This window comes from Quercus lobata, chromosome 9 (genome assembly GCF_001633185.2).
Source record: "Quercus lobata isolate SW786 chromosome 9, ValleyOak3.0 Primary Assembly, whole genome shotgun sequence".
Taxonomy (NCBI): Eukaryota; Viridiplantae; Streptophyta; class Magnoliopsida; order Fagales; family Fagaceae; genus Quercus; species Quercus lobata.
Window position 1 is genome coordinate 23244412 of NC_044912.1, and position 72089 is coordinate 23316500.

At 33.8% G+C, this 72089-nt stretch overlaps 4 protein-coding genes and 2 long non-coding RNA genes across 11 annotated transcripts in view; 2 read left to right on the forward strand and 4 right to left on the reverse strand.

The window, feature by feature from the left end:
* Positions 1 to 2973: 2973 nt before the first annotated feature.
* On the reverse strand, positions 2974 to 10022 carry LOC115959271 (anaphase-promoting complex subunit 13-like). The gene is made up of 4 exons (XM_031077624.1): positions 9939 to 10022; positions 3893 to 3977; positions 3724 to 3777; positions 2974 to 3369 (listed from the first exon to the last, which is right to left on the reverse strand). The coding sequence occupies exons 2-4, from the start codon at positions 3966 to 3968 to the stop codon at positions 3281 to 3283; spliced, it is 219 nt and encodes a 72-aa protein (XP_030933484.1). The 5' UTR covers positions 3969 to 3977; positions 9939 to 10022; the 3' UTR covers positions 2974 to 3280.
* A 1950-nt stretch (positions 10023 to 11972) lies between these two features.
* Positions 11973 to 26106, forward strand: LOC115958949 (heat stress transcription factor A-1b). Of its 5 annotated transcripts, none has more exons than XM_031077230.1 (3): positions 11973 to 12318; positions 18236 to 19555; positions 25847 to 26106. In XM_031077230.1, the coding sequence occupies exons 1-2, from the start codon at positions 12082 to 12084 to the stop codon at positions 19514 to 19516; spliced, it is 1518 nt and encodes a 505-aa protein (XP_030933090.1). In that variant the 5' UTR covers positions 11973 to 12081; the 3' UTR covers positions 19517 to 19555; positions 25847 to 26106. The 5 variants fall into 5 exon arrangements, with proteins under 5 accessions (XP_030933090.1, XP_030933089.1, XP_030933091.1 ...); XM_031077229.1 differs by lacking the exon at positions 25847 to 26106 and adding an exon at positions 25026 to 25260; XM_031077231.1 differs by lacking the exon at positions 25847 to 26106 and adding an exon at positions 24344 to 24806.
* Positions 26107 to 27793: 1687 nt separating this feature from the next.
* Positions 27794 to 35514, reverse strand: LOC115960737 (syntaxin-22-like). Its single transcript, XM_031079717.1, has 7 exons — positions 34938 to 35514; positions 33017 to 33110; positions 32573 to 32712; positions 31255 to 31326; positions 29362 to 29519; positions 29140 to 29240; positions 27794 to 28157 (listed from the first exon to the last, which is right to left on the reverse strand). Exons 1-7 carry the CDS (start codon positions 35129 to 35131, stop codon positions 28092 to 28094), a joined length of 825 nt encoding a protein of 274 aa, XP_030935577.1. The 5' UTR covers positions 35132 to 35514; the 3' UTR covers positions 27794 to 28091.
* An 11537-nt stretch (positions 35515 to 47051) lies between these two features.
* LOC115960278 (binding partner of ACD11 1) lies at positions 47052 to 52483 on the forward strand. Of its 2 annotated transcripts, none has more exons than XM_031079076.1 (5): positions 47052 to 47290; positions 49716 to 49819; positions 50051 to 50126; positions 51465 to 51551; positions 51622 to 52483. In XM_031079076.1, exons 1-5 carry the CDS (start codon positions 47285 to 47287, stop codon positions 52180 to 52182), a joined length of 834 nt encoding a protein of 277 aa, XP_030934936.1. In that variant the 5' UTR covers positions 47052 to 47284; the 3' UTR covers positions 52183 to 52483. The 2 variants fall into 2 exon arrangements, with proteins under 2 accessions (XP_030934936.1, XP_030934935.1); XM_031079075.1 differs by lacking the exon at positions 47052 to 47290 and adding an exon at positions 47298 to 47394.
* Positions 52484 to 62974: 10491 nt separating this feature from the next.
* Positions 62975 to 63424, reverse strand: LOC115958860. The gene is made up of 2 exons (XR_004084698.1): positions 63238 to 63424; positions 62975 to 63090 (listed from the first exon to the last, which is right to left on the reverse strand). It is a non-coding gene; the product is annotated as an uncharacterized LOC115958860 (long non-coding RNA).
* A 7405-nt stretch (positions 63425 to 70829) lies between these two features.
* Positions 70830 to 72089, reverse strand: part of LOC115959967 — a 1343-nt gene continuing 83 nt past the window's right edge. Inside the window, exons 2-3 of the long non-coding RNA XR_004085059.1 lie at positions 71037 to 71261; positions 70830 to 70946 (exon numbers count right to left, since the gene is read on the reverse strand). This is a non-coding gene — a long non-coding RNA (uncharacterized LOC115959967). The remainder of the gene's footprint in view (positions 70947 to 71036; positions 71262 to 72089) is intronic.

Here is a 72089-nt window from a genome sequence, read left to right on the forward strand (position 1 = left end):
TCTAAGTAAGTTCAATCACTTAAATTTTTTTTTTTTGAAAATTTAAGTGGAACTCGACATTACTAATGTCAAGTTACACTTACAAATATACACACATAACTCAATTTTGAAGATAATGAGTTTTACACAAAACTTGATTTTGTTAAAATTGAGTTTGAAAAACAATAATATTTTGCTAAATAGTTTCAAAATAGGAGTATTTTACTCCATACTTTTAAAATTAAAGGCAAATACCCATTTTCCCCCATTCCTTATAGCATGTCTATTGTTTTTTTTTTTTTTGCTACAAGATAAAAATTTTACACTAGCCTAATCTAAGTATATATATGTGTGAAACTCATTCCTAGAAACTTGAACTCTAACATTTACCCCTCACACCCTACAAACACTTATATTTGTAGAGTGACTATCGCACAAAGGGTGTGTGGTAATTGCCTATAGTTAGAGTATCTCCAGCAGATTAGACAAATTTTTGTACTATTTGAAGAATGAATAGTGACTTTTACCTTTTAGTTACCCAGTTTTTCAAATATACTTTCCAACATATTCTCTATCTCATTCTCTATCTTATTTGAATATTATTTCTTCATTTATTATTTATTCTTTTTTTAACAATTACACATCTTCCAACATTTTTTTATTCAACACATTATTATTATAATAGAAAAAAATATTTGAACAATGAACAGTAGCCCATTAGACTTGATGAGCTACTGTTTATAAGCCAAAAAAATTTTAGAATATAGAGAATCCATTAGAGAATAAACAGTAGCTTATTTTGTGGGTTTACTCTTTAAAGTAGAGAGCATTTTGTGTTTAACTCTCCTGTTGGAGATGCTTTTAGCATCTCCAGCAGATTAGACAAATTTTTGTACTGTTTGGAGAATGAACAGTGACTTTTACCTTTTAGCTACCCATTTTTTCAAATACACTTTCCAACGGATTTTCTATCTCATTTAAATATTATTTCTTCATTCATTATTTATTTATTTTTTAACAACTACACAACTTCTAACATTTTTTTATTCAATACCTTATTATTATAATAGGAAAAAAAATATTTAAAGAATGAACAGTAGCTCATTAGACTTGATGAGCTATTGTTTATGAGCTAAAAAAAATTTCAGATATAGAGAGTCTGTTGGAGAGTCATTTTATAGGTTTACTCTCTATAATAGAGAGCATTTTGTGTTTTTAGAGCCTATTGGAGATATTCTTAGAAATACTACATTGACATCCTTATATGAGAGATGCCTATGGTTTTCATTAAGCCATTTAATTTTATTTAATTATTAATTGTTTAAAATATAATTTGTTATCAAATTATATTATGCTGTAGAGCCAGGGAGTAGCATGCAAGTACCAAGCTATGAAAGAGGAGTCAATAACAAAAAAAAGAGCACCAAATTAATGTACCCCTAGAAGTTACTTAAGACTTGAAAAAAAAATTCTCAAAAGAAAAAAGAAAAAGAAAGATTCGAACATTTTTTTTTTTGGACAATTTAATTACTGGTGTAGGGGATTTGAACCTGGATGTTTGGAAATACCGGAAAGTGCCATTATGGTAATTGAACTACAAGAGCTTAATGTCATCCTTCTTTGTTGCAACTAATGAGGTGCTTGAAGCAAATATATCGTCCATAATAAGATGAGACATTTTCAAAGATGCAGATGTAAGCGTCCACGATACACCTGAGATCCACAGTAACAAATACACCATCTTTGTACAACTCAGCTGCTCCCTTCAAATATGGGTCTGTAATTGGTAGATGAGGTGGAGCCATCAGGAGCCCTCCGTTTGTGATAATCCACATGATAATCCAATCATAAAATCAACTCAAATTCAAAAGAAAACCAAATCTAAAATCAGTGGAAAATCAAATAAAAAATCAATCCAACTTTTTGACCTTTTTTTTTTTTTTTTAATGAACTAACTTTTTGACAAGCTTAAAACAAATTAGTGATTGTAATTTCTGTGCAATTGTTTTAAGTGTAAAGAGTGAAAACAGAATAACAGTCAAATTCAATGATCCAATTAATCAAATTCCTTTTTCCTCTTTCTCATCATCGTGAAAATTGATTGCTGGAGACACGTCCAAATCTTAGACCTGTTTTTCGAGATATTATAAGCTTCACCGATGGAACTGCTGACATGGTTCTTTTTTATATTCCAACCAATAAAATGTTGTTATTTATGCAAATGTAACATTGGTAATTTTTTATTTTTATTTTTTAATCCTTGTGTTGATTAGGAAACTCACTCATACATTTGCATAGATAACATTATCTCATTACTTGAGAGGGTCACATCAGCAGTTCTTCTAGTGTAAATAATAATTTCTACTATTTTTCTCCCCACCCTTAAATAACCATTTAGATTCCACTGGTTAAAAAAAATTTAAAAGATATTGTTAAAGCCACAAACTATTTTACAAAATTTTTACAAATTATTGATGTGACTAACTTCTTATTAATTCTCATTTAGACCCACTATTAATATCATTTTTTCATTTACCAATAATCATTTCCCACATCAGTAATTTGTAAAATATTTTGTAAAAAAGTTTGCATCCCTAACATTATTCAATTTAAAAGATCGATAACTTCTTCAAAGTTGGTCAAAATCACAGGTGGCTGACCGTAGATAAAATTCAATTGAACAAAATGGTTTTGGATAGAAATATATTTTGGATCCTTCAATTAGGATTTAAGCAATATTAATCCTTGAGTCCATTCTGTAAAAGAAAAGCAGCTACAGACCTGTCCCGCCCAGGTTTCTTTCTTGCTAAATTATACTCGGCTATCTTAGAATGCACTAAATCCAAAAGAATCCTGGCATGATTTTTCAGAATGTACACTATCAGGCAACTTCTTAGGGAGAGATGGAGGCAAAAACCAAACCAAAAGGACATGTTTTTAAAATAATGAATTTTTTTTTTAAGGTAAATAAGCAAATTGAACCAAATTAAGTTGTTTAACAAGCAGAGCAATTCATATTACTGCAGACGAAGAGAACTTAAGGATGAACTCCACATGACAGGGAAGTGAAGTACAAATATATACATGGTGATGTGCCAGTGCAAAAGAGAACATTGCATAAATTGACACTTCACCATAGCTCTTTCATCAAAGGACTAATAACCAAAGTCTTCTCATATGATTATCAAAATAAAACTACAGTCTTTTACATGAAAAATTCTAAGGGTTCTCACACAAGGATAGAGAGCCATGAACTTCAAATCCCCCAATAAAAAGGATCCAACCACTTCAAAAGTATTGCTTATGCACCTCCTGAGGCATGAGAGCTGTATTGAGTGCCTAATGCAAGATCATGCCAAGTATCTCCACCAACCTGTTGAGTCTCCTGATCTGATCAATGTAGCAGATCCAATCAAAGGTATTAGAAAGAAAATTACTAAACCAAATAAGTTAGGAAAAAAATGATCATTTGATGAATGCAATATGCTAAAAATTAGCAACATCAGAGCAGACAGAAGTATTTATATCAAAACACAAAGTTTTGCCACTCTCACGGTCCCAAAAGAGAGCAAGACTCCACTTAATTTATAGACATATCTAAGAACCTTAACTTTTAAAACAATGGATACTAGAAACATAATTAGATGTATAGAGAACTCAAACACATAAAATGGTCATTTGAAAAACCCACTTCTCCATTTAGTATCACTTAACTAGAGGGAGTAATCTAATCAATATACATACTTGATTCCTCAGTGTCATCATTTCTAACAACCAAAACTGGTGGTAATGGAAGATCTGCAATATCAATTGAAAAGACAAATCAAACAACTGGCCTACAAAGAAATAGGGAAGAAATTTTTTTTCTTGATATGTGCACATCCATATTGGGAGGGGGAAGGAAAAACAGTACCATCATTAGGCAAGGTGTCTCTCATCCAATCCTCATCCACAATATCTATTAGTATCCCCAGGCTTATTTCTGCCATGTTTGCTGTCTAGTCAACAAAAACGAAGTATAACTTAACAAATCAGTCTCTTGTGGCTTAACAAATCATAACCATTCAGATTTAAGCAAGTCACTGAAATAGAACACCTAGCAGTTCATACAAGGAAAAGCAATTATATCATAAATCACAACATATGCTTATGATATTTAACTGATTTTTTATACCAATGATAGCATCATCTTAAAATGAACCCATGCCCGTAATACATAGCCAAAAATTTAAAAGAAAACTAATATAAGAAGCATTCAGAATTGCCTAATAAATCAAACACATAAAGCTCTCAACTTCGCTACACTATTCAACAACCCATGTTGAGTACCCTTAAAAATCCACCAATGCTTAATTGAGAGAAGCTTTTTGACTCTCAAAACCCACCAAAAAAAGAAGGTAAGACATCAAATAGTAACATAAAGACATGGTTTAAGTCCAAATGCCAAGAATTGTTTTTCACAGATCATGCACGTTTTAACTTTTAAATAGCAACAACACATCACACATCCCATCGCTTACAATGTCTCAAAGAAGAACCTAATAGACCAGCATCATCAGTTCAAACTTCTGAGTATACAGATTCTGTATAACAGCAAGCAAATATGTACAATGTTCACAAATATAGGCTCAATGAGTCCTGCTGAAAAATGCCTGTGAGCTTTTGCCCAGGTGGTAAAAGGGTTCAATGGGATAGCAATAGGTACAATGCTCATATCTTGCTTTAAAAAGAAAAATGTGTGTTGAAAACCAACTTTATATAAAAAAAAATTTGATAGGTAACGAAAAAATATTATTAATTAAGAAAAAAGTAGCCAACCGGAGTACATTGGGGATGTACTATGGGGGCAAAAATCAAGAACCAAAATTACAATGATCTAAAAAGCAGGAAGGGAAAAACAAGAAAAATGCTACAAAACCACACTCCAAACAAGGAGAGTATGCAAGAAAAAAGACTTAATCTCTAGCAAGGACCTCTAACATCCCTCAAAGCATCTAGCGTTCCTTTCCCTCCAAATACAACACAACATCTAGCTTACTCAATGACATAACAGGGGGATTTGAAATATTCCCAGATCCCCTTAAGCTTTGTTTTTTTAGAAAAACTTGGAAAATTAGATCCCCCAAGCTTCTGATTAATATTGAAGTTGCTCTAAAACTAACCAAACAAGACTAACCAACTAGTTAACAAACTACCCACTTTTAGCATATGTGGAAAATGTGTAGAAAAAAAAAATCTGCAAAATAAATTTACTAATCTAAAGTAAAATTTCTGATAGGCCCCCTCAAGATGGAGTTTACACATGTGGACTCCCATCTTGCATATGAACCAGTGATGAACCCGTGATGAAGAAGGAATCCTGCCCAGCAGGAGTGAAGGGCTCAATATGAGCTCAAAGATGCCAGATCAAGTGCAATGCGAAGGAGATGATGGGATAGCTGGCGAGAAGCAGCACTGATCACAGACAAAAAGGAAAGACACCGGAAAAAAACAATGACCACAGCTAGGATGAGCTGGAGAATGGTGGCTAGAAACCATAAAACACCAAAGATGGACTGGCAAGCAATAGATCTAATGAAGCATAGCTAGCAAACACCAACAAACCAATGGAAACTGGAAAACAAAGCTGGAAACAACACAAAACTTTCTGCCGAAAAGAGGGCACCATGGCTCCAAAATATGGTGGAGGTCACTGCCAAAGTAAGCAAGCACCATGGCTCAAACAGTCAAAGGAGGTCACTGCCATAGTGCCATTGCAGTAGCTCTATTGTTGGAAACACCTTCAAGTTCCATGACAAGAAGGAGAGAAAATATACTTGTTTGATGACTATGAGAATCCAACCTTCCAAAAACCCCGGGAAAAGGTCTCTAGAGTGGCCATGTTTGATAAATTTGCTTCACTAAAATTTCCAGTCAAGTGGAGCATCTGCTCATAGGTAAATGTTTCTCCAAGACGTGTCATATAAACAAGATTCTTGAGTAGTCAAGAGAGAAGAGATTTCTAACTGAACTCTTAGACATTGACAAGAGAGAAGAGATGCAGGTGATGACTCCAGAGGACAGGGCTAGAAGGTTGGCGGTTAAATCTGATATAGATCACTTGGCCTCTTTGGAAGAGATTTCTTGGAGGCAGAAGTCCAAGGCCCTTTTTATTAAAGAAGGTGATAACAACACGCGGTTCTTTCACAGAGTTGCCAATTCTCATAGGCGTACCAATCAGATCAGGGAAGTGGAGGTGGATGGCTTTCGCTATGAGGATGAATCAGAAGTTACGGATCAGGTAGTGAATTTTTATAAAAAATTATATCAGGAACCAGAAGCTTGGAGACCTACTATTGACAGGTTAGAGTTTGCTTGTTTAGACGAAAATGAGAGGTCTTTGTTGGAGAGGGAGTTTGAGAAGGAGGAGATTATTGAGGCTCTCATGGAGGCGGAAGGGGATAAGGCCCCTGGGCCAGATGGGTTTTCTATGGCTTTCTTTCAGAAATGTTGGAATGTTTTGGAAGAGGATGTCCTAGCTTTTTTCAAGGATTTTCATAGCCAATGTGTTTTTGAGAAATCTCTTAATGCCACCTTTTTGTGTTTGATCCCTAAGAAGACGATTGCAGTCAATATTAAAGATTTTCGCCCTATTAGTCTTATGGGCATCCTTTACAAGCTTTTGGCTAAGGTATTGGCTCATAGACTCCGTGGGGTGTTGGATAAACTGATATCCGACTCACAGAATTCTTTTGTGGGAGGTAGACAGATTCTTGACTCGGTTCTAATTGCTAATGAATGTTTAGACAGCAGATTGAAGAGTGGCATCCCGGGTGTCATAGTTAAATTGGACATAGAGAAGGCTTATGATCATGTGAATTGGAATGCCTTATTCTACCTTATGGAAAGAATGGGCTTTGGGGTGAGGTGGAGAGGTTGGATTAAGGCGTGTATTTCTACATTTAAATTCTCAATTATGGTCAATGGGTCTCCGGCTGGTTTCTTTGGTAGTTCTCGTGGTCTGTGCCAAGGGGATCCTTTGTCTCCCCTTCTATTCCTATTAGTTATGGAAGTGCTGAGTAGACTTCTAAAGAGAACGGAAAATGGTGGCTTTCTTTGTGGTTTTCAAGCGGGGTCTCATAGACAAGGAGGTGTATATATCTCTCATCTTCTTTTTGCTGACGATACTATTCTATTCTGTGATGCTTCTAGGGACTAGTTATTATACATTCGGATGGTGCTGATCTTCTTTGAAGCTATTATAGACTTGAAAGTTAATGTAGGTAAGAGTGAGATTGTTCCTGTTGGGGATGTTGGGAATCTGAATGCTTTGGCCCGTACCCTTTGTTGCAAGGTGGGCACACTGCCTATGAGATATCTGGGCATGCCACTTGGGGCCCATTATAAGGATGCGTTGATATGGAGCCCTATTATAGAAAAGATGGAGAAACGGCTATCTGACTGGAAAAGACTTTATTTGTCAAAAGGTGACAGGCTTACTTTATTAAAAAGTACTCTCTCAAGCCTTCCCACATATTTTTTATCTTTGTTTACTATCCCTCAAGCTGTGGCAGCTAGGATAGAAAGAATTCAGAGGAATTTCCTTTGGGGGGCCTCGGAGGATGTTTTTAAATACCCTTTAGTTGCTTGGGATAAGGTCTGTTTGCCTATTGAGAGTGGTGGTTTGGGGATCCAGAGGATTGGGTTGTTTAACAAGGCCTTACTCGAGAAGTGGTTGTGGCGTTTTGGGAATGAAAGTAACAGATTATGGCGTCAGGTTATAGCAGCCAAATATGGTGAGGGAAGAGGAGGCTGGTGCACTAGAGGGGTAAGAGGTTCTCATGGGTGTGGGATGTGGAGGAGTATTAAGAAAGAGTCAGAGAAGTTTTTCAGTCAAATTCAGTTTAATGTGGGGGAGGGCTGCCATGTTTGTTTCTGGCATGATCCTTGGTGTGGGCCTATTCCTTTGAAGGAGCTTTTTCCTACCATGTTTGCATGCTCTCTTTCTAAAGATGCATGGGTCTCCGACTTGGTTTTATCTAATTCTGAAGGAAATAAGAGCTGGAATTTACTTTTCCGTCATGGTCCTCAGGATTGGGAGGCAGGCATTGTTTATTCCTTTTTTGAGCTTATTTATTCCTCTATGCCGAGGGGTGAAGGGGAGGATCACTGGGTTTGGAGATTGACCACGTCTGGGGTTTTTGATGTGCGTTCTTTTTACAAGCTGTTATCTAGTCCTAACACTAACGAATTTCCTTGGAAGGGCATTTGGTGTGCAAAGGTGCCTAAACGGGTGTCTTTCTTCCTTTGGACAGCAGCTAATGATGGGATTCTCACCATTGACAATCTTGTCAATAGAGGTTGGTTTCTGGTAAATAGGTGTTGTTTATGCTGTTATGATGGGGAATCAGTGGATCACCTCCTGTTTCATTGTAAGTTTTCTCATGCCTTATGGAGTGAAGCTTTTGCAGTGTTTGGGATCCAATGGATAATGCCAAGGTTAGTCAGCTCTTTTTTCTTTATGTGGAGAAACTGGTTTGGAAGGCATTGTTCAACCATTTGGAATATGGTCCCGGCATGTTTAATGTGGTTAGTTTGGCAGGAATGCAATAACCGCACTTTTGAAGACAAGGAGAGAACATTAAATCATCTAAAATCTCTCCTTTCTGGTACTCTGTTTCTTTGGGCTCGCATTTGGGGGTGTACGAATTGTATTTCTTTATCTGAGTTTTTAGCCTCTGGTTCCTTTAGTTCTTGATTATTTTTGTATCTGTTTCTTGTTCAGAGTGTTCACTATCATGAGCATGATGTTCTTTTTTTCAATATAAAATCTTATTACCTATCAAAAAAAAGATTCTTGAGTAGTCAAGAAATGTCTCCTTTTGGAGCAAAACCCACACGGGCAGTACTTTTAGTTGCAATGCCCTCATCACACGTTCTCAAGAGTAGCACCATGACCAACAACAAAAGCGCAATGAAGCTAATCCCACCAACAAGGCCGGTACTATGTACAGCCATCTTTTCTTGGTCTTTGAAACACCATATGAAACAATACACCAATCCATAGATCCTCCCACAAAATTTCCCATTCTGCAACCTCCCTGAGCAAAGCAGGGAAAAGGCTGCCACAAGAGACTCAAAAACCAGAATTTCAGTGAAGTGCAACACCCAGAAGAAGAAATAAGAGCCATGAACGGATGAGGCTTAAAAAAAGAGAGTATTGGCATAATCCAAAGATTCTGAGAGATGTTTCTAAGCGGTGGAGAGAATGATTTTGTTGAGTGCCGTTTAGCGAAGAAGTGAAAAAGAAGGCATTGAAAGACTCAAAGGACAAAAGGGTTGGTGTTGTGACATTACTAAGGATACAACAAAGGTATTAATTGTTGGTAATTTTTGGCAAGCAAGGAGATATATCTAGCAAGATTAAGTGGGGAAGTGCATACAAGGTGTTTGATGTAATGCTTCAATGGTAGCAGTAACAGAAGGCAAATGTTGAAACAGCAAAACTAGCACTTCTAAAGCAAATACCCATCTACAGTGGTTGCAATGAGAAAAATCCCAAAAAAGACACACACATATCCATTTGGCATCTGGGAAGATACGCATACAATTCTAAAAGAAATATTGAAAAATGTTCCCAAATTTACAAACTAAGGAGATACAAGTGTCAAATAAGGAACTTGCTACATTTAAGAATTTTTCTTCCTAAAAGACCACACTGTCTGTCTTCACTACAGTGAGGCTTTTTGTGACCGCTCAAGGTGGAAACTTTCCTCAATTTTTAATGGGTCATCGGAGATAACTTATATTGATGATAATAAGAAGCTATATTTGCTCAATACAAATTTGCAAATATAAACATATTATTTCACATAAACACTGTACGAACAAACAAAAAAAGAAGCAAACCCATGATTAAAAATAAGCAATGTGAAAAGTTTGATGAGAAAAACTAGCTGAGCAAGGTTGAGAGGCAGTACCTGTGACTCTGTGAGAGAGAGAGGGAATTGAGAACTGAGTCAGACTCGGGGAAAGAAGTGAAACAGTAAGGTGCTGGGCCGTGGTGTAAAATAAAAACATTGGTGATCCAAGCCCGGAACCGGGGCCCAATTCGAAATATTTTTAAAAGAATTTTTTTTATAAAAATAAATGAAAATTCAAGAAGACCCACGATGTTTAGGTCAAAATCAAACATAATGACAAAATTAATCATTTCATCACACTTTCGAGTCTACTTTGTGGATGGAAATCATTATTATCACATGATTCACATGCAGAACACATAATAAATACATATATATATATATATTTATATTATTTGAGAAAGAATTCTATACAAACTAAATTTAGGTTTATACGTATAGCTTAATTTGTTGGAACAAGCATTGTTTTAGATTTTTTTCTCTTCCAATTTAAAAATTCTCATATAGTGTATACTGTATAGGTTTTACAAATCACATCAAACTTTTTATGGTTATTTATATAGGCTTTTGTTTTTTATGTGAATTTTTGTTATTTTTAGTTAATTAGATTAATTAAAAATTATTTAAACCTTTTTGTTCAATTACCAAATTTTAAATTTAAGGTTTAATTTAAAATTATAACCCAAATTATATATAAAAAAAATGTAATTTAAATCTTTAATAAATGATACTCAACTTAAGGGTAAGATAAGTCTAGACACTTGGGTTAGAGAAAAAAATAATATCAACCAGAAAAAACCATAATTTTTAATACCCAATAATTATTTTACCAAAAGCGTAATGGCTTAGGTGAGTAGTGAAAAAGTGGAAATGCTGGCTATCAAGGTTGTGACATGTAATATAATCAAAACCTTTGTATTGTAACAAACGTGTTGAATTAAATTCTATGCAAGTCTTGATGGTACATGTGGTATTTCCTTTATTGTCACGTACTTGAGGTCGATTAGTCCATGTCATAGGCCCTTTTTTTATTCAAAAAAAGAAAATAAAGCAAGCTCAAGAAAAATTGCACAAAAGCTCTCTTGTTGACCATTTTTCATTTTAATTTTTTCCCATCAAAGAAAGAATTAATATTTTTTCCCCCACAAATAAAGAACTAACAAGTGATGCTTGGATGATCCAAAAAATAAATAAAAAAACTTTCTTTGAATTATTCTTATATATATATATTTTTTTTTCCTTGCTCCGTTGGCTTAAATGGAAAATTTTACGAGAGTTTGGAATTGCATGTCATGACTTTTCTTACATGCTATTATTTGTGAGTTGAACGCTATACGTGTATTTTTTGAAATAAACCATTGTATTGTGTGGAAAAAAAAAATGTCCACCATTCATTTCATAATTTTTTATATAATTTATTGAGATTATAATTTCATAAATTCACTTCAATTAAAAGAAACAAATAAAATATAATAAAAAGATAAAGAAAAAAAAGAAAACAAAATTCTTAAATTCTAAAATATGGCATTCAAAAGCAAGGAAAGGAGCATTCATGACAAATGACAAGAAATTCCTCTGAAAGCCAATTCCTTCTTCCATTTCTCAAATAGAAAGTTATTTGGTAAGTTCTTGCTTTTGGCTCTTTCCTTATCTTTGTATCTCTTTGTTTATTCAAAATGGATATTCTTAAAATGGGGTAAAATTGCTTAAATTATAAAAAAAGAGAAAAATAGGACAAATCATACTCGAGAACCAACTAATAAAACTTAAAAAAAAAAAAAAAAGTGACGAATTCATGAAAAAATAACAAGCATCACAAGCTAACTTTGATTGTTTAAAAAGTTAAAAAAACAAAAAACAAAAAAACAAAAGCAAAACTCCAAAAAGAACTAAAAATAGGAAGAACTGTATTATTCAAGTAGTGCTTGCTCCCTGGCGCAACCGCCAAAAAACCCCTCGGCTTTTCCCAAAACAAAAATAAATATAAATATTTAATAATAATAATAATAATAATAATAAAATAATAAAAATATCAGTTGATCACTTTTTTTTTTTTTTTTTGATAAGATCAGTTGATCACTTTTTAATTTAATAATAATATACCGTACGTGCAAGCATTTCTACTTTCCTTCCTTTCTTCCTCCTCAATTCCCTCAAACCCCACAAAACCCCTTTCCTCTTTCTCTCTCTGTCTGTAACAATGGAAGGTCCTGCAAATGATGAGGGATCGATGGCGAGCTCTTCGAACACTTTGCCACCGTTCCTGAAGAAGCTTTATGCGATGGTGGATGACCCTGAGACCGACTCGGTGGTCTCGTGGAGCAATGCCAACAACAGCTTTGTAGTTTGGAATGCCCACGAGTTCGCCGCTAACCTTTTGCCCAAACACTTTAAGCACAAAAACTTCTCCAGCTTCATCCGCCAGTTGAATACTTATGTGGGCTTATCTCTCTCTCTTTTTCCCAAATCTCTAAACTAATCTCTCTGTGTTTCTATGGCTTTTTTTTTGCTTTGCGATCTTGGTTTCTTGGTGGGTTTTTGGTTTCTTGCTTTATATGTGTGTTTTTTATGTTATGGCTGTTGGGATGTTTGGTTCGGTTGTTTTGGTTTGTGGGTATCTTTTTATGTCTCACTATTATGTAAATGTTTTGTGCTTTTGCTTTTTTATTTTATTTTATTTTATTGAATTTTGTAATTGTGAGGAGTAACAGAGTATATGATTTCAGATAGAATAGAATGGAGGAAAAAGAGGAAATTTGGTTGACTCTAATTAATTTGTTTGGGATCATAGCTGACCCCAAAAATCTGTGAATGCCTCTCTGTTTTCACTGTCATGTCATGGATTGCAGAATTTGGGTGTGTGAGTTGTGGTTTATAGGTGTGTAATACACGTAGTTGTATTTTGACAATGATCTATGTTTGCATGTAAATTATGGTTTGTTGACTTGATTGTGTTGTAATGGTGGGGTGGGTTAGGGAAGAGTTAGATGTAGATTCGTTTTCTTTTGTGAATAAAGAATTTATCAAAGACTCAGATGTAATACAACCGAATTTAGTATGTCATGAGTTTATTTTGGTAGAAGAATCACAAAATTCAAAGATGTGGGCTTCTGGCCTTTGATATCAGATATCCCAGTATTAAATTTTGTTTTTATTTTTTAATTTTTTTATAATAAAAATACTTTTATTTTTATTGGTTGCCTTTTGTTTAAAAATATTTTCAAGTATGATCAATGTAAACCCAATGATTTTCATCATTGTGTTTTGGAGTCATGGTCATTAACTGATGGATGATTAGTGTGGTAGGCGAAAAATAAATCCTTTAATTAAGACTGGTTTTAATTAAGCTACAGTTCACTCACACAATGAATTTATAGAGATGAGATGCAAGGTCAACCTTGAAATACCCGTTGTGCAACATGAAACAACGATTAGAGTTTAAATTTTGATATGCGAAATTAAAATATTCAATTAGAAATTGCGTAGAAATTAGCTAAGTGTTCGTCCTCAGGTACAGTTCGAGGATGAAAGTACAGCTGAATGGTTTCTCTCTTTCTTTTGTTTTTCTCCCCTCAATCTCCTGTCCCCTTGATCCAGGTGCTCCTTGGCTTTATATAAATTAGAAAGGATGCATTTGGATCTTACACTTGGTGGGTTGAGATCAGATTTTCTTGATACTTGTCCCATCGTGACCTTGCTAGAAGGTTTCTACAACAAAATATGAGCTGTGAAGGACATTGTTCATAGTCATTTCTCCATTAATGCGGCCAGGTAAGTGGTTGTAGTGCATTTAATGCGGAGGGGATGGCTGCCTTGTCCTTTCTTTTTCTTCACTTCCTTGTTCAAAACCAAGTTACCTTTGTCTCCTCGGGGATTGCACCATGCTTCCTTCCTTCTGAATTCTCGGCCTTCCCGAGGTTAGGTAGGAATCCTTGATATCTTCATTAGTAGCATCATCCCAAACTCCTTACTGGTTAAACAAGTCCTCTCCGTATAGTTCCTCTCCTCGGAATTACTCTTGCGGCCTCAACTAACTACCTTTGATCCTTGTCCCCCCACAATTAGGTTTATATGATTTTGAAAATAAATAAATTGCTTTAGCTGGAAGTCTGGAAACATACAACACATTTCAGTTTTGAAGTTCTGTATTAAGTTTGTTTCTTTTGTTCACAAAAGAACTTGGATGAGTAATCTTTTTATATTAAAAAAAATAACTTGGATGAATAATTTAACAAATTCGTTAAGATCTAGCAAGTTTAAGCCAGATTACATTAAAAGATCTGAGATGGTTGGATTGTCAAGGACTAAGCTATCAGTTTGGCAGTTCGGAATTTGGGCGATGGAAAATATGAACTCCACAAACGTTTTTCCCCCCCTGAAAATTGGTGAATCATAAACCAGTGTGGCACCAATATTTAAGGGATTAGTTTGAGAGTTTGTCATAATACATAAAAAAGGGTACTTTTTGAAATGTTATTGGAGCAATGTCTGTAGCTTGGTGGAAATTATCTGTTTCTTTATCAAATGTGCCATGTGTTGTGTGATTGTAGAATAAGAGTAGGGTGGATGAAGTGGAGAAGTGCATTAGGAGTGTGGTGCAATCATAGAAAACTAAATAAGTTAAAGGGAAGATTTTATAAGATTGCTATATGGCTAGCTATGGTTTATGGCACCGAATGTTGGGATGTTAAGAAACAACATATTCATAAATTGAGTGTAGCTTAAATGAGAATGCTAAGATGGATTAGTGGAAATACACAAAAAGATTGGATTCGAAATAAGGAAATTTTAATATTCATGTATGCCATGGAATTGGCAACGGGTGGCGGGATTTCTTAGAAGACAAATTTTACTAGTAATGGACTAAACTCAGGGACTATGAGCATTGGATTAAAACAGATAGGATAAGTTTGGGACTGGGGGAGATGGAGGAGAGGAGTCCTCTCCTCTCCCTCCATCTAAACATAGGGTTAAGTTTATGGAAAGTGAAATAAGAAGTGGTGAATTGGAAGAAGTTTACTGGTTCATCTCTATAAGATGCAATAAATTAGATTTGAGGTGAAGGTCGCAATGAAAGACCTTTTTTTGGTTGACAAGCCTTTATGGCTGAGGATGATATTAATGGATTAATAGGTTTTCTATTGAGTAGAGTCTCTATTTGAGGAGTGAATTTTAGGAAAATTGATTGCAAGAGCAATTAGGCCTTTGGAAATGCATGAGGTTACAAGTCCCATTGGATTTAAATATTAGACATTTAAGGAACTGTAGTAGAAAGTTAGGTACCTGTTCTGATTGTTTTTATTTCTCATGTGGCAACTGTAAAACCTTAGCACAGTTGGACCACGTGAAATTCCCATCCCCCCACCCCTTTCGGGCAAAACTTATCCAGAAAAAAATAGTAAGACTTTGGGGGTGCACTTTGATGAAGGAATTGGGGGTGGAAGGTGGGGTGTGAAGTGCTTTTTGGAGTAATAAAATGTGTTTATATATTTCTGGGTTGAATGGTAGGGAAGATTTTCCAATCCTTGTGGGATAGGATGGAATTAAAGGTTCCAATTTCTTATTTAATTCTATATTTAAATGCGCCAATATGATAAAATTTGCTTCTAATTGGGGTTCAAGCGATAGCCTAATGATAATGTCATCTTTTGTGGTGTCCAATGTTTGTGGTTCGAACTTCATCTCCTCCTTCCCCACTATCTGCCTATCAAAAAAAATTGCTTCTAATTAATTTCTGCCCACATGATAGTCCAAACTTAAATGACTTCCTCTTCTCATGATAGTAATGGATGGAGTATGAGATTGCAAGTTAAAGATATATTGGGTACATGTGACTTACTAAAAAATTTGCAGCCTGCCTACAACCACTACCACTATTGCTACCATCTCTGTCTCCAACCCTTGCCTTTCTTATCCATAACTGGTCTTATATCTAACTTTTCATGGTGGCTTTTTAATTCTTTTTACTCTTTTTGCACCCTACTCTTCCCTCCTATTATTTGCTAATTTTTTTTTCATTATTTTCACCATATACAGTGCCATTTTCCTTGAAGTAATCTCTATAATGTCATCTTCTTCTAATAGGCATGCCATGGCCGAACATGATGTTGTGCTCCATTCATTTTATGGGCAACATCCCCTTGACTAATCTATAACTATTATTTTGTTCATAATTAATTTTTTACCCCAAAATATATATATATATATATATATATATTTTCTGTATTGTTTTGCTTATTTTAGAATTTTTTCTTTTGAATCATTCAACCACAGCTTTGGGTTAGAATTTTTACATCCATTTGTTGGACTTGCCCAATATCACTATGTTTTCAACAAATGCATGCAGCATGTTAGTTAATTAATTTATGATCTCAAACTTGCAGGTCAGCTTATACTCTGTGTGGGTATACTCGACTTGGGCAATTTTGGGTTAACTTGGCAAAAACTCAAGTGTTGTCTATTACTGAGTCTTTCATTGTAAGTTAGCAAAGAGAACTCAAATTTTCACCAAATATATATTATATTTTTCTATAGTGAATACATCAGGTGGTGAATTTGTATATATCTACTATTCTTAAATAATATATTTTTATTTACTTTGACTTTTATTTTTTGGTTGTTGTTTTGTTTGTCATTTTGTTGCTATGGTGCATTGCATAATCAGTAAGTTGGAGGTATCCATCACAATAAAGGATGATTTAGTTCTTTGGGAAGTTGCAAGGACATCAATTTTTTAGATATCATAGAGTATGCAAATTATGTGTGTCAGTGTATGTGATTCAAAATTTTAGATGTACTCTTTGTTGTTCAGACTAGGTATCTTTCCATCAAGAGAGGGTTTGCAATTACATGGAGAGAGAGGAAGGTGTCTTTCTATGTTGGTCCACAATTACAAATAAATTTTTTTTCCTGTCTTTTAGTGGAGGGGGTGGGGGGTGGGAAGGGTAAGTGAAAGTTAATGAGAAAGTCACCAGAGGATTGGCATCATATGAACTGAGGCAACTGCTTCTACAGCTGTATGTTTGATCAATAAAGTTTATTGGATGAAAAGTGCACTGGAGTAGCTAATTTCTTTTGAGAAGGAAAGATACCCTGCATATTTAGCTTTTTTTAAAAAGTGGAACTAGGTTTAGTCTATATATTTTTAGTTAATCTGATATATAATTTCAAGTTAATCTTTGATTGGTGATTTACATCGTTTAGGGCATATTTGTCTGCTTTATGAGATGTTGAAGAATGCTTCTTTTTATTCTTATGCTTGTTCTCTGGAGTGTAGAAAGTAGGTCGGACATGGATAATCATGCTATTGAATCTTTCATTGTCATCTTCTGTCACTATTAGAAATTTGTGTGCTAAAGTATACCTGTACCTTGACAAAAGTGAGAAAAAGTGGAGAAAAGTGAAAAAAAAAGGGGGGGGGGAGTGAGGTTTTAAAAAGTTGTACATAAAAGTTAAAAGCTAATGCTAAGAGCCGATGCCAAACTCACCCTAAAAGAAGAGCTACTGCCCTATTCTCTTCATACATTGAACATTGTTCAGTTTTTTTTTTTTGAATCACATAATACAATTTTCATAAGAATACAGTATATGCAATATGACTTTGGTGTTGCAGAACCTCAGGCTAACAATGTCAAATTATGTCTTGTCAATCTTTTATTTCTTTTTTCCTCCCCCCCCCCCCCCCTCTCTCTCTCTCTCTGTGTAGTTCTGTGTGAAATCACTTTTGAATAGCATGCTAAATCTGAAATTTTTCATGCCTTATCAGAAAGCATTGAACATACTTATACAATTTCTCACCCCCATTTAAGAACTGTAATTCAGAAATTATGGGTACTTAAATGGTGTCATATCTACCCAATGAGTGTGCTGTGTTTGTTATCATAGGCTGCCAATTATCTAAGGCTCCATTTCTTTTGGGCAAATATACTTGGGGGAAAACATTTTGATGGCAAATGTAATTGAGGACAATGACTTTGTTTCATGTTTTTCCAATGTTTGAGGTGTATTGAGGAATGTATAATTTTTAGAAAAAATTTACTTCTTTATGACTAAGTGAGGCGATTGGTGGGTTCAGTTGGTGGTTGGGTAGGGATAAATGAGGGTGGCGGGCAAATTAGTCCCATTGTTGCATTTTGTCTGTGGAAAGAAGATGGAGGTGTGAATATAATGAGTGCCTCTGCTGGCGACAGATGGTGGAACTTAGAAAATTTGACTTTATGTTATATTCTCAAAAGCGAAACTCATTGAGTTTAAGTTTTGTTAATCAACATTTTTGTTGATTAGTTTGAACAATTTTGGTTTTTTTACTTCTGTTTTTATTTGTATAAATATATATTTTTCATTTGCTTACACAGGGATTTAAGAAGGTTGACCCAGATCGCTATGAATTTGCAAATGAGAGGTTTTTGAGAGGTCAAACACACCTTTTGAAGAGTATTAGTAGGCGGAAACCAGTTCATGTACCTGGTCATCAAGAACAACCTAAAGTGCAGAGCTCCTCAGTTGGGGCATGTGTTGAGGTGGGGAAATTTGGGCTTGAGGAAGAGGTTGAAAGACTTAAAAGGGACAAGAATGTTCTAATGCAGGAACTTGTTAGGTTGAGGCAGCAACAGCAAACAACTGATAACCAGTTGCATAATGTGGGGCAACGTGTACAGGTAATGGAGCAGCAACAACAACGAATGATGTCTTTCCTTGCAAAGGCTTTGAAGAGTCCTGGCTTCTTAGCCCAGATTGTACAGCAGCAGAATGAAAGCAATAGGAACACTGCCGCAGTGAGTAAAAAAAGGAGACTGTCGGGGCAGGAAGAAGAAAGTGCAGTTGGTGAGCATCACACTAATGCTCCTGATGGACGGCTTGTCAAGTATCAGCCTTCCATAAATGAGGCAGCTAAAGCATTGCTGCAGCAGATCTTGAAGATGAATGCAACACCTAGGGTGGAACCGTTGATGAACAACTCTGATGCATTCCTGATTGATGATGCTCCTACTCATACATTTGACAGTGGATGTTCCTCAAGTCGAGTTTCGGGAGTGACCCTTTCTGAAGTTCCACCTATGTCTGGGCAGTCATATATGCCAGCGAAGCCGGGATTTCCTGTCAGTTGTCCATCTACTTCCATTCCTGATATTCAATCTTCCTCTTATGTGGTGCCTGATCATGCTAAAGCTGCTCAATTCTCAAAATTGAATGTGCATAATTCTCAAGAAGAGTCTATTTTGCCCGACTTCACTAATATGCAAGGAATCTTGCCAGAAAGCACTGCAGAAATCGGTGATATGAATCATGTGGGGGCTGTGACTGGGAATGAAAGTCATTTGGATCCAATATCTGCAGCTTTGGATGGGACAACACCCATAGAAACTGATGCTTTCTCTCCAGAAAGTGATGTGGAGGCCTTTCTTGATGAGATCCCTAAACTTCCGGGCATTAACGATATTTTCTGGGAACAATTCCTTGCAGAGAGCCCACTTACTGGGGACACAGATGAAATTAATTCAAGTTCGCTAGATGGTAGTGTTGCCATGGATCATGAGTTACAGATCGAAAAGAAAAATGGTTGGGACAGGATTCAACATATGGATCATCTTACTGAGCAAATGGGGCTTCTTGCATCGGAGAGCAGAATGGGATGACCTTACCTATTGTATATGCATGTTTCTTTCCATCTAGAGGTAAACTTTTAATCCACCACTAATCATAGTAACCATGTTGATTGTCACCAATTCCTTTTCCTAGCTATACGTAAATTAGACAATGCATACAGTATTTCTCATTGATCCCATTTTTGCTGCCTTTGATCAGCCATTTGCTTGTTCCTTTTCTTTCCATTCATCAGCTTGGTTTCCTGTCTTGGTGAGAAGGTTTATTTTATAGAAAAAGCAATGAGCTTTGGTTAAATGATGTTATGGCATTTCTCTAGTTACTCTATAACACACACAGAAGTCATTAACACATCAAGTATACCATATTCCCTCAATCTGTACTAAACATTTTTAAGAATGAATAATGATTGTACTTCAAATACTTCTGAAGTGCATTGTTTCATCTTGACTTGTTTAAGAAATCTCATTTAGTCTTGAGTTGCAAAAATTTTTTGTTAGTAATTTAATTAGACAACCATATTACCATCCGGTTTCCAATTTTTGTATGTTTCTGTGACTCGTGCCCAGGTTGATGTCCTGCACTGTTGGCAAGGCTTTCTTCAAAGAGAGATGACCGATTATGATATTACGTATAAGAAACTTTTTACCAGTTAGGATTCAACTTTAATAAATATTTTACTGTTACATATGTATTTCATAATTCTGCGTGCATGGTTACCTGAAGACATTTTGTGGGAATATTACAGTTGGTGTTTATAGCATAAAACCATAAAATATGTGTAACCATTTTCCCGTAAAATATACAGATACTGGTTGAATGCCTGTAATATGAACAAATGGTTCCATCTTGTTCATTTTCTATGAAATGTACAACATTTTTGCCATTTGGATACAAGTAAAAAATTTAGGTTAAGAAGCTCTTTTTTTTTTGATAAGTAACATAAGAAATTTTATTAGAAAAAAACCAAGTATATTGGTAGTGGCACAAATCAAGACTTAGATTACAACGATCGATAAGATCGGAGAGAGAAAAACAAGAATAAAACGGCAAAACTAAACTCCAATCAAGGAGAGTACGTTCACAATCCTCAAAGCATCTAGCATTCCGCTTCCGCCATAAGCACCAAAATAAACAATGCGGCACAAACCTCCATAAATCTATATTTCGATGCCGACCAAACTTGCCCTGCCAAGAAGCCAACAACTCCCTAACATGATATGGCATAACCCAATGAATAATACCAAACAAACAAAAAACCATGGACCATAACTCATAAGCTATAGGACAATGATGGAGAAGGTGATCCACTGATTCCCCACACCTTTTACACATAAAGCACTACTCTAGCACTACAATATGCCTCTTCCAAATATTATCCATAGTTAAGATCTTACCTAATGCAGCAGTCCAAGAAAAGAATGCTACTTTAGGAAGAACCTTCGATTTCCACACCATTTTCCTAGGAAAATCAATGACAAAAGAAGGAAATAAAGAGTGATAGAAACCTTGATCCTCAAAACCTCTATTCAATGTTGGCTTCCTACGAGTTAAAAGTTTTATGCCAACGTAGTCTTTGGGAGTGGTCTCGGTGTTGGGGTTTTACTGAATGTTCTTCTCTCTTTGAGTTTATGTCTTCTCTTAGCTTAGTTTCCTAATTTCTTGTTTTGCTGTGTTGTTTGTTTTTTTCTTCTTGTTCATCATCATGAACAACTTGTACTTTTCTTTTCTTTTCTTTTTTCTCTTTATTAATAAATTTCTGATTACCTATCAAAAAAAAATGTTGGCTTCCAGCAAAGTCTGTCATCACCAACACCCCACACATTCGTGGAATAAAGCATATCCCAAAGCAAATCCACCGATGCTTTCTCTCAATCTTGCGGAGGACGACGAAGCTGAAAGTCCCAATGTAGCTGCCCGTCAGAGAACCACATAACCTCTGACACTAAGGACTTAGTACGACTAATACCATATAGTTCTGGAAATGCAACCTTAAGAGCACAATCCCTCATTCATCCTCCCAAAGCTTTACTTTAGTTCCATCACCCACATCAAACCAAAAGAATTTAGAGAAGTCCATCCAACCACTTCTAATGGATTTCCACACACTAACACCATAAGTACCTGTTACCGGTTTGGTGCACCAACCACCCCCTCCATCCCCATATTTTGCCTCAATAACCTTCCTCCAAAGGGCATCTCTCTCTGTTCCATATCTCTATAACCATTTATCTTACAAAGCAGAATTAAATTGTCTCAACCTTCGAATCCCTAAACCTCCATTTTGCATCGGCATACAAAGCTTAGCCCATTCCACCAAAGGCATCTTAGGAGCATCAATACCACTCCAAAGAAAGTCTCTTTGTAATTTCTCCTTACAATTAGCCACCTTTGTTGGAACAGGAAAGAGAGAAAGGAAATAAGTAGGTAAGCTAGACAGAGTACTCTTAATAAGAGTTACTTTGCCCCCCTTAGATAAATACAACCTCTTCCATCCAGCTAGACGTCGCTCCATCTTCTCCAAAACAGGGTTCCAAATTGCCTCCTCTTTATGTATAGCACCCAACGAAAGGCCCAAGTATTTCAAGGGAAGCGAAGACTGCCTACAACCCAAAATCTCCACTAATTCCTCCATATTAGGCACGATACCAATTGGTACCAATTCTGACTTCAACAAATTATTTTTTAGCCTTGACACCACTTCAAATCTAGCAAGAATCCCACGCATAGCAACTAAATGATGTGAGTCAGCATCACAAAAAATGAGTGTCATCTGCAAATAAGAGATGGGACATTGTAAGCAATGTACTAGCTGAATTACCTACTGAGAAGCCCAAAAACCCAAAATAGCAGCTGCATCCAACGTATGACTCAAAGCCTCTATGACAATATCAAAAGGAGCGGAGATAATGGGTCCCCTTGATGAACACACCAAGTGCTTCAAAAGAAATCATCCGGGGTACCATTTATCAAAATAGAAAATTTGACAGTTGATAAACACCACATAATCCCCCTTCATTTTTTTGAGAAGCCACACTGCCTAAGCAGATACATAAGAAATTTCCAATTCACATGATTATAGGCTTTCTCAATATCCAACTTGCAAATAAACCCCCGACACCCCTAACTTCATCCTACTGTCTATACATTCAGAAGCAATTAATACAGGATCCAAGATTTGTCTACCTTTAACAAAGGCATTTTGTGAGTCTGAAATAAGACTATGCGCCACCCTACGCAAGTGATTAGCTAAAACCTTAGAAATAATCTTATACATCCCTCCCACCAAACTAATAGGGCGAAAATCCTTCACTTCCACAGCATTAGGTCTTAGGAATGAGAGCAAGGAAAGAGACATTAAGACGTCTTTCAAAAACAGCTTGCTCATGGAAATTATGAAGAACTGCTGTAATATCTGATTTCAAAATACTCTAGCAAGCTAGATTTAAAAAAGGCCATGGAGAAACCATCTGGACCTGGTGACTTATCGCCATTGAATCCATTAATCACCCCAAACACCTCATCCTCCTCAAAAGGTCTATCCAACCAGCTAGCATCTTCCTCAAAAATTCTTCCCAACTCCACATCATCCAGAACGGGGCGTTAAACCTCATTTTCAGAGTAAACCTGTCTATAAAAACGAGTAATACACTCCTTAATGGATCCCTGGTCAGAAGACAGCACCCCATCCACCATAAGCTTATCAATAGAATTAAACCTTCTGTGAGAGTTGGCCATATGATGAAAAAATTTTGTGTTCTTTTTATCGCCTTCTTTAATGCAAACCACTCTTGATTTTTGCCTCCCAACAAATTTCTTTCAACATCATTTTTTCCAATTCTTAGCTAATTCTTTCCTTATTCAGTTTTTCCTCTACCGTAGGAACACGACTTTCCTCAACAGTCTCCAATACCCCAAGATCACTCCACAACTTCTTCCCCTTTTCTTCTACATTACCAAACTCCTCCACATTCCATTTCTTAAGATCAACCTTCAAAGCCTTCAATTTACTTGCTAAAATAAAACTTGGGGCTCCATGTAAATGATAAGACTCCCACTAGGAGCGAATCTTATCCACAAAACCTTCATCCGTTAGCCACATATTCTCAAACTGAAAAGGCCTCTTTCCTCTATGAAAATTACCTCCTTCTAGAAGAATTGGAAAATGGTTTGATACTAGGCTAGACAACCACTTTTGACAAACAAAAGGAAACTTAGCCTCCCAATTTGCTGTCACGAGAAATCTATCCAACCTCGATCTTGAAACAACCTCACGAGAGTTTGACCAAGTGAAATTCCTCCCTTCTAATGGTAGGTCAATCAAACCATGTTCGGAGATAAAATCTGAGAACTGATGCATAGCCTGGGTAAAAAAAAACAGAGCCCAATCGTTCAGAGGGAAACCGTACAACATTAAAGTCTCCTCCCACACACCAAGGAATATCAGATAGCTCATCCCATAATAATCTTCTGTCCCGTCAGAATTAGGCCCATACACTCCAGTAAATTCCCATTCAAATTGATCAACCACATTTTTAAACCCACAAGAAACCAAGAAGTGCCCTGCCCCACTACTTCCTCCAAAATCTCCACCACCCTTCTGGCCCACATCACAAGCACCCCTCCAGAAGCACCCACAGAAACTAAATAAACTGAGTCCACATGCTGAACACCTCACAGACTACGAATAATTCCTCTAGTTATGAGCTCCAATTTAGTTTCCTGAAGACAGACAATATCTGCCCTCCCAAGACCTAATCAAATTTCTAACCCGAAGCCTTTTCTCCTGCTCATTCAAGCTGTTAAAATGTATGTTTGCCTTACTGGGAAATCTGAGTTCCCGATGATTTTTTATCCAGGATTCCAGACACATTGTGGCTTGGTTTTTCACTGTTGTGTCAAGAAATTTTGACAAGGATGGATAGAATCTGCACAGATTTTACTGGCTTTCAATGTATATAAATGCTTGTTGATTGAAGCATATAGCAGAGTACTGTAATCCTGAGAATTTTTTCTGGTCATTGGTCCTTTAGATATTGGCCAAGATTATGTATTTCTTCACTGTGAGCACAGATGGTAACCAGAGGACATAAAAGAAAGAAATTGTAGTGGTGTGGGTTAACAAGCTGTGGGAACTATGTAAAAAATGGCTTAAAATCCCAACTCTTGTAAATTTTAGCAAAATGTAGATTTTCATGAAGGTGTTGAGCATTTTATTTTTTCCTTGTGCTTCTGTAGAGAAAGAAAGTAAAAGAGGGGTGATAGAGGAGAAAATCTGTTCATACAGCTGGAGTTATAAAATTAAGAGCATCACCTTTGGTATCTTCATGTGCCTTGTGCTGAGTTTGCATTCATTACTTTCATATTAGGGAGTTTAACTAAATATTATACATCTTATGCTAATTCTACTTTTAGGTAGAATTCAAATAGCTTGACATTTTTATTCATATAAATTCCAAGCAAATTATTTTCATGAGTACTGGAATGCTAAGTATAGGTTTATATGTATTGTAACCTAGATATTCTGTTTTTTTTTTTAAGCATGTTGGCAGAACTGGTCCTAATAAGCAAAATTCGGGCAAAATCATGACTTCGTTGTACGATGAACAGCCTGCAGAATATTGTTGCATTTTGCATACGCAGAAGCATGCATTTTGTAGATTGATTTCGTTTTTCGACATTGAAATCACAATATGTTAAAAAAATTAGTCAATAATGAATGACAGATTGTACCCATGGATTTGCCCAGTTAAAAAAGAGGTATGATGATAAGCAATGTGAATGTGATTTAAATTCTACTTCATCCAAACTGATTGGAAGCAATGCTAGAACACAAGTCAAGATTAGAGTGTATTACTTGATATACAAGTTTAGCCTTGACGGCTGAGTCTTGACGCAAAGATTTGAGGTTCCAGTTGTGAGGGGGAAGTATACATTCACATCCGGAAATTAAATTTACTTATTTTTTTTAAAAAAAAGTTGCATCACCAAAATGCTACTTATACAAAACTATTTAAAGAACACACTTACATCTATATTCTTTATTTTGAAATTTATCTAATTAAAATAATACTATGTTTTATGCACACCAATAACAAAAGGAAAAGGAAAAAAAAAGAAATGAGTTTTTGTTCTTTCTAGCTACAGTAGTAGGAGAGAATAAAAAACTTTTACATGTTGCTAAAGTAAATATGAATATTTACATGTTCACCATTGCAAGATGCGTAAAGTTTTTGTGGATTTGGTGTTACTGTGAACCCTAAAAAGGCAATTTGCATCACCAGATGCTAATGCTCTACCGTACTGTGTATATTGATCATACTAAGGTTTGGATGTCTTATATGTCCCTTATTTTGGTGAAGGCCTGGTTGGTTCAATATATTAGCGTGAAAGGAAGAAGCCTGTTGGCCAAATATTGATAAACTTATCCATCAAGAAAGCTCCACCATTTACATACACAAGTTGTGTTTGCGATTTTCCCTACTCCACGCAATAATAGGTTGAGAGTGAGACACCGAAGAAACATGATGAACCTCTGGTTACAACAGGCCAGGGAACATGTGAAAACAATCAATTATATGCAGACTATCAAGGAAGAGTTTCAAGTTTTATTATGATTAGTTGTAAACTCACATAATGCGTGAGAATTAATAATAACTTTGTAATTTTGATATAAATATAATTTGTTCACCTAAATTTGTTGAAAATAATTTGCTTTACCAAAAAATTAAGAGAAATGTTATGTTACAATAATTTCACAACATTTTCACAACTAATCATACGTAATAGGTTGTTATTGATTGTTATTAGTTGGCAAAAAAGTTATTTTAGTGATAGGTTTAAATTAAAACCAATAACAATTTACCAACTATGACTTGTTATGAAAATATTGTAAACGTAGCACTTTACAAAAATTAAATAATTTCTAAAATTATTTTTCATCTCAATATCTTTACAAATACAAATATATCATTCTATTATTTTTGAGTGTATTTGATTGATATTTATCCATTTTTTAGGTGGTTCATATTCCTTTAAATTATGTTATAATGCGTTATGTTTTCCTAATTTGGGTTTTTAGTTTTAGATTTTGGATTATGCTATTTTCTTTAAAAACTTGATTTTCCTTTTAGAATGTTCTACTCTTGAATATCTAGAATACAACTAAACTTTTTAACTAAGTATTAGCTCAAACAAAAATTAAATCAAAACATTAAGGAGAGAGGACTTATGATAGAAAACTCAATTCAATTCAATTGGTCTTCTTCATATTTTATCCAAATTCAATTTCTTCATATAGCCGAACATACATCTTTTTGGAACTTCTCACATCCAATTGGTCTTAGTGGATTTTAAAGCTTTGTCTAAACTTGGATAATCTTTCACCCGTCTTTTTTTGGGTTGTCTATTGCAACCTTATATAGTTTTATACATGTCCTTTGATTTCATTTTCTTTCCATTGACATCAAATTCTACAATTTTGGCAAAAAATCTTACAGCAAAGGCATCCTATAATAATATCTAAATTTGTTACAATACAAAAAAAGAAAAGTAACATATCTTGTATTAAGTTATGCATCTATATTCATGTCACAACTAATATGTATGTACACTAGAACTGATTTATGCTACGCATATACAAAGAGAATCATTTATCGATAATGGAGAATGCATCACACAAATTCACATAAAATGTATATCATTGGAAAAAAAAAATTTATCCATGATTAACGAACACATAAACTATAATAGCAAGACCCCATTGCGATTCTTTTAATGTATTCTTCACTATAGCTTTGAGATTTTTTTGGTTGGTTTATGGGAACCATTTTTGGTACCTGAGATCTTCGATGGTACATCACTAACAAAACTAATTCATAAAACCTGAAGAATATGGGAGAGGAAAAAAAAAAAAAACCTTCACTTTAGAGGGACTTTCCAAATTTGCAGGAGTGAGGTAGTGCAATTGCAAATATATATAGAAGAAAAATCAATAGTTTTTTTTTTTTTTTTTTTTGAAATTCTAATAGAATGGCAATTGAACAGTTTTCATAACTACTTGATTAGGGAGAGAGAGTCATAAAGTTGAAGAAAGTTTGAATTATTATCAAATTGGACTTGATGGAATAATAAATGGAAAGTTGAAAAATTAGGAAACGTTAATTAAGAGATTTAAGTTTTTTTTTTTTTTTTTTTTTTAAATTTATGTGATTGAGAAATTGTTAATTTGTAAAAGGAAGGAAAAGAAAAGGAAAAAAAGAAAGTGGGACTGATGATGTGGCCGTTGATATGGCTCAATAAGAGCATAATAACAATAAATACTACGCTTCAATTTTTAGATATATATAAATTTCATACATGATTTTGCCCTAAAAGAGGTTGTCTTTAAAAAAAAAAAATAGTAAAGAGGATGTCAGCTCCAAACAAATGGACTGTACATTATTGGGCTTCATTATTTTACTGAAAGGATGGGAACTGTGTGTAATTGGAGTCTATAAGAGCAGCACAAGTTGGGGGGAGGACCACTTCCTAAGGAACACCATCAGAGACATCGCAGGTAGACCATGCCTCAAAATTGAACTTAAAATAAAGCAATTGATTTGTTGCTCAAGCTACAACCACTATGATGACAATGATCATAATGATTCCAAAGATCACCAAGAGCAAACACAGCTGCATATAAAATAAAATAAAAAAGACGGAAAACGGTTAATGATATTGTCAGAATGAATTTTTAAATAATTCTGGAGCATATATTAAGTGACTCGACCAATATTCAATATTATGCAATAGTGATATTACGATTGCTAGGAATGGAAAAAGGAGATTTAAATAAGAACATGTAGCACAAATTATAACTTGGCTCCTAACACTGTTAATTTGTTAAATAAGAATCAGTTGAACCAGTTATTAAAATACAAGGCTTAGATGGGTTGCTTCCACCTGAGGTTCAAATTACACAAAACCAAATGCCAAATAGTGTTATCATATCTAAATATAACAAAGTCACGAGAGTAATTAAGTGGTGGGCTCATTGGTCTGGGAAATGATGTCAAGCCTGAGGTCCCAGGTGCAATCCACCATATTATCAGTCTATGGGATTAAGAAGTGTCTTATGGGTAGAGAGTGGAATAAAAAAAAAGTCTAAATATAACATTAAATGGACATATTCTAGGTCACATCTCAAAGCCACCATGTTGGCCTAAAGACAACATGAATGGAAATGGTGTATCAATACAAGTTATTTACAGAGGCAACAACCAAAAAAGGTTCAAAAAAGAAGAAAACGAAAAGGAAAAAAAGGGCCAAAGCAACATAACTGTAGATACTAGAGAATTCCTCTAACCATCATCTAGTTGAGCCGTCAAAACAACAAGAATCATGTCTACCAAACTAACATTTAGAGCTTCATTGCCATCCCAGATATTGAGTACATGTAGTATTGTCGATTGAATTTAAGCAACTGCTTGGTTAAAGATCAATTTTTAATTATAACAATTCCAATCACAGCAGAGCAAAAACCTAGGTGCTAATGATCTAGGCATCTACTTATTTTCTCTATCTAAGATTTTTTTTTTTTTTTCCTCTCTCTATATAAGAATTAAAAGACAAGGAAAAATTGAAACAAAAGGGAACCACATTAATCAAAGTTTACCAGAGATGAACTAGATTTTTGGCTTTTGGATGCTTTATGAAGTTGTGAACTAGCTTGTGTAGTTGCAGTATGAGAGCTTTCAATGTTAGAGCTAATGTCATCTGAGAAGATAAAGGAACACATAATTGACATTGTCCTTATAGAATATGCAAAATTTTTAACAAAAAATGCAAGAAAACTAAAAAAAAAAATGGTAACGATTATTAACAACACAGGGCTTACCAATCATAACTCCTTGCTCATGAACCAGCACAGCTAGATCCTTAAAAATCTCATTTACCTCACTTATCTGGTGCTGAATTTCTTTGATCCCCTGCTCTCTTTCTTCAATAATGGCTTCATTAAATACAATCTCATTATCAAACAGTACGACGTCTTGTCTGCACATAATGTAATAGAAACTTAGGTTGCAATATAAGCACAGATTCTAATTGCAAAATGGAAAGAGAAATTTCAAACACTTGGGCAGCAAACTTATATTTTGATTAAAACAAAGGTAGCAAACTTATATTACATATACAGTATGGAAGAAACATACTACACATAAAAACTTTTAATATTGTCATGTATTTGTTCAAAAATGTCATTGGAAATAGGTGCTGTCTGTTTTTTTCCTTTTTGGGTCGGTGGGTTGGAGGGGATGGTTTGAAAAACTCTTAAATGTATAACATTTCAAATAAAAGATGAGAATATATAAGACATCACATAGCATAATTATGAAATCTAAGTCCTCCAACCCCCCACCCCCCTCTTCTCCTTCTGTTGTTAGGTCCTCAACATATAAGAGTACTTTCACACAACATTAAAGGCATTCTATTATGAGGAGCATATCCAACACTGTTGCTCAAACGAGATATTAATATTGCACCTTTAATTTCAAGAATTTGTACACTCTTAAAACTTAGGTTTACCCATTGCATGGTGCTTCATAGCACCTAATTATAGAAAGAAGTTACAAGCATTACATTCATGCATAAATTCCAGAATAAAGCCAGTACAATTTCCAACGCAAGGTTTGCATTATTATTAGTATCAGATTTTGGCCCAGTAAAGGTATTAATCAAATGATGTTAATTATCAACTTCAGGTTGGTTGAAACTGAAACCATTAAGTTTCCAGAGACCTACTTTCTTCAAGTTCAGTCTTACTTTTTAATCTTATACCATTCAACTTAAATCAATTTACAAATCCTAAAGCTTTTCCTCCACCATTCAAAATCCTGAAATTGTAACTTTTCCCAACCCTAGCCAAATTGAGTAATCATAGACAGACTTATAAGTCTGTCCTATCTCCTATGTCATGCGTTCAATAGTGAAATGCCAAAATTGATTACAAGGGCTTCTTCTATTTCACAGGATGATGTGTTTAGGTTTCTTGTTAGCTAACCAGGCCTTGACTCAAAGGCCCTTTTGGGCCTGATTTGAAAAGCTCAGGCAGTTTGAATGGTTAAGCTCAGGAATGAATGTATCCACAAAGTGGAAGCCCCAGGGCCTCATTCCTGATCAGAATGTTCACCATTGTGAACATGGTGCTCAGTATTTTTGAATAAAAGTTATAGTACCTATCAAAAAAAAAAAGAATGATACAGGCAGCATTGAAAACTTGACTGGCTGGATTCGTCCCTTTTAAATCAGGCTATCCCTATAATTAGTTAGAGTAATCTGGTTTGAGGGAATGTCTGGTATACTCAAAACCAGCAATATAAAGCTGACAGGAAAAGGTCATGGTTTCGAAAGAATGAAAACAAATCCTTAAGGATCTCCAAGCTACAAACCATCCATTGGTTCTCCTTTAACAATAATCCTAAAGAAAATGTCTGCACTTAACACAAAGAAACTGTTTTATATGTCCTATTTTCTTTATGTAAGTATGGCTTGCCCCCCACCAGGAGAAGGGGAAGAGGATACTGGGAAGAACACATTTTTTCCTCACTAGAAGTTCAAATTTCAATTAACACCAGACTAAAAAACACAAAGAAAGGTTAATAACTGACAGAAATTTATTTTACTCACAAGACATTACAATAAAATGAAATAAATTATCCTAAGGCAGAAAAATTACCAAGTTATGAATATAGAACAATATTAGAAACATACTGTAGGAAGCAATGCTAACCTTTTGGATTCCAGAAGAACTTGCTGTTCAGAAGTCCTGGATGAACTTATTTCCAGCTCATGGGCATCATAACTGCATAATGATCGACAAAGTTAAGGCATGCCAGTTATTTATTTGACCGAAGTTAAATGCTAATGTATGTATGTCTTTATGCGTGCATGCACAGATTTATGAGTGTGCATGTGAGACCAAATACTTAGTCAAGCATCACTGACACCGGAACGTTTTAGTCCATCCATCTCTATTTGGACTGGGAATGAATTGACATCCTTATGGATACGGTGGAGTTTTAACATTGCACAGTGCAACCCAATATATATCAAATATTAGGTGAATTGTTCTGTACTAGTGATACTGGCAGAGAGGCTATGTATAACATCACCAACATTACAAATGAAACGTGCAAGTCCAAATTATAGAAAATCCATGTGAGATCAATTAAAAACATCATACTATTGTCAGAATTGGTAAATGATCGGTTGACCAATTACCATGACAAATTTTCAGCCCCCAAAATATATATTGACTTTCTAGGTGCAGGATGGGAACAACCTTTTTAAGGTTAAAAAACATTTAGTGAAAGCTACTTCCTAATTTACACTCTTTTTCATTTCTAAATGGATTATTATCCTTTTTATTTAAAAAAAAATAAAGATATTATAGGAATTCCATAAACTAGCAAATATTATTTTTTAAAAAGAGGATGCAAATTTTGAGACATTCCAAAAAGCAATAGAGGATTTACGAAATGAGACGGAGTAACATACATACACATTAAGGAGACATTCAGTTGTGTAGAATTTCCCCTAAAGAGGGTAAACTTTTAGTCTATGAAGGTGAACTTTTCCAGACTAAACTAGTGACAAAATATCAACAACCCAGAGAGGAGGGAACAGACACATATATTAAACTTCCCTTTTCAACTCTCACCATCTTAAAAAACCTCATCCAATTTTCAATGGAATTTAGAATCCTAATTCTCCTTCAAGCCTTCTATAAGAATAAATTGAAGAATAAAACTGCCGGTCTCTTTGATGACATTAACAATTTCTATTTACTCTTATGGCCTTAAAAAAAAGAGAACATTAACATTTTTGTGCTGTGCCAAACCAATCCATTTTTCATGGTCCTAGTTTCCAATCTCTAAGATGTCTTTGATTTCTTTTTGAAACATATTCAACAAGTTTCACTTCCTATCAGGAATAAGCAGTTACATCAAATGCACCAATATCCACATCCTGGAACTTTATTAGACCAGACAGACCAAGGAAGTGACATAAGAAATTTTGAACTAATCAAGTTGTCAAGAAACATCTACCTGGATGGAAGAATTTCTTTGGGAACAAATGGAGCATATGTTGTTTCCCTCTCAGCTGCAAGCCTTTGTGCCTTCTGAAATTCCTTAAGAACTGACTGGAAATCTTTTGCAAGCTTAGCATCAGCAATCTTCTTGGCAGGCTGGAGTTTAATGAGTAAATGTAAGGCATAAGAATATAAAACTGAACCCCGTCCATCCCACCCCGAAACAAAAGAAACAAAAACTAGATAAATAATTAATTACCCTGTCCTAACTAACCAGAAATGTATATTGGAGGGAAGGTAAAATAAATTCTAGAAACAATTCAAGATCAATTTTTTAAATTCAGTAAGAAAGGAAGGAAGGGGGAGCATGGGTAAGTGAGCCAAGAGAACAATAACAAGAGAGAGCAATTTCTCCAATGATGAAATATTAACTTAGAAATTATGTTGGGTATGAACTTACACTAACTTCCAAATGCTGATCAGCCTCGCTAGCCTGCTTAAGTTTAGCTGAAGTATCTTTTACCAACTGCCCAATGTGTAACCTTGACTTGTGCCTGCCAGTACAGTCAATCCAATTTCAATAACAGTGACAAACAAGAACAAGATTGATTGATGCGTGCAACAATCTTTTCCTTATATCATTACCTTAAGATTAACCAAATTAAATATTTAGAATGTGAAAAAATAAAATTGTTGTTATTTGTACAAGATTTCAAAAATATTTATTGTTCTAGTGAAAAATTGCAAAAACATTAAAGGTGAGTAGTTGAAAATGCAAATTCATATGCCTTATTAGCATCATATCTTCCATCCATAAAATAACCAAAAAGAAAAAAGAAAAAGCCAACCCCTTAAACTAATAATAGGAAAAGATTGAAATTGGAATTAGAGGAGTAATTAAACAAAAAAGGATCAAAACGGAAATTAAGGTATTTTTTAAAGATACAAAGACAACCCTACAAAACACTTTTTTTTTTTTTTTTTGATAATGAAAATTTTATTAAACTGTCAAAAAAGAGTCACCCAAGTATGCAAGAAGAATACGTTAGGGACAAGTACAATCAAACACACAAATTACAAGCAACAACCCTACAAAACTTGTTACACAACTCCTTTTTTTTATAAGTGCTTGTTACACAACTCCTTACCATGTAGTTTAAACTTGTTTTACACAACCATCAATATTTAAATAGTAGCAATTCCTCTCAAAAAGGGGAAGAATAGATAATTTTTTTGATAAATAGGGGAAAAATAAATAATCCAATGCGGATTTTAAAAATACAAATGTTATTCATTTAGTGTAAATTATGTAGTTTTTGTTTTAGTGTAAATTATGTAGTTTTTTGTTTATTTAACATCTATTCTCACATTGCATTCCTTTATGAACTCCCAAAAATAGTGTTAAACATGGTAAACATTTCTTAAACAAAAGCCTACAAGAAAAAGTAAAACACCCACAGCTTGTTATAGGGTGTCCTTCAAAGTCACAAGTCTATAAAAGGGTGCAAGCATTTACAGCACAATGTACAAGTACTTCTTACAAGCTTCTTTAATTTGCATTTTTTTTCTTTTCTTTTTAGATACGATAGAATTTAAACCAATGCCATCTGCTTTATAATGATTTTTTTTTTATTTTTTTATTTTTTTATTTTTTTTATTTTTTATCATCAAGCCAAAACACAAAATGGTTTTTGGTGTAGACAGGATTCAAACCCCAAATTTCTTATTCAAGAATAAAATATTCTAAACATAAAATACAATACATAATCTTAGATTTACCGATAAAATTCAATTATGTGTCCTTGGAAGCCGCAACCATACAGACAGTAAGTGCATCAACTAATAAGCTACATGTTGTGTTGCATTGGCTAATAAGCAACTTAATGCCCATTAACCATTACTGTGAGTAGAGTTTTTGCAATATAGTTTTATCTAAAAAGCTCTTAAATTCTTTAAAACTCTGAATTCATAAAATATGAACAGTAAATTATAAAGCTCTTTTTTTTCCCCCAATAAAAGCCCCAAATCCTCCAAAATTTTGGGAGTTCATGAAAAGAGGCAAGAAAAGGTACAAGCAATTACAGCACAATTTACAATCACTTATAGCACAAAATGTATGGACTTGAATGGATCCTCAATAAAATGCAAGTGGTAGCATGTGGGACCTACTAGTCACGCAAGAATTTGATTAGTTGACCGATTCTTCTACCCAATACACATACATAACATTATAACCAAACTAACAAATCCCAGAATTAAAAAAAAAAAAAAAAAAAAATCAACTTTCAATTGTTAAATTCCACAAAAAAAAAAAGAAACCCAGAAATTTTTAATTAAAAAAAAAAAAAAAAAAAACCCAAGAAGAAGAAAAAAAGACTGACAGTTTGTCACGGAGTTCGAGGGTGTCTTTGGGAGTGCCAAGAGAATTGACTAGGCGAGAGAAGGAAGACACGGCTGTGTTGATTTGGAAAATTCCAGAAGCCAAAGCCTGAGATGGGTCTCGAAGCAGTTGTTGTTGTTGACGTTGTCTTTGTTGTCTTAGTGGTCTGCCAGCTTCAAGATCTTGAAAGCTCATTTTTTCCGAAACACAGGAATTGAACAAGTTTATACCACTACTTATTATCCAAAACCTAAAAGCAAAAAAAAAAAAAATAAAAAATAAATCTAAGTTTGAAAAACAAGTTGCAAATGTTGTTGCGTTGGAAGGAGAAGTTTGGTGGGGATATATATTATTGGTGGAGTTGCGTTTAAGGAAGAAGAGGCAAAGCAAAAAAACACAATTGTGACTTTGAAGATTTCAAAGTTTGTGTCTTTTGAGTTATTGGGTCTTAGAATTGAATTGAATTGAAGTTGAAGCTCTTCTCTTTGTAGTTTGTAGTTTGCAAGAAAGTCAAACTAGGAAGGAAATTTCCTGTGGGGCCCGGACGACTGTGTAACAACTAACAAGGCGCAAGCGAACACATTTACCTCTTTCCTATCCTTCTTGTCCTTTCAATTTCATCGTTTCCCTCTTTTAGTCCGACATTAGTTAAGAGTTGTGTTAGGATAGAATAACTACAATTTTTATTGCATATAATTCAAATACTTTTTTTTAAAAATATTTATATTATTGTGTTATTTAATTGGCACCAATTATATTAATTTTGCATTAATTTATAAGTTTTTATTAGAAATATTTTATTTCAATTTAATTACATATTTAGTGTGCATTTGACTTCAGCTTAAAAAGTCAGCTTATTTTACTATTCAATTATTTTTACTACTATTCATGGGTCCCATTGCACTTTTTGGTGCTATTTATGGGTCTCACTGTATTATTTCAGCTAATTTTTACCTTTATCTATAGTATTTTCAACAAAAATTTTTCAGTTTCAACAAAATAAGCGGATCTCAAATAGGAGAAATTATAAGGTCCTCATGGTGGATAAGTGATCTGGTCCACCATTCCACTAAAAGACTCCCACCTATTTAAAATTGCTGAGTTAGAAACTTTTTTTAAACAAAAATTAATTACTGACTCAGCAATTTTAAACAAGTGAAAATATTTTAATGGAATGGTGGACAAATGATGTGGTCCACCATAGGATTGTATAATTTGTCCTCAAATACACCCTTGGTACTAAACTTTTGTCCCATATTTAAAATTAGTCCTTTGTCTTTTAAATTTTTTTATCTTGTTCTATATACTTTCAAGTTTGTATCAAAAGTTCCTTACTATTGGCTGTTACTTTGATTTTCTCCATGTTATATATATATATAGATTTTGTTGAACAATCTCAACTTCAAATCTAAGCCAGAATTAATGGCATGCACTTTTTTTGTCACAAACTTAAATTATAAGGACTAAAATGAAACATTTAAAAAAATATGGACTATTTTGAAACATGGGACAAAGGTTGAGAAGTAAATATATAATTTACCCTACAATAAAATACGTATTTTGTCTTAATGTACCTAATTAAGCATATCTAGTTTTTGCTAACCAAATATTTCAATTCAATGATAAGATAAGATAGACTTAATCAATAAGCTAAAGACAAACTAAAGAATATTATTGCTATCCAAAGTTGGGAAAGATGTGCTAATTAACGTTGTAGCCCAATCTATCCACACATATATACAATGGGTGTTTTCTAGCTGCCGACAAAGCTTTGTGATGATCTCAATGCAATGTGTGCAAGATTTTGGTGGGGTCAAGTTGGCGGGGAGAGGAAAATCCATTAGAAGAGGTGGGGTATGCTAACTCAATCCAAGAAGGTTGGAGGCATGGATTTCCATGACTTGAAGTCCTTCAACGTTGTCATGCTAACTAAACAAGGGTGGAGATTATTACAAAACAAAGGGTCCTTAGTGCACCAGTGCCTAAAAGCTCGATATTTCCCACATTGTAATTTCCCGAAAGCCGTTGATTCTTCGAATAGCTCATTTGTATAGAAGAGCATCACCGCTGCTCAGCCTGTTTTAAAAAGTGGAAGCTGCTTGAGGGTGGGAGATGGGGCGTCAATACGTGTCATGACAGATAATTGGATTCCCGACCCTCCTACAAAAAAGATCCTATTCCACCCTGTTAAGGAAGAATGGGAATGGAGAGTTTTTGATCTCATGGACCCCGAATCAAGGTGTTGGAATAAAGAGGTTATCATGGCAAAGTTCCATAAGGATGATGTAGAGGCAATGTTGCCTATACCATTAAGTAGGAGTCAAATCATGGACTCTGTGATGTAGCTACATACGACCAGTGGTATGTACTCAATGAAGTCAGGCTATCATGTGGCAACACAAGTTCTAAGAGATGTAGACTGGGCAGAAAGTTCCAGAGGGCCAAGTGGAAATAAGGTTTGGGCAAAGCTATGGAAGTTTAAGCTATTAAAGTCTTTGGCTGGAGGGTGTGCCAAAACATTCTTCAACTCGGGATAATTTAGTCCAGCGAAAGATTATGGTAGACAACACCCGTGAACTATGCAGGATTGCTCCAGAAACTAGAATTCATGCTCTAAGTTCAAACTTAATTTTGATGCAGTCATTTTCTCGGACTTGAGGTGCTTAGGTATGGGAGCTATCATTCAAAATGAGAAGGGAGAAGTTATGCAAAGCTATTGAAGTTTAAGGTACCAAATAAAATTAAAGTCTTTGGCTGGAGGGTGTGCCAAAACATTCTTCCAACTTGGGATAATTTAGTCTAGCGAAAGATTATGGTAGACAACACTTGTGAACTATGCAGGATTGCTCAAGAAACTGGAATTCATGCTTTATGGGAGTGTGGAGTGGCGCAGGATGTTTGGGCAAATAGTTTTATGAGTCTGCAAAAATTTGTTGGTGGCCAATGTGATTCGGTCCAACTATTTGAAGAGCACTAGATTGCCTATCAATGGAAGATTTTGAGCTGTTTCTAGTCCATGCTTGGCTCATCTGGAACCAACGGAACATGATCATCCATGGAGCAAAGTTTCAGGAACCAACTCAGCTGAATAAACAAGCCTCTGATTATCTAGTAGAATTTCATCAAGCTTAAGAGCAGCCAGCTATTGTTAGCAGAACCGATACTGAGAGCAGATGGTGCCCACCACCAAATTCTAAGTTCAAACTTAATTTTGATGCGGCCATTTTTTTGGACTTGAGGTGCTTAGGTAGGGGAGCTATCATTCGAAATGAGAAGGGAGAAGTTATGGGAGCAATGTTTGCTGAGGGTCCTCAGTGTGGAAGTTGAAGTCTTAACATGTCGTAGAGCTCTGGAGTTTGCCATTGACATTGGCTTTTCTAAATTGATGATTGAAGGTGATAGTGCACAGGCGTTGAACTCCATTCGATCCAATGACACAAACCAATCTTGGCTAGGCCATGTCATTGCAGGCATTTAATTCCTTGTAGTTGGTTTAAACTGGGTAGAGGTGACATGGGTGAAATGGGATGCAAATTTTGTTGCCCATACTTTAGCGCGTTATAGCTATATTGCTATTTTTAGCACCAATACTTAAAAAGCATGTTGTAGTGATGGTACCATAGCTAAAACTTTTTAGCTTCTTACTACAGTGCACATCTATTTATGGCTGTGCACTGTAACTCAAAGCTAAACTCAAATGTTATTTTTTATTCCCACTCTCATTAAAATAATATTTATTTCTTTCTTTTTTCTATTTCTTTTATTCCTCTGCCGTTTCACACTTATTCTCTCTTTCTCAAAAACAGAACTCTCACCTCTCTTTTATCCTCCTCAAACTCTCACCTCTGATTCATCCATCATCCTTTCCCATCATCCTCCTCATCCATCATCCTCATCGATTCATCCTCCTCCTCATTGCCACCACTAAAGCTCATGCACCATTGACGAAGCTCACGCACCATCGCCAACCTAATTTATCATCCTCCTCACCCATCTTCGAAGCCCAGCTCTATTCATCCATCATCCTTACCGCCAACCTGATTCATCATTGCTGACTTGATTCATCATCCTCCTCACCCATTTTCGAAGCCCAGCCTCGTTCATCCATCATCCTCACTTAAGCTTTCTGTTCAATTAGCCATCGCCAACCCATACATGCCATGCCCTATTGCCATCTTTGTGTGTGTTTGTTTATGTTGTTGTTGATTTTGCTTTAGGGTTATTGAAAAGATCCTAAATTTTTTGAAGTTTCGTTTGTGATTGGTGATTTTTGATGGTTTGGGTTGAGGAAAAAGATTAGGGATTTGGGTTGGGGTCATGCAACCCTTTTGTTTGGTTACTGAGAAAACAGAGGATATATTAATAATTTGATTGTTAATTGAAATTGGGTTTTGCTAGGTCAAATGGTATTTTTCCTTCATTTTCTAATCAGCCTGAGATTGAATTGAGGAAAATATTGTAAAGATATGGATTGTTGTGCTTATTATTTTTTCATCTTGTAAATGTTTGTTTGAGAATTTTTTGTGTGTAGAGAGATTTATATTTTGTTATTTCTATATATGCATGTGATGTTGGCAGAGGCAAAGGTGGTGGTAGTGACAAGGCGGTTGTAAATGGGTGGTTGTGATTGTTGTTTATTGTAGGAGATGTATATTATTTTATTGTAGTAGATATATTATTTTATTGTGTTTTTAAATTATTTTATTGTGTTGAAAGCTAAAATAAAACCACTAATGCTGGATGTTTTGTAAAGTGAGAAGGTAAAATAAATAAAGTAGCTTTTTGTGATGCCAAATAGCTAAAATTATAGCACCACTAATGTGGATGCTCTTATGCAAAAACTATAACTGATGATGTAATCTGGCTGGAGGACTCTCCACCACCAGCCTTGGAGGCTTAGTACCATGATTCCCTTTAGTTTCAATGAATGAAGTATCGGTGCGTTCTCAAAAAAAGAAGAAGAAGAATATTACTGCTTAACCAAGGACAATTTAGTCCATAAAAATAGGATAACTTAAAGTAAAAAAAAAAAAAAAGTATTTTATTGTATTTCCTATATGGCTATATGTAACAAAAACTCAAGAAGGGGACTCTGATACCCTAAGTTATATGAATTTTATTAGATTGAATTGTATGATTGTGTTTAACGTGGATGTGTGTTGAGTTCCACATCAAGGGTATACTAGTAGGACAAATAACACCTACATTGGAAAATTATTAGGAATAGAAATTATTTTGATTTAGATAAGAATTTAAACTCTTCTTTGGAAACTATGAAACATTCACATATTTTGCAGATTAAATGACTTCCATAAAGACCATGAGTCCATAACCAAGTTAATACAAAAATTAGAAGTAAGCACATAAATTAAAAATCGTCAAATTTTCGAAAGTTCGTGCCTTAAACTATGAGCATGACCAAACAAATTTTGTTGGAAACCATTCTCTTGCATTTCAAAAAGGAAAATTGTGACGATGTCCAAAAGATAGTGAACCCCACATCTTCCTGCCAACAATTTAAAAAAAAAAAAAAATTGAAGATGCATTAGGAAATAACAAAATGGATTCCAATATTTTTAATTGATCTCCAAAGGAATAGCAATTACGTAATCATTGAATTAAGAATTTGAATTATTTTGAGTAATCAACATATTCCAAAGTAGCAATAGCATAATCAAGTAGGCATTATACATAGTGTAAATCTGCTACAATGACTACATAGTTTCCTTTCCTCAAAAAAAGAAAAAAAGAAAAAAAAAAAGACTACGGCCCTGTTTGGTGAGCAAGTTCTAACACACTTTTGAGCATTTTAAACAACTTTACACACATTTTAACACACTTTTTCACTCACACATATATCAAAAACATCCAAATAACATTACTCAAACTCGTCTAGTTTCCATACTGAATTGTTTTTACCAAGAATTTAGGAAGATATCTATTTTGCACAATGAATGGTTTGAGTCTTGATTGCCTTTGCCAATCTCGATTCCAAACCCCGTCAAATGTGTCCTTAACATCAAATCCACCAAAGCCATCAAATAGTTGCTAAAGTTTGGCTTAATTTAAAATTAAAAAAAAAAAAAAAACCATTGAAGAGCCCAAATTGAATGAAATGTCATAAATAAATTTACAGAAAAAAAAAAAAAAAAACATGAGATTGATGAGAATGAAACTTGGTCCTTGTGTTGTGGTGCCTTCATAAATAAAAGATAAATATAAACATGATTAACAAACATGGAGGTTAGTGATAATGAGGAGATTGTGAGTGTTCATCAAAAAAGAAAAAAGAAAATGAGATCATGAGTGAGAAAGAGAAAAGTAAAAGCCTGATAGTATCATATTACATCATATATTATATACTATACTAGTATATAATAAAATTTGGGTTTAGAAGTTGTGGTTGCGCCAAGTAGATTCACTAAATTGCAGCAATTTATTTTAACAAAACATGCAACATGAATTTTTAGATAAAATATCAATAAATATTTTAACAATAAATATATATATATATACATATATATATATATATATATAGAGAGTTTCAACCTATAGCGTCCGTTCCTGATGATAACTCTTTATTATCAGACCAAGACACCAATAAGTTTTTGATGTAGGCAGGGATTGAACCCCAGATCTCTTATACAATCATCAAAGATTTTACCAGTTGAGCTAATTAGAACCCATTGCATCTAAGTTTCAGTTGATAGAGACAACAATTTATTTGTCCTTATACATTTCTTTAGATAAAGTAATAATAAGTGTTTTAACAAAACATGCAACATGCACTAAGTTTTAGAAATTTAAATCTTACTCCAAACTAAAAATCTATTATCAAAATTTCAAATTTTATACATACCAATGGTCATTTCATAGAATCCCTCTTACAACCCACATTTTTGTTTTGTTTTTGTTTTTGTTTTTAGAAGTTGCAACTTATGCATATGTATTTGTATTGGAAGGATGTATATGTTGTATAATTAATAGGAGTTAATAAATTTATATGATACTCTCTCTCTCTCTCTCTCTTTCTTTCTCTAACACTTTTTTTCCTAATAAACAACTACTCTCATTAATAGGTATTTTATTGTATTTCCGATATGTAACACAAAACACAATTATGGGGTTGTGATACTCCAAATTATATGAATTATATATGACTGAATTGTATGAATGTATATTACATAAATGTGTGTTGAGCTCCACAACATGGGTATACTAGGTGGATTATAGCTTAACTGGTTGATATCTTTTGTTGTTTTCAAATGAGACATCTAAGATTCAAATACCTCCCTCTTCTAATTATATATAAAAAAAAGGTGGATTATTAGCATATAAGTGATTACAATGAGCTTCAATTCTATATTGACAATTCTTTTTAAGGTATAAGTGCAGATGTGGTCAATGCTTTCCTTATATTATTACAAATAGTATCAGAGCTAACTTAATAACTAGGGGTGGAGGGGGCATGTTGGGGGGGGGGGCGGATGGCCCTTTTGACATTTCAAAAATCCTCCCCCTCTTGTATTTTTAGGAAAAACAAAATTTTGGACATAAATTTCAATAATATCCTCCCTAGATTTTTACTATAAACATGTAATGCTTTTATGTAGTTGACTAATGCATTTTTTATTCCCTCTAATTATTCTTATGTCATACATTATTTATTAAGTTAAAGTATATGTAATGTACACTATACATAATTTAATTATTCTTTTATTTTTATTAAATTGACTTGTATATTTTTAGACATGTCAAGACTTTTTAAATATTAATTATTTTTGCAAAGATGTAGACACTTATTTTATGTAAGAAAAATATCATATGTTAAATCAAAATTACAAATATTCCATGTATAAGCAATAAATAAATATTATATATACTATCTCAAAAAAATATTATATATATATATATATATATATTGTGTGTGTGTGTTATTCTTGGGATTTAATTTTATATATAGATATATATATATATATATATATATTTATTTATTTATTTTGGCCCCTTCCAAGAAAAATTTTCTGAATTCATCATTATTGATAACGTTGTTGGGCTCGAAAACACTATAGCATAATGCATACCTTAATGAGGATGTTAGGAATTTAAGTGAAGGAAGGAATTGAGATACCTTAATGGCCCTCTTGACTTTTCAAAAATCCTCTCCCTCTTGTATTTTTAAGAAAAACAAAATTTTGGACATAAATTTCAATAATTTCCTCCCTAATTTTTACTATAAACATGTAATGCTTTTGAGAGGTGCTACGTCCACAACATTTTTATAACATTTTCACAACAAATCATAGATAGTTAGTTGTTATTGGTTTAAATTTGAATTTAACACGAAGATTACTTTTTTGCCCCAACAATAACAACCAGTAACAACCTGCCATTTAAGATTTGTTGTAAAAATGTTGTGGACATATCATTTCTCAATGCGTCTATGTAGTTGACTAATGCATTTTTTATGACCTCTAATTACTCTTATGTCATACATAACTTGTTAAATTAAAGTATATGTAATGTACACTATACAAAATTTAATTATACTTTTATTTTTATTAAATTGACTTGTATATTTTTAGACAGGTCAAGACTTTTTCTAAATTTTTTTTGCAAAGATGTAAATACTTATTTTATGTAAATATTTTTGTTTATGTAAGAAAAATATCATATGTTAAATAAAAATTACAAATATTCCATGTATAAGCAATAATAAATAAATATTATATATACTATCTCAAAAAAATTATATATATATATATATATATATATACACACACGTGTGTGTGTTATTCTTGAGATTTAATTATATATATATATATTTATTTATTTATCTTGGCTCCTTCCGGGAAAATTTTTCTGGCTTCATCACTATTAATAACGTCGTTTGGCTCGAAAATACTATAGCATAATGCATACCTTAACGAGGATGTTAGGAATTTAAGTGGAGGGAGGAATTGAGATACACTTGGTTATGTGGGTTAGATTGTATAGGCGTGTGTTGTGCATGTTGTTGGAGATCAAAGGGGTAAATGATGAAAGAAATAAGTAAAAGATTAATGAAGAGGATGACAAAATTTTAATGGCCTAAAGCACAACGACGAAGATTAGATGGTTAAAGTGTTACTTTACCGTATGAGTAGTAGAAAATTCTCCAATTAATCCAAATTCATATCTAAAGAAAAATTGTAAGGTTGAATTTAATCAACCATCTTGTTGGCTTTATTCCGTGCCAAATTTGTTTGTAATTTAGCAATTAGTAACCCTGTGTTTAGATGGGAATCATGTAAGGGTAGTGTGTGAAAGAGTATGAAGAAATGTTCAAGACTGTACAGTGAAGCAGGGACTCGCGGCTGGATCTCGCAGGTGACTCGCGGCTTGCAAGCAGCCAGAAGATGCACACGAGTGAAGCATGCAGAGAAGTTGAACCGTCATTTCAGCTGTAGCACTATAGGACAAAAAATCCAAACTGGCCATTCAGTTAGCTCGTGGCTTAGACTTGCGACTCAGTCAAGTCACGAGGCCAAGTCACCAATTCACTATGTTATGGAAAAACTGACTCTTCGCATTCCTTTCTCACTCCAGTATAAATACCCCTTATACCCACAAAATATTGAGAGCTTTCAAAGAGAATTTTGAGAGAAAAATCCTAGAGAAAAACAAGATTGACTCATCCACAATCTTTACGTAGTGACTCTTCAAATTCCTTAACTCTCACCCTCTCCATTGTTACATCCTTGAGAGGTACATTAGCCAAAACCTTTTCTCACCATACCCATATCTGTGAGAATGCTATTTGGCGCTTGAGAAGCAGTTAGGAAGGGACCCATTGATATTGGTTGATGCTATGGGTTATAGCGGAATCCGGTGAGTTAAAGAAGACAAAGGTTCGACGTAACCTTGTTGGAGCAAGAAGCTTGGAAGGCTTAGGTACACTGGGTAGATTAGGCTTGGAAGGTCTTTTGTTGTTCATGTATTCCAACTTCATTCTTTAGTAGATTATTGACCGCTTGGAAGGCGGTGGAAAGATTTTACGCCGAGGCTTCCGTTTCCTCTTCGATAACACATCGTTGTGTTGTCATTGTGTTTGCATCTCTCTTCCCTTAATTTTTGCCGTTTAATTTCTGTTGTGGATGTGATTTTATTTGGTTTAGATTGTTTTATCAATTCTGTGTTTAGCTTATATTCATATTCTACACATACATTGTTTGATAATAAGCTTGAATTGGTAATTTGTAATTTGGGAGTCTAAACGTTCAAGGGTGTTTTACACATATTTTGAACATTCAAAAATCAATGTGATTATTTTGTCAAAAACTCTGATATTCTCTATTAAAACTGCATGCTTTTAGTGATAGAAATGTCAATGAGAAATTTAGACTAGGAGGCAACGATGCTTAAGTTGAAAATTTTTTAAGTTACACTGTTCTCTAATAAGATAATATTCTCTTATCTCATATAAAATAAGTTTCATTAATTAAATAAGAAATAATATGTTCACAACATTTTCACGATGAAATTTACCATTTACACTTGAGATCATTTTTCTAATCTTTTGTAAGGACACGATTCGTATCGAACCACAACAGTGTTGGTTTCGCACGTAAAAAGGCCTAAACAATATCATTTGGAGAACGTGGGTTTGAAAGGCTAGGCCTTAGTCACCAGGCGGTGAGTCTTTTAGTGATGTTCATACATAGCTAAGTTATTTTCGCCCTAGGAGTCTTTCTCCAGGAGGCGGGCTGGGAGGCTCTGGTTTTTGGCCATTTTTCCCAGTTTCCTGTTTGGTGCACCTACCTTTTCATTATATAGTCCTTCTTGGTTGATCCTAGCCCTCCACTTGTTGGTCAGGCAGGTGCTTATTTCTGTATCCTTCCCATCAACCGTCCCCTCTTACTTTCTACTAGTTGCGAAGATCGAAGCTACACCGTCCAAACGTCTTTTCTCATTAACCGGATCTGGACGTTGGCAGGTGCATTTAATGCGGAGGGGACGCATTTTCCTTGATCCAATTTTACACCCTGCTCCCCTGTGGGCCCCATTCCACTCATATCCCCTTCAGGGGGCTGTTTGGGGGTAGCCTTCACCAAGACGTTGATCTTCCCATTGAAGTTCTGGAGTGCCGAGTACAGGGTAGTTTCTCAACCGTTCCCCTTGACACCCCGGCCATCGATCATTCGTCATCGGCAAAAGACCTCCTCGGCACGGGCCCTGGGCCCAGATAGAGTTTGGGCCGGATTGTAAACTTCCCGGACCCACATCTTTTTTTTTAAAAATATGGTAAAATACTATTTTAATTTCTGAACTTTACTAAATATTTTTTTTTCATCCTTAAACTTTAAAAAATTAATTTTTCTTTCTTAAAATATTAAAAATGTTTTATTTTTCTGTCCTTAAATTTTAGGGCAAATTACAATTTATCCACCTCTGGTTTAGCCAAAATTTAAGTTGCTTACTTGTAGTTTGAAATTTGACACTTTACCAATCTGAGGTTAGCTCAATTAGAGTTTCATAACCCACTTATGTTAAAAATATAGCTAAATGTGTAATTTTGCTTCACTTTTATGTTTCTCTCCTCTAAAAACACAAAAAATATAAAAAGACAAGATCACATAAATAAGATAAAAGAGAATCCAGAAAAACACTTGCATCATATGATTTCTAAATCACAAGTAAGCAACTTAAATTTCAATCAAATATTAGGTGGGTAAGTCAAATTTCAAATCACAAGTAGACAACTTAAATTTCGACTAAACCACAAGTGGGTAAGTTGTAATTTACTCTAAATTTTATCAATAATTCGTATTTTCTCCTTAAACCATTGAAAAAAGTATTTTTTTTTTTATTCAAATTTTTGTCTCTATACTATTAAAAAAACTCTTTACAAAATTTAACGATGAAAAAAGAATTTTTTAAAATTTCGGCACAAAAAAAAAAACTTTTAGTAAATTTTAGTAATCCAAATAGTATTTTACTCCCCTAAATTAGAAAATAAATATGTGTGTGTCTGGTCACACGTGAGGGGAAGGTAGCGATATCATATGTCGGTATGTCGGTTGTTTGACTCATGGACGCGTACCTCCATTTTTAGCTACAACCGATTCTCAAAGCTAAAAACACTTTTCTAAATATCTCGTACCTTTTTCCTCATCACTACCCTTTCGAAAGTACAACTCAGTCTTAAACAAACCGGTCCGCAGACAATCAAAATTTAACTAACCGCCCTTGATATTTGCCCAAAAATCCTTTATAACCGTCAATTTCTCTCTCTCTCTCTCTAATATTCTCTGAAAGTTTCTTTCTCTACCAAGAAATTGATTTCTATTGCACAACAACCCATATTTCATGGCGGTGAGTTGTGAATTTTCTTGTTGTTCTTAATCTCTGTTCCTTTAAGATTCGCTTTGTTTTCTGTTTTGTTTGCTCACAGAATGTTGGGAAATGAAAGCTTTAAGGTAACTTCTTGTTGTTGTCTTCAAACGTCAACATATGCAAATCTTAAATTTTGGAAATGAATCTATATTCCTTCGTTTTTCTCAATGACCCAAGCTAGGATTTTTATGGGAAAATATCCTTTTTCGTGTATTTGTTTATTTAAATGGAATCCATGATCTTATGGTTATGAATGATCTGGTGCTTTGACCTTCTTTAATCAGTTATTTATGATATTTTTGTTATTGGGTTACCTTTTGATGCTTATTGCAATTTGCAACTTTGTGATTAACATGTCTTTACCAATTGCTTTTGGAGAAAATTTTTTTTATTAACTTTTTATTTTTATTTTTATAGATGCTTTAGAATTTTAGCCTATAATGTCTGTTCCATGATGATTGTTCATTATCATCAAGTCAAGAAACTAATTGATTTTTGGTGTATGCGGGGTTCAAATGCAAAATTTTTTATTCAATGGCAAGAATGTTCACCAATTGAGCTAACCGGAACTTATAGAGAATTTATTTGTTTGTGAATTGGGAATGATTATATTAAGTAAAGGAAGCACTTTGTGAAATAGCATGTAATTTCAAAAGATCTGGTCTGATCGAGACATTCATGATGTTCTCTATATCATGTTATTTGTACACAGTGGGCCATGCCCATTTGGTAACTATTTCAAAGTACAGCTTTTATAAACCTCATTTTTCTTTAGGTATGGTTGTTTCAAACAAATCATTTTCAAAAAGTTGAAAATTCAGCTATGCCTACCCTAATTTCAAACAATAAGTGCTTATCACATTATTATACACACACGCACATGTGTTGTTGACATTTTTAGCATAGAATTTGGCAATTTGCCTTTGAATGTGTTTGCATCTTATTTTTGGATAAAGTTTTACTGGAAAATTTGAATTATCAAGTTCTTAATCTCCTCTCCCTCTTTGTCCTTCTTGTGGGCCTCTGTTATAATTGCTTAGTACTGCTTATTGTTGGGGTGAACCCTAGATGTACTCACTTGCCACTCCATTTATGCACCAACTGGACTAAGGGTTTGCTCAATCACAAGTTGGGGAAGTAGTGAAGAATGTAAAACATTTATATGGCTAGTTTATATCCAAATTACGCTTTTTGTTTGGATTTTCTTGAACCAGAATTGTGATGAACTTCATGTGGCCTCAACTCTTTCAATATGTAGTCAGCAGAGTCTTCAGGCATTTTCGATTTTAGTTGATTTAATTATATTAGGTTGCATATATTACTCCACTTATACTCACCTTGAAGACTCTGTTAACGTGAAAATAAATTTGTGACAGTGGATCATTTTACTCTTGATGTGTTGGTTATATCTTGAAACTGTATCTATAACTGCAACTTTGGTATCATACAGAATCTTCTTAACTGCTTTTTTTCCTTCTCTTCCCACTTCTAAGTATTAAGCCTAGGCCTTAATGATCGAACAGGGCAGTAATCTAAGCACTTTTGGGTTTGAAATTATTGTGGTAAAGATGGATGGTTAGTGTCATGTTTATTGGGAAGACTTTCATATCCTTAGTATCACATTGTTGTAGTAGAGCCTCAAATGATGGTCTTAAGTAAACCTAACCAAGCGCATGAAGTTTAAAGGTGACCTACTTAGCATGTTTGCTTTTGGAGAATGGCTTACATTGTAGAAAATTTCCTGAAGATACTGAATTTGAAGCTAAATCTTGATAAGTAGTCATGTGTGTTAAAGCATTTAATTTTTTTCCCTTCTTTTTAAATCAGAACTTACTATTTCAGACTTTCAGCTGCTGCCTATGAAACATGGGAAAATGATTATGCCATTTATTGCCACTTTCTGAAGGAAATTAAATATCCATGTATTAGTTTTTTATGAAAAATGGGGAAGATGATTGACCAAGTTTTATGAGTGTTAGATTCTTGCTAATGTCTATCATGCTCGGGTTAGTGCAGATTTTGGAACTGGAAATTTCTCATGAATCCCACAGCTTTAATTCTCAAAAATAAAAGTAGATATATTTGAAAAGTGAGGATGGTGGTGGCTTAAAATATTTTGTTTGCTAAATTATTTGGTGGTCTGCTATTATCGATACAATAAAAGGACTTCAGATATGAAAAAGTTCATTTATTTTTTTAATTCTGGCTTTTGGCATTAAAGGATTTTTTGTTCATGCTCCTTGGTACTGCCTGTTAAAAGCATGATTATATTGTTCTTGCCACACTATCTTTTAATCCTAACTTATTATAGTTATATGCATTCTCCACTCATATGGAAAAATTTGTTCTACAAGTCTCTAGTTGGTAATTTATTAGTTGCTTGTCTGGTTCCTTTTCATTCCAGATAACAACAGTGAAAGTCAGCAATGTCTCCTTAGGGGCATCTGAGCAAGATTTAAAGGAGTTCTTTTCATTTTCTGGAAAAATTGAATATGTTGAAATGAAAAGGTTAGTATAAAAGACTTGGATTTATTTCAGCATTTCTCCTATATATGTTATGCGTGGCTGTGTAAAAGATGGATATTAGGATATGAACTAACCAGAATCAGCTTTTGGGTTCCAAATAGTTGTATGACCACATAATATTTTTTTCCTTCTTCCTGGTGACCTGACAAAGAAATTACAATTTTTATGGAAACTGATGTAGCCTAATTTTTCTCTTGTCTTCTTTTTCTTAAGTGAGGACGAGAAGTCTCAAGTTGCATATGTCATCTTCAGGGAAACCCAAGGGGCAGAGACTGCTGTGCTTCTTTCGGTAAAATCAATTCTATGTGCCTTATGAGTTAGCCTTCTCATTATTCATAAATCTTTGCTGATTCTCCTTTTGTACATTATTTGATGGCAATATGCATTTTTATGAGATTGGACTTCCAAGTGCTACTCTCTTGGTTTATCATGTCATCTATGCTTTTGATGGCTGTACCTTCATGTTTTAGGTGCATCAAAGCATTATTACATAACTTATGGTCACTTTGCAGTTCATTAATTCTCATTGAATCTGTCAAGCCTTTAAGATTGCTCAACATTACTACTGGTCACAAGTAAAGAGTTTTTTATTTGAAGTACAATTGAGTGCATTTTTTACAAATCATTCCCTTCATTAGTACCTGTGGAAAGTAAATTTCACTTTCCATGTTAATGAAGACCAAATCAAGAGATTGATTTGTAAGAGAAAGTTGTGGGATCGATTGCTATAGAAAATCATGGAATTGAGACAATTAATATGCAATTCAAATTCAAATTATGTTTGACTATTATATGTAATCCCATTATAAATATGGGTTCTCTTGTAATGTGTTATTAAGTCAAGTTAATCAAGATGTAGTCTTTTAGGGTTTAGTGGTGTGGTAGGCAGTTAGGCTGAACCACATTTGTTCTTCTCTTTCTTTTTTCCTTGCTTACACTTCCGCATCTTCTACAATTCTCCATTGTTCTCTTTAATTCCCACAGTACCATTAATTATGGTACTTTGCTTTTTTAAAATGAAATTTAATTTTGATTTATGAAAAAGCAAGAAAGTAGGAATCTAAATTTGATCCACTTTCAATGTGTTCAACTTCCTCTGGTATTTTAACCTTTTCCTCTATTTCCTTTATTTTTTAGGACAAAGTTTAACTATAAAATTAGTTGTATCCTAAAGCTACAACTTTACTCAATAAAATATCAAATAACAATGATTGATAGAACCTTCAGTATGCCTGCCTTATATGCAGGTAGGCTAAAGACAGTTGGTTCTCTACCAGTAAACATTGATTTTTTTTTTTTTTTTTCATTGCAAGAATCATCATTTCTCTGTTCTCATGGTCATTGCAATTAACCTCACAAGGCAATGCGCCCTATCTAGATTGATGTCTTTTCTTTTTTCCAGCATGTTTCCTTTTTCCACTTTATTTAAGAAATTAAATTAAATGAATCTGGATCTCTTAATGATGATATCAAGTTTCTTGGTTCTAGAAATATATATATATATATATATATATCTTGTATGTATATCGTTTGGCTGCAAGAGAGAATATTGTTCCCATGTAAATGTATCTATCTTCTTTACAGTTTGATTGCTTTCTCACATAATGAACCTATATGGCCTTTTCAGGGGGCGACAATAGTTGATCAGTCTGTCCACATAGCCCTGGCTCCAGATTATGAGCTACCAGCTGCTGCTGCTTCAGCACTGGCAACTGTAATATTGTCTCCTAAGTCCATATCTTAATATTGTTGTCAATGCTCTGCCTGACATTAAATTGTTTCAGTCTCATCAGGAAACAGAAGAAAAAAGAGAAGGTGGTTCTGAAACTGCTATTCAAAATGCCGAGGTTGTTGTCAGCAGCATGCTGGCTAAGGGCTTCAATTTGGGCAAAGATGCACTCAACAAGGCAAAGGCCTTCGATGAGAAGCACCAGTTTACATCGACTGCCACAGCCAAAGTTGCGTCTCTGGACCAAAAGATTGGTCTCACTGAGAAAGTGACTGCCGGCACGACCATTGTTACTGAAAAAGTGAAGGAAATGGATGAGAAGTTTCATGTTTCTGAGAAGACCAAGACTGCAATTTCAGCTGCTGAGCAGACAGTCAGTAATGCTGGATCTGCCATTATGAAGAATCGGTATGTTTTAACTGGGGCTACATGGGTTACTGGTGCATTCAGTAGGGTTACCAAGGCAGCCGGGGAAGTGGGGCAGAAGGCAAAGGAAAAGGCCATAGCTGAGGAAGATCAGGAGAAAAAAGTTGAAGGCTCTGCTCAGACCCATGAAACTGTATCCCCAAAAAATGAGCCCTCCAAAACCACACCGGCACAGGGATTGATCCTCTGAAACTCCAATACTAGCATAAATATTTGCATAGAAAGTTTAGGCTTTGTCATCATATTAAAGAATACCAATGCTTTGCTGCTAGTCTGGAAGTGGCACATGTATAATGTGTTGTCAGATGCTGGATGCTTTATTATGTATTTAACAAGGAAGTCATTATTTTCTGTTGTTTTAGTATTGTTCTCTTGTGTGTGTGTCTTGTGATTCAATGTCCTTCGAGGGCCACTCTAAAATTGTGCATCTATGTAATTATTTAATAGAAGTATAAAGATTAATGGAAGTTAAATTTTGATGTCGATATGAATAACAGAATTCTAAAAAGCTTTGTGCAAAATATTTGCTTGGTGGGATTTAATTACAGATATCTGATATGGATGAAATTGACTTGGACGTGGTATGCAAAGCTGAAAAATCAGAAACTTTATCGCTACCTATGTTTTGACTGGATCCAATTCTGTAGGCTCTCTTGCAAGGGCCCTGCAAGATTAGACTATGATTTTGGTTTCAATTGTACAGATAAAATCTGTGGGTTTTTGTAGTAATATCAAATTATTTTTCCACCTTCCCAACAGCCATGATCATGGATGCATTTCTCTTTAATTTGGTTACCCTTGAAGTCTGGATATTATTGAAGTTCAAAGAAGCAGCATAATAGGCTTACCAAACCGAGACATAGTATTTGCAATATTTTGATTGATGGTTACAAGCTTTTGCAGAGTCATGAGCATTTGTGATTTTCCAACCAAAGATTTAAGTGGTGTTGAACATTCACTTGAAACAGTTGTTAAGCGTGCTACTTCTAATGGCCAACATCACATAACTTTATGCATTGCATTTTGCACGAAGAATGGAACAAGCCTCTAGCGAAGTATTTGATTGTGATGAATTGAACAAAGTTAATTAAAATTGTGAGCTTGGTAATATGTAACATGGTTAAGAAGAAGGTGGTTGGCCAGATAACATGGTGCATTTCAATTGGATTATGATGCTGGAAAGCTGAACTAAGGAACTTCAGAAGGGGCTACCAACACAAGCCCCCATTACAGTGTGCATAGTGTTTTGCCACAGTGGTTTTGTTTGGAATAAATAAATAAATGAAAGGACATTGATTAATGCAACAACCGATCATTCTTTTTCCTCCTTGATTCAAAAACGCAATAGCAGAGTCAGCAAAGATAGGAAATACACAATTACACACTAGCAGATTCATTTGTTGTAAAATAATAGAATACTCATTACATTGATAAAATTATAAAAAGAAATTAAAAAAAAAAACTGGTAATCACTGATTCTGATTCATTTTTTTGGTGCATACAATGCAGCAGAATAAGTATGAACTCTAAATACCATACATTCTTCAGAAACTTTGACCACTGTATCATGCTTCCTATAGGACTATGAATGACCCAAAGAAAAATCCTAGCAAGATGACTACGGATAATTAGTCAATTTTAATTTCTAGAAGACTTTAAATAGAAGCGTTACTTCATTATAGAGAAGTTCCTCAAGGCTAAGCTTATAACAAATTTGCTGAGCATCTTCTTTGCAGCTTTGGCAGGTGCATGATGTTCCAGCCAAGTTTTTGGAGAGATCGTTGCCTTTTTTTCTGCAAGCACTACCACCATCCTCTCCCTTGGCTGAAGAGACACTATGTGCCATGCAAATATTCGGATAAGTGTTTCAAGTGGCAAGTGCAATGGATAACATACCCTGAAATTAACTCAATAAAGTCAAATAAAAGTTATGATTATGTATACTGTCAAATTTGGCTGAATGTTGACAATTATATGCATACTGGGGAAATTCTTTTATCCTAAAGAAAATTTAGGACGATGTAATATATTCTGCCATCAAAAGCACAAGATGTCTATGAATTATACAACTGAAAAGAGGCACATAGGGCCACATAAGCACAAGATGTCTATGAATTATACAACTGAAAAGAGGCACATAGGGCTACATAGAACTATTTTTCACTGTTTAATTTATGAATTTCGCCAACTTATTTTTGTATGTACATTTTTTTAATGTCTCAAGCACTATATGTACAGTTTTTAATGTCCCACTTCTCCTTAGGTACATTGTAGTCAAACTCAGCATATTTTTATCTTACCAGATTAAGCTATATCAAATGTACAGAAGTTAAAAAACAGACTCAGAGACAAAAATCTTGAAAGACAGTGAGAAAATTTAATGTGTAAAAATAACGAATGTCAGCTAAATCAACTAGTAAAGTCTTTTGTGATCAAATGTGGGACTTCTGATTGAATCCCACCTGCATAAAAGAGGCAAGCTCCCTCCAGTTCTGTAGCCTATAGGCTGGATTCAAAATTAAAAAAAAAAAAAAAAAATAAAATGTTGCAAAAGTACATATGTAAAGCAAAGATGTACGACCTGAAGATAGTGCACATGCTTGTTTGGCCTTGTTTGTTTAAGGTCTAGTAAATGTAAATCACTGTTTGGATGTAATGGGAAGCCATTTTGATACAAAAGCCTCTTGAACACAGACATTTTGAATGATTCTCTCCCTCTCTCTCTCTAAAAATATTTCTTGGAAAAGAAAGATACACCTGATTTCATGCAGGATATCTCACATAGGAATAATGAAATTAAAGCAATGCTGTGGAATTGTCATGGCTTTCCCCAAGAGTTTGCAAATTTGTTAGGTCCACCTGCCATTTAAAGATGATCACATATTGTAAGGAACATAAATTGCAGGAATAATGAAAACTAAGGTGAAGAATTCCTTAATGGAAAGGAAAGAAATAATGTAGTCATAACAGTTTTAATGCATGGTATTACAGCAGAATTCCACAATTAGATGTGGCTGAAAAAGATACTGCAGTATCCTGTGGGCACCAATTTGTCAAGTACAAATTATAACCTGTTCACCTTCCACTTACACTGCACTGCACCGGCCATCCCCTCACTGGCAAGTTTTATGTTCATGGCCTGCCTGTGAAACAAATAGATTATGAAAGGCTATTTGACACCCTCATTTTTTAGCATGGCCTAATTCTATCACTCTTCAAAATTATATAACCAATCATGTTTAAGAAATAAATGAATTGGGATATATTGTTTTGTGAGAAATTGAAAGAAGGAATTTTCCTTAGATATCAATAACAGTAGATTGAAGATTTGCATGTAGCATCTTATTATATGTGGTACTACAGTTGACACAAGGTAATTTTCAAGTTTCCTATATAGTCTGCAGTGAAATTTTTGGTATTTATTTGGTTTTCAAATTCAAAAACACCAGTTGAAATCTATGGAAATATGATCGATTGAACTTTGTAGCTTATATGACAAAGGCAAAAAACCTACTTGACCTCTTAAATTATCAACCTCAAGCTTTAAGTACAAAATGCAAGGATGGTGGGCAGTAGTCTCATTTTATATATACAAGAGATAGAATGATCATGGGTCTACTTTTTTTTTTCTCTATACAAGAGATTGAAGTTGTAGCTTTAGGGAGAAACATTCTCTTTTTTCTTCCCCTTCTGTTCAACTAAACTCAGTCCATAAACTTGCCTTCTTTTCACAATTGATGCAAGATTTGTGTAAGTAATGTTTGGGTATACATGTGTGTGAAGTTCTACATTGAATAATGATAAGAAGAATGAGTGGTTAATATAATACAGGTGAGCTCATACCCATTGGGTTTAGGCCTTTTGAGTTAAGTGATGGCTCTACATATTATATTAACTACCCAAGGATTCTCCCTAAGATGTTATCTCCCCAACAATTAAAGTTATTTTAGTGTAGACTTGTGACTGAGAAGGAAAATGAGTAGTAGAAGTATACCTATCATTTTACTATGGAAGACACCCATACTTACTAAAGTTGGACTGGCTACATTATTCCATAACACTTTTCTTAGAAATAGTAAAGCAATACATAAAAATAGATATTAAGACCATATTCCTCAATTTTTTATAGTATGGGTTATTATATTAAGAACATATTCCACAATGAATTCAGGTTTGAGCAAGAGTTTAATAAAGTCTAGAACAAATCAAGAAATCAACTCCCAAGGTTGAAAAATTATAAGCGCATCCCAAGTCCTTCCAACACTTTGATGAATGAAAATAGACATCGTAACTCCACATGAATGAAATGACCTTTCAACTTCGATGAATGAAAATAATTCCTTTCCTCACTCACAGCTATGACCTTTCAACTGTACAAAGTAAATACAACATAAGTGTTTACAAAACCAATTAAGTTCAAAAATTTTGTATTCGGAAAGATACATAATGCTTAATGAATCTAAGACTTGAGTACTAAAATAGATATGAGATCCCTAACGAGGAAAAGATTTACAATGAACCCAATATTTTAAGCATGGGTTGTTTTACATATCTTTATGCTTTGACAGAGATTTTCACCATTAGAATCAGAAAGTTTCCTTCTTAAATTACTTTGATATCTTACCCTGTATATTTCCCATATATATATATATATATATATGGCCAATTGCTATGGTTTAGCAATATGCTACATTGATTTAGTTAGTTGAGTGAGCCAAGTTAGAAGATAACATGGAGAATTGCAAAGCATTCATCAAAACATGGGTTCCTCTGATGTTGCAGTCATCTTATTAGTGCTCAAATACATATCTATGGTGTGATTGATATTCCAAATCCAACTAGACATTGAAGGACATAGCTCCAAAGATCATAGTTGAGCCCTGCCTCTATGTCCTGCAATGTCTTGTTGGTTTTGGGAGCCAGAATTGACCAATAGGAGCCCCACTGTAGCTGTGCAATATGACACATGATTTTCATTGCCTGTGACCTTTTGCCACCAGCCCTCTCTATAAATGAGTATGCCAAAAATCATGGCTCAGCCCTGCATGATATGGGAAATCAAACATGGAGAGAACAGGGGGCAAAAGGTCACAGGCGCTCAAAATAATCTGTTGTGACTTAATTAAAATATTCATAAAGTAGCAAACTCACTATCCCAATAATAAAAGCAATGCATTATTATTAGTTTTCCCCATGCTATCAAAAAAAAAAAAAAAACTGATCCTTTGCATCGTCAATGATAAAAAAGACCTTTTAAAAAAATTACTAAGCAAAGGCCCTCCTTAAGTAAACCTCACAAACCAAACAAAATAGTCAACAATAAAAAGTACCATGAACTTTACTTGGTCATTGCTCTATTAAATAAGATCCTATGGCATGTAGTTCATATTTTTTTTTGGGCAGATTCTTTTCAGATAATGAAAGCTGTGATACCATTTCTGTGAGTGTAATCAATTATAGGTGTTATGTGGAATAGAAATAGAAAAAATAGACTAAACAATCGCAAATGGACCACAAAGATTTATGTGGTTCAACTTTAGGCCTACATCCACAGGTGGCCAAGTTGAATAGAAATTCAATCAGAAAATATGGAAAAGGAAAGAGTGGTACACACTCAAAGTTCTATCTTTCGCGAAATTACAAAGACTGGTTTACAGAGAAAACATAGAGCTGCTTAGGAGACTTTCTGTGGGACAACCCAAACCAACTAGGACTTAGGTGATACTACTGGCTTTGTTGTACAATACAAGAAAGGTAACTGACTATCAATGGGTTATACCTCCATGTGGTACATGTAAGGCTTATTCAAGCCATGCATAAACTTTTTCTATTATAAAATCAGTAATCATCAATCCAACACAAAATTATAGGCAAAAAACAAGGGAAATCAGGTTGGATTTAGAAGTTATATGTATGCCTCTCTCACCAATAACTCTCCAATTACTCTATCCAAAATATTTTATGGTAAATCATCTTAGAAACTAGAAAACATTGTTTTAAGACAATCTTTCTATTATATAGCATATCGACATTAATTTTCATATTTACTGAATTAGTGAATCTTTAAATCCTGCCTAGGCTACAAACAGTTGTCACTAATGATTACGTTGATTTGTTATATAGAAAATGAAAATCTAAGATTTTGATATTAAGATTAATAGTGTATGACATCTAATAAATCATTCTTTCACTTTTGTCAACTTCTTTGTTGAAAATGTGTCAAGACTATCACATGTGAATTTATTTTTCAATCTTTTCTATATTTGTTATACTATTTTGATTAATGAATGTTGCTCCCTTCACCATATATAATTTTTAATCAATTTACTATTTTTTTTTTTTTTAAGGTTGAAAACTACTTTGGGGAGATTAACAAGTGTACGAGGAAGAATAACATGATTTTACAAGAAGTTAATCGGAGAATGAAATAAGTGACTACATTCCAAGACACTTAAATCCAAAATCTCTCTCTCTCTCTCTCTCTCTCTCTCTCTCTCTCTCTCAAGAATTCTATTCACAATCCAAAAGAATGACAAGTTAAAACTGCTCCATTTTCAGAATCAGATGTGACTTGATCTTTCTACTCTGTCTCATTTGGATAAATGGCCCCATTGGCAGTTTTATGCACAACCTTTATTTAAGAAACTAGTGACAGTTAAGTGTAAAAATCTAGTGTAATCAACAGCCACACCGCACACATGAGATTAGTACCTCCAAGAGGCTTGCCCCCTCTCAACTTTCCAAGACATATCTATCCATGGCATGATCCAGTTCTAAGGTATAATTATTCTTAAGTTGAATTTGTTACAAGTTCCGGCTTCAACATTGATATAAATTCTTGCACATAGCAATATTAAAGAAAAACAAAATTATGAAGTTATACCCTCTTTACTCTAACCAATTTCCTGATTACCTAAAGGAGTAGGTTTTCCTTAAGAATCATTTCAGAAGTTTTCTTCTTCTTCTTCTTCTTCCTTTTTTTTTAACAGAAATTATCATATTTGGTATTCTGACTCCAATGATAATTGAATATGTAAAAATTCACTCCCTAAATGACAAAACTGCAGATTACACAATAACCGTCACTAGTTTGAAATAAAGAGATGTGAATATAATCTTTATTGTGAGAAATAAAAATATCCATTACTCAGTGAAATAAGGTTGAAATTATCATGGATTTAAACTGCCAAGAATGATGCCCAATCTAGAATATGGTATTATCCTACTTTGGAAGTCATCATCAAGAGAAAGCATTGATATTTTAGTATGCCATGTTGTGTACAAGATTGATGTACGCTTAATTGACACAAGACACTGAGAAGGGTACAAAAAGGGCAATGACATGTTCATGTTTCTCCAGGAAAACTTGAAGAAGTCGAGAGTAATTCAGCAATGAAGTTGATACTGCTATATATATATATTACTCTAATGCTAGCCAACCCTATATATAAAAAGTGCGAAAAAAGGGGGGGGGGGGGTACTTGAGGCATGCATGCAAGAGAAATTATATTAATCTCAAAATTGACAACTCACCAGAATCATGAATATCACATGTTTTCAGGCAAACATGATCTCTTTGAAACTGATTTAACATGCGTGCCGTTAGAGCAACAATATGGTCTTGTCTTGCTGATCTTCCTCATGCGTCAGTTACCCCCCCTGACTACTGTCAGCATCGTTATACACACCTGAAAGATTAAAGAAACAAAGAGGCCGGCATGAGTTTCAGTTGTTATAATATGTTAAAATAGGCAGATTATATGCACTTGTAATGATGGGTGGTAATTATGACTTATGAGTCCAAATCAGTCACCATAATGCAAAAGGCAACATCATAAAAGAGAACTATCCGTAAAAAAGAAAAAATACATTTGAATCTTATAAAATAAACCAAGGTTCCATATAATCAATATCTTTGTTGTGCTTCCAGAGCAAGCAATAATATACAGTTCATCAAGCTAAGGCACAATTTTCACTAGGAAGATGATTGAGCATCACTAAATTACACAACATAATTTAATTTAATGGGCACTTAACGGTTTATAGAAATACATGAAACTATAAATGAACACTAGGTGTTCACAATAACATAATACAAGTACGATAAAATTCTTTATTTTTTGCCAAGAATAAGATTCCATTTGATAGTGCCAATCATTGCATTCTAGAAATTCAAATAATGTGAGAGAGAGAGAGATTTTCATTAACTAATCAAATAAATTAAAACTTCCATTTCACGTCAAAGAAAAAAAGAACATTATCTCCAGAATACAGGTGTACAAAATTGTTCACCAATTTGACAATGATGATAATCCCTAAACTTGCTTGTGTTTATTCACCAAGACTATCTCTTGGTATCAAACAATTGTTGGCACCAGCAGCCATTTTACAAAACTATATTAAAAAATTTATGACAAGAAAAATAGCCAGCATAATAGAACATACTAAAAATTGGAAGAAGAAAAATTCTGGCTTTTTTGAAACTTTGGCACCAACAGCCATTTTACCAAAATTATATCAAAACCATTATGTAAACTACCCAGCATTACAGAAAATACGAAAAATTGATTACTTTCGTGAAACCTGCAAGATTTTGCTCAAAACTGCCAACAAGCTATTGAATACGGCCAGTCATCATCTGTAAAGTTGCAGGTCAACCACCATAACCTCATCCAATGGCTAGGTCCAAGCAGTGCAGCACAAGATGTGTAAACCACAATACCAGTACGACGATATATGTGAAAGATTTGGAGCAAGTGATCCGTATCACAAAAGTGCTTCTAGATCCTCTCGAGCACCCTTATCCCTGCTACACAAGCTGACAATTTAAAAACCGTCCCTAAAGAGGTCCTTTTAGAAATCACAGGCAATATTTGTTATTTTCTTCTTTCTAAATTTTGCAAGTCATTTGATTACATAGCAAGAAAAAAAAAAGACCAGCACTATAAATAGCATAAATAAACTACACTCATTCCACTGGAATGAAAAATGTTTTGATATAGAAATGAAGCATTTTCCAAAGCTTTAGGTTCTATTTTGTCCCTGAAATATCATCCAAGATTTCGTTAAATATCATCCAAACCTACTTCTATTTTTCATTGAAATAAAGCATTGTACAAAGCTCTAAAACCCTATATATATACTATCAGAATGAAATGAGGATTGAATTTAAAAATGCTCTGATATGGAAAGTTACAATCTGAGTGACAAGTATAAAAAATATTAGACTCAGCCAAAAGTTTCAGGATTCAGTGACTTCTTCAAGTTAAGACACAATTTTCACTAGGAAGATGACTGTATACTAAATTACACAGCATAGTTTAATTAAATGTGCACTTCACGTTTTATAGAAATGCATGAAACTATAAAATGAACACTTGGTGTTCAAGATAATACATAATACAAGTACCATAAAATTCCTTCTTATTTTTTGCCAAGAATAAGATTCATTTGATAGTGCCAATCATTGCATTCCAGACATTCAAATAGAGAGAGAGAGAGAGAGAGAGAGAGAGAGAGAGATTTTCATTTACCAATCAAATAAATTAAAACTTCCATTTTAGGTCAAACAAAAAAGAACATTATCTCCAGAATACACTTGTACAAAATTGTGCACCAATTTAACAATGACGTTGTTCCCTAAACCTGCATTTGTTTATTCACTGAGACAATCTCTTGCTGTCAAACAATTGTTGGCACCAGAAGCCCTTTTACCAGACTATATTAAAACCATTATGGCATGAAAAATAGCCAGCAGCCATTTTACCAAAACTATATCAAAACCACTATGAAATGTAAACTACCCAGCATTATAGAAAATACGAAAATTTGAAGAAGAAAAATTGATTACTTTCGTGAAACTTGGCAAGATTATGCTCAAAACTTCCAACATGCAATGTAAAGTTGCAGGTTAACCACCATAACCACATCCAATGACTAGGTTCAAGCAGTGTACCACAAGATGTGTAAACCACACCACCAGTGTGACCATATGTGAAATATTTGGACCAAGTGAACCTTGTATCACAAAAGTACTTCTAGAACCTCTCTAGCACCCTTCTCCCTGCTACACAAGCTACTTTAAAAACCTTCCCTTCGGTCCTTTTTGAAATGACCAGAACTATAAACTTTTTCTTTTTTCTTTTTTTGAGGGAAACCAGCACTACAAATAATAAATAAACTTGATTCATTACTGGAATGAAAAATGTTATGATATGGAAATGAAGCATTTTCCAAACCTTTAGCTCCAAACCTACTTCTATTTTTCATTGAAATAAAGCGTTGTCCGAAGCTCTAAAATCCCATATATTTACCATCAGAATGAAATGAGGATTGAATTTAAAAATGCTTTGATATAGAAAGTTACAATCTGAGTGACTAGTATCAAAATTATTTGACTCAGCCAAAAGTTTTATGACTCAGTGACTTCAAATGTCCAATTAGTCTCACAACAACAGGAAACCGAAGTAATTCAAGTACGATGGGTTTAAAAAGAAACTACCAATTAGTAGTTAAATTAAGATTAGAATTTAGTAAAAATATATCCATTCAACTCTATACTAAATCAATCTTGTAACAAACTTACCAAAATATGTTGCAAGTAAATCATGCTGTTGCGATTAAGCAGGATCTATATTTTCAACTTTCCACATACAATATCAATTCCATAAAGTTCAGGCTTTGACATTCATGACCTTCCTTTCTAAATACAATGTTTTGTTCATTTCATAATAATAAATAAAGAGATAGTGAAACTACACATTGCAATGAAAACTAATAACAGATCTGGTAAATCACTGATCTGACTTGTACAATCAATGGTTTGAAGCTAGTATAATCCATAGTAATTAAGTGTACTGTACACATTATCTGATAGTGATATTGTTCACCCGCTTCATATATTATCTGATAGTGATATTGTTCACCCGCTTCATATGGCCCACTGGAAGATATCCGCAAGGTGGTCAGTAGTTTTCGTTGAGTCTGACAATCTTCTTGGGATATCTTGGGCATGTGAACGTGCAAGCAGTGGTTAAGATCTGTACCACTGGTTGCACGCTCCCACCTCATATGGCTGCATCCATGAATGTTCTAGGAACTGCATCCAAAGTTACAAAGCACATACCATCAGAAAATTATAGCAACATGCATGTACATATATGATATATCATATCCCATCACTAATATGAAACCATTTGTGTGTATAAAGATATGTGTTTGTGATAAGAAGAAAGAGATTGCTTACTTTGAAGGTGGGTCATACTGTGAAAATCTGGTAATTCGCTGATTCGCTGTGAGCACAAACTTTTCTGTTCGTGCTGCTGTTTGATTCTCTTCTTTTTTGAGAATATGAGAATTTCTCTATTCTCCTCCATACCTACAGATATCTATATTGCTCACTCTCTCTTTGATCACATTCACAAGGGTTTCTATGAGAATTGAGAAGTGAAGAAGACTGAGGCATGGTGAGGCTATTTATGGCGTGTTTGGTTTGTAACGTATAAGCTATGTAACGTATACTTCTCATACTTCGAGAACGTACGCTAATTTCTAGGCCAACCAACCACCAATTGTACTTATCTTTTTGAGGGTTCTTTTTTTTTTTTTTTGACAAAATCATTTTGAGGTTTCGATAGTACGATAGTACAAGAGAAAATTTTGAACCCTCTTGAGACCAATAGTATACTAATCTTACCCCTTTAAAAAATAAAAATTATTTTACCTTTTTTTTTTGAAAATTTTTTAAGAATACATTTTCTAACCTTTAAATGTGCTGGATACTTGAAATAATCATAACATGTAGTAAATCTGAATCAAGCATTTTTTACATATGTTACTACAATTAAAATTTTAAATGATACATGAACATTGTTCTTTTTTTTTTTTTTTTGGTAAGATGTAAATTTTACGTTTTTAGTATTAAGTTGGCAAATTGTGAGCAAACTTGTGTCACTTGTGCCTTGAAGTTGACTTGAAGTCCAAGACATGTACCTATGACTACACAAGAGGCTTCATAATTTTTGGAATCTCTACATAGTATATGGATCGAGATCTTCACACGTAGCTTACTAAATTCGATCCGTTGAGATAATAATGCCGTTATAATCTTGAAACAACCTAATCATTTGACATAACTTTTTGGGGTGGGTTTTGTGGATTCCAAGTTAAGGTATAAAAAAATACTTAGAGGATGTGATTTTAGACTTTGGAAAATGTGTATTGCACACCTAAGGTGAGGGTTAACCAAGTTCGCACAAAAACATCACCTAGTAATCATGGAATTATGCAAGATTTTATGATCAAGTTGAAACTGTTTTAATGAGTAAACAAAGAAGTTTCAAGAGGATTTCTAGGAGTGAGTTGGCGTTCACATTCGAACAAAGTCCATTGAAGAGGAGTCCTTGGTTTTGGAGTGTGTGGTCACGTCAATAAGTCTACCTGATTTAATAAGGAAAATTATTGAATGCTTTGGAAGTACTATAAATGCGTACTCTCCCCTTTCACATAAATTGTGTGTTTCATTATAAATTTAATTAGTGAGACCCACAATTATGTGAGAGGAAAAAGTACGCATTTATAGTACTTCAAGAGTACTTAATAATTACCCAGTTAACAATGTATTTAGCATTAAATATGTTGTAATCTTCCATTATTTTATAATAGATTTGTTTCCTTTTTTTTGTTTTTTGTTTTTTTTTTTTTGAGAATCTAATAGATTTGTTTCCTTGAGGTTGGTGGATAAATTTTTGGAGAATTTTTCTTATCTAAAATTTTCTTTGTCACCGTATCATATGCTTCATTTAATTTCCATTTTTTTTTAATATAATAGATTGATTCTCTCCTTGTTTGAGAATTCGAGAATTTCTCTATTCTCCTCCATTGGAGTTTACCTAAAGATTTCTATAGGACTATTGTATTTCTCACTCACTTTTTGATCACAAAGAGTTTCTATGAGAATTGAGATGTGAAGAAGACTAAATCATGGTGAGGCGACTTATAGTGTGGTAGGTTTGTAACGTATACTTTTTTTTTTTGGCTGAATGGTTTGTAACGTATACTTCTTTTTTTTGGCTGAATGGTTTGTAACGTATACTTTTTTTTTGGCTGAATGCATGGTTTGTAACGTATACTTCGAGAACGTACGATAATTTCTAGGCCAACCCAATGGTTCTTATCTTTTTGAGAATTCGGTAGTACAAGATTTGAACCCTCTTGGGAGTTGGGACCAATAGTATTTTTAAAATATTTTTTTTAAAATTTTGTTACAATTTTTTTAAAATTATAAACAATTATCTGACTTTTTTTCTTCTCAAATAAAATATAGGATAAATCACTAAATTTCAAAATACACCCCTAAAGTTTGAGAGTGTTCGGATTTTACACCTTGAAATTTTATAATCTAGATTTTCCCTCCTGAAATTTGGAGGTATTAGGATTTTACATCATGACACTTTTAGAATTTGGATTTTACCTTCTAAAGTTTAGAAATGTTTGAATTTTTCTCCCTAAAGTTTGGGGTGTTTGGATTTTATACTCTGAAGTTTTAGAATTTGGGGGTGCAAAATCCAAATTCTGAAACGTTAGAATGTAAAATCTAAATACTCCCATATTTCAGGGAGTAAAATCGAAACACCCCTAAACTTACCAAAGTTGATAAAAGAAAAAATGATCTTGCATATATAGGTAAAGGAAAAAATACTTTTATGTTACTGATCTTACATTTTCAAAAAAATGTTACTGATCTTACCAACTCTTTTCCCCCCCAATTATCTTACCTTTTAGAGAAAATGAGTCATGTCACTCGTGACATAAGCAAAACATGTGTTACAAATGCATCAATCCTAAATCCATATGCTTGATGCATTTGCAACGCATGTTTTGCTTAAATCTAAAAGGTAAGATAATTGGGGGAAAAGAACTTAGTAAGATCAATACCATTGTCTTGGCCTTGGCCTCATGGTTATCAAGCATATGTATTTCAAACATATCCTAAATCTTTCTCCAAAAAAAAGAAAAAAAGAAAATACATATCCTAAATCAAATTTATGATACTGTGAACCCTACAAAGATTTTTTTTTTGGGTGAGCAACAAAGTTGGTTTAGCGGTTTAAGTTTCTAATTAAGGCCTCCTCATATTCATAAGATCATGAGTATCTCTAACCAAGATTTTGGGACGACTAAGTATTTAGTATTCGAAAAACTCTAGATACTTTTGTAACTAAGAATTTTTTAACACTTCTCTAAGATGGTTAAGATTTCATTTCTTGAATCTAATAATGTATATGTTAGGTTTAGCATTGGCAAATGCATAACAACGTGTTTTGAGTTGTAAGTATCAAATATCAAGTACAAGATCAATGTCCAAGAAGCTGCTCAATAAAAGGAAGATTTTGTAATCTAGACTTGCTCTCAATTGAGTGTCAATTGATCAAGAATGGGGAAATTAGTTTTTTTTTCCTAATATGTTTTATTCTCAGCTAACTGATGATATCGATTATTGTAACCCTAATTAGAGAACATATTTAAAGACCCATTAAGTACGACTTTCAAGAGGTTGTAGAGACAAAAAAAAAAAAAAAAAAAAATTATATACAAAGAGAGAACTCGAACCTCCAACTATCAACGCTTGAGTACAGAAGCAAATAGAGAAGATATTCTCATGTGTTGTTGTTGCCATATTGTAGATCAAGGTTGAAGCCGCAGAGTCATCCTAAGGTAATTGTGCAAATCAAATCGTCAAGAAATTCTTGAAGACTCGGGCGTAAATTCATATTTGACAAGTTCAAGAGGCTTGGAACAATTTGATGGGACAAGACCGTTTACAATAGATTACAATTAGGGATAAGGGTCTATGTCAATCTTATGCTTCGACTTTAATAGTGAATTTTTCTTGGGGTTAGGGTTAACTCTTGTAGTGGTTTTTCTCGTGGATGTATCCATATATTTTCCGCTTCATCAATATATGGTTATTTTTTTGCTTTATTATTTATTTGGTGACATATTTAAACCATGCAAATTAACTAGTAATCAAAATTAATGGCATAATTGGTTAATTTAATCAAGTAGAGTTAATTCCCCTAAAATCAACCTATTGGGTCTAAATTTTATTTCAATATAGTGTGTCACATCATTGAACATTTTATATGATGCGTAAATATCTTTTTTTTTTGGTCAAAATGATGCGTAAATATCTTATTTTGCAAAAGGTAAACTTTCAATTTCCTGATTGCAACTCCCAAGGTAGGTGCAAAAGTCATTTTAAACCTTCTCTCACAAACTTTGTGAACTTTTTTCTAGAATATAAAAGCTCAATTCAAATTGGTTGAAAATTACTATTGAAATAGAATTGATCCTTGAATAAAACTTTGGTACAATTTACTTAGGTGTCATACATTAAGTTTCAGATTTAAATTAAAACATATAACTACTTTGAAAAATATTATATTGTTTATAATTTGGGTCCTGTTAACAGATGCCTTAGGGGCAATTGTTAATAAACTATTTAAAGAAAGTTTTGACACAATTTTCATGAGAAATATATAAAAAGCTGTCGAAAAAATTATTGATTTTTTATTTTCCTATAAAAATTTCTTCAAATAATTCTTAAACTAATGCCCTTTGAGCATCCATTGACATTTTCCATAAAATTAATGCAACCATGTGTTTGTCTTTAATTGGAAAACTTAATATGCAACACATAAAGATCTGTACTTAAAATTTTGTCTTGAAACATGTATAAAAAAGGTTCATTGATTTAATGTGTCATTGAATGAGTATATTAATGTACTTTTAATGAGATTGATTTATTTAATGTGTCATTGAATGAGATTGATTTAATATATCATTGAATGAGTATATTATGTGCCTTTAATGAGATTGATTGATTTAACATATCATTGAATGAGATTCATTGATTTAATTATTCTCATTTAAGGTACCTTTAATATGTCATTATTCTCATTAAAGGGCCAAAATGGCCAAATACCATTAATTTTCGAAATTATTAGTGTTTTATTACTGTTTGAGAAATATTCAGCAATGTACCACTTTTTTTAAAATCAAGTTTGTGAGACTCGACTTTGACATGGAACTCGAGTTTACAAAAATTGAGTACCCTAAAAAATCCACTTGGAACTCGAGTTTATGAAACTCGAGTTCCTTTGTGGTATAATACTTATTGCTTCTGACAGTCAGTTTGCTGGTGGTTTAATTGGGTGAAGTTGATGTAATAAATAAAATAAAACAAAAGTATTCAATTGTATGTCTTTTCAACCTCATCATGAAGCACGTGTTAGTCATGCATCAGTGAATGTCAATAGGTAGTGAAAGTGTTGAAATAGAGGCAAAAAGTAATATCACAAGGAACTCGAGTTTCATAAACTCGAGTTCCAAGTGGACTTTTCAAGGTACTCAATTTTTGTTGACTCGAGTTCCATATCAAAATCGACTTTCACAAACTTGATTTTAAAAAAAGTGGTACATTGCTGAATATTTCTCAAACAGTGGTAAAATACTAATAATTTCAAAAATTAATGGTATTTGGCTATTTTTGCCCTCATTAAAGATACATTAATTATTCTCATTCAATGACACATTAAATCAATGATATATTATAAATTTTGAGAGTGTTTGGATTTTACTCCCTAAAGTTTGTGAATGAGATTGATTTAATGTATCATTGAATGAGTATATTAATGTGCCTTTAATGAGATTGATTGATTTAATGTATCATTGAATGAGATTCATTGATTTAATTATTCTCATTTAATGTACCTTTAATGTGTCATTATTCTCATTAAAGATACATTAATTATTCTCATTCAATGACACATTAAATTAATGATATATTATAAATTTTGGGGGTGTTTGGATTTTACTCCCTAAAGTTTGAGAGTGTTTGAATTTTATATCTTAAAGTTTCAGAATTTGGGGGTAAAATCCAAATACCTCCAAACTTTAGGAGATAAAATCCAAATTCTGAAATGTCATGGTATAAAATCCATTTAAATATATATCTTACCTTTTAGATGTATGATTCATGTGCTGTTAGACATATGATTAAAAAAAAAAAAAGCAAAAATAATTACATTACGTTTTATACATATATCATGTAATTTAAGATTTTAAATGATACTAAATTTAAAATAATATGTAATCTTTGTATTTTGTAAAAGGTAAATGTTAGGTTCATAATATTAGGTTGGCAAACTTGTAACTTGTAAGCTTATTTGACGTGCAAGACATGTGCCCATGATTGCACAAGAGTTTACAAGTTATGAAATCTTGAGACGTAGTAGATCGATTGAGATCTAGACACGTAATTTGCTATAGTTGATCCATCAAGAATCATGCAGTCAAAATCCTAATTTAGTCTTCAAAACTTCTAATGTTTCTCAAATTCCGAGTTAATGTATAAAAAGAGACCGAGAGGATGTGATTTGATAATTTTGAGAGTTGTGTATTGCACACTAAAGGTGTGGTTTAACCAAGTTCTCACAAAAGCCTGATCAAGGTTTTAAGATTATTCAAGATTTGATGATTTAAAAAAGTCATTTCACAAGTCTAGGATTAAAAAGTCATATTACTTTTCCTTTTTTCTTTTTTTGTAATATGACTTTTTTAATCCTAGACTTTTGAAATGACTTTTTTTAATCATCAAATCTTGAATAATCTTAAAACCTTGATCATGCTTTTGTGAGACTTGACATAACACAAAGTTAAAGTTGAATTGAACTTTCAAGCACAAAATTGTTATTTTTTGCATAAAATTTGGAAACTTTATTCTATAAATATCAGTGCTTAATTCTCATTGCTGAAAATACTCATAAAGTAGTATTGAGCATAAAATAAAATTTAGGTACAATTCCGATGTGCCATACATTAAATGTTTAGAAGACTTAAACTAAAGCACTACTTCATTACAAAGAAGTTCCTAAGTTTATACGCAAAGATTATTTTTCTGAATTCACTGTGTGAATTAATTAATTAATATGACAACACAATAAAACCTAATTTGGTTATGTTTTCCAATTTCCTTCTACTATTTGAACAAGTTCCTCACTCTCAATCTGTTCAACCTATCATCTAGTCTCCTTCCATTTCAAGATAAAAGCTTCAAATTCATAACTTTTACCTGACCTTCCCACTATTTTCCCCCCTTCTTTTAAAGCTCCTTACATCATATAGTTTGAACAAACAAAAAAGTAGAGATATTGTAAAGGAAAACTGTTAAAGAAATGTGAAATTTTTTTTTATTATTATTTTTTTATAAAAAAGAAGAAGAATCCACTCTAATTAGTGTAATCGTGACTAAAATATACAGAGAAATAAAAAATTTAAGTCAGGATTTATGATGTACGAGGTGAATTGAAAGATTTGAAAGTGGATTTGAATTTTGGATGCAATATTTGAATTTTTTGGAATTGTTTTTGATGTAATTGATTTCTAATAAAATATTTTTTAAAATTTCCTTATATTCCTATAAGATTTTTTGAAGAGTAGTTTAGAACATTATGAAATCTCTACACACAGTAGATCGATCAAGATGCCATGGTTTCAATTGGATTATGATGCTGAAAAGCAGAACTAAGGAACTTCAGAATGGGCTGCCAACACAAGCCCCCCATCACAGTGTGCGTAGTGATCTGCCATTTGTTTGAAATAATGAAACTGATCATTTTTTTTTCCTCGTAGATTCAAAAAACGCAATAGCAGGGTCAACAGAGATAATAAATACACAATAACAAACTATGAGATTCATTTGTCGTAAAATAAAAGAATACACAATACATTTATGATATTGTTAAAAGAAACAAAAAAAATAAATAAAAACCCTAGTAGATCACTGATTCTGACTCATCCTTTTGGTGCATATAATGTAGCAGAATAAGTGTGAACTCTAAAAACCATACATTCTTCAGAAACTTTGACCACTGTATCATGCTTTCTGTATGACTATGAATGACCCAAAGAGAAATACTAGTAAGATGACTAAAGGATAATTAGTCAATTATAATGTCTGGAAGACTTAAATAGAAGGCTTACCTCATTACAGAGATGTTCCTCAAGGCTAAGCTTATAACAAACTTGCTGAGCATCTTCTTCGTGGCTTCGTATGCGGGTACATGATGTTCCAGCTGGGTGTATTTAGAGATCGTTGCTTTTTTCTGCAAGCACTACCACCATCCTCTCCCTTGGTTGAAGAGACTATGTGCCATGCAAACTTGGGGGAAAAGTGTTTTAAGTTGCAGGCGCAATGGTTCATATTACCTGAAATTAACTCAATAAAGTCAAATGAAAGCTACGATTATGTATAATGTCAAATTTAGCTGAAAGTTGACAATCGTCAGCACTCAACATACTAGAACAATTCATTTGTCCTATTGGAAATTTAGAAAGATGGGATAGATTCTGCCATTAAAGGCACAAGCTGTTTATGAATTATACAACTAAAAAGAGGCGCATATGGGCCACATATAGCCTTACTGTTTGTCATTGTTTAATTTATGAATCAAGCCAACTTATTTTTGAATGTACAGTTTTTTTTTTTTTTGGTCTCAAGTTCTATATGTACAGCTTTTTAATGTTCCGCTTTTTCCTAGGTACATCTTAGTCAAACTCAGATTATTTTTATCTTACCCAATTAAGCTATATCAAATGTACGGAAGTTAAAAAACAGACTGAGAGAAAAAAATCTTGAAAGACAGCAAGCAACATTGAATGTGTAAAAATAATGAATGTCAGCTAAATCAACTAGTAAAGTCTTTTGTGATTAAATGTGGGACTCCTGATTGAATCCCACCTATATAGAGTGAAGCTCCCTCCAGTTCTATAGCCTATAGGCTGGATAAATTATTATTATTTAAAAAAAAAATAAAAAGGTGCAAAAGTACATATGTAAAGCATAGATGTAAGATCTGAAGAAAGTGCACATGCCTGTTTGGCCTTTGTTTGTTTAAGGTCTAGTAAACCACTGTTTGGATGTGATGGGAAGGAATTGTGATACAATAGCCTCGTGAACACAGACATTATGAATGATTCTCTCTCTCTAGAAATATTTCTAGGAGTCTCCATCTGTCAACCACAGGGGCTTCTGTA

What these genes read in the sequence shown, in the direction of transcription:
- LOC115959271 (XM_031077624.1), bottom strand. Translation starts at nt 3,968, where the DNA reads ATGGCAGAAATAAGCCTGGGGATACTAATAGATATTGTGGATGAGGAT. An exon ending in AGACACCTTGCCTAATGATG is followed by an intron (nt 3,778 to 3,892) that starts GTACTGTTTTTC and finishes TTGATATTGCAG; the next exon opens with ATCTTCCATTACCACCAGTT. An exon ending in TGATGACACTGAGGAATCAA is followed by an intron (nt 3,370 to 3,723) that starts GTATGTATATTG and finishes TACATTGATCAG; the next exon opens with ATCAGGAGACTCAACAGGTT.
- LOC115960278 (XM_031079075.1), top strand. Translation starts at nt 47,371, where the DNA reads ATGTTGGGAAATGAAAGCTTTAAG. An exon ending in TGGGAAATGAAAGCTTTAAG is followed by an intron (nt 47,395 to 49,715) that starts GTAACTTCTTGT and finishes TTTTCATTCCAG; the next exon opens with ATAACAACAGTGAAAGTCAG. An exon ending in AGACTGCTGTGCTTCTTTCG is followed by an intron (nt 50,127 to 51,464) that starts GTAAAATCAATT and finishes TGGCCTTTTCAG; the next exon opens with GGGGCGACAATAGTTGATCA.
- LOC115958949 (XM_031077230.1), top strand. Translation starts at nt 12,082, where the DNA reads ATGGAAGGTCCTGCAAATGATGAGGGATCGATGGCGAGCTCTTCGAAC. An exon ending in TCCGCCAGTTGAATACTTAT is followed by an intron (nt 12,319 to 18,235) that starts GTGGGCTTATCT and finishes TTGCTTACACAG; the next exon opens with GGATTTAAGAAGGTTGACCC.
- LOC115960737 (XM_031079717.1), bottom strand. Translation starts at nt 35,131, where the DNA reads ATGAGCTTTCAAGATCTTGAAGCTGGCAGACCACTAAGACAACAAAGA. An exon ending in CTCGAACTCCGTGACAAACT is followed by an intron (nt 33,111 to 34,937) that starts GTCAGTCTTTTT and finishes CTGTACTGGCAG; the next exon opens with GCACAAGTCAAGGTTACACA. An exon ending in AAAGAAATTCTTCCATCCAG is followed by an intron (nt 31,327 to 32,572) that starts GTAGATGTTTCT and finishes ATCATTATGCAG; the next exon opens with TTATGATGCCCATGAGCTGG.